Source organism: Glossina fuscipes, unplaced genomic scaffold (genome assembly GCF_014805625.2).
Source record: "Glossina fuscipes isolate IAEA_lab_2018 unplaced genomic scaffold, Yale_Gfus_2 60, whole genome shotgun sequence".
Classification (NCBI taxonomy): domain Eukaryota; kingdom Metazoa; phylum Arthropoda; class Insecta; order Diptera; family Glossinidae; genus Glossina; species Glossina fuscipes.
The window spans coordinates 7980231-8052319 of record NW_023998432.1 but is presented as its reverse complement, the minus strand read 5'-3'; the positions used below and the strand labels follow the sequence as shown (position 1 = coordinate 8052319).

General features: G+C 33.7%; 2 protein-coding genes across 3 annotated transcripts; one reads left to right on the top strand and one right to left on the bottom strand.

Moving 5' to 3' along the window:
* Positions 1-308: 308 nt before the first annotated feature.
* Positions 309-10251, top strand: LOC119637624 (cap-specific mRNA (nucleoside-2'-O-)-methyltransferase 1). Of its 2 annotated transcripts, XR_005247299.1 has the most exons (3): positions 309-1205; positions 7470-9311; positions 9372-10250. XR_005247299.1 is itself a non-coding variant. In XM_038033802.1 (2 exons), the coding sequence occupies exons 1-2, from the start codon at positions 563-565 to the stop codon at positions 9173-9175; spliced, it is 2349 nt and encodes a 782-aa protein (XP_037889730.1). In that variant the 5' UTR covers positions 309-562; the 3' UTR covers positions 9176-10251. The 2 variants fall into 2 exon arrangements, 1 of the variants encoding a protein (XP_037889730.1); XM_038033802.1 differs by having other exon boundaries at positions 7470-10251.
* Positions 10252-33031: 22780 nt separating this feature from the next.
* On the bottom strand, positions 33032-70307 carry LOC119637543 (secretory carrier-associated membrane protein 1). Its single transcript, XM_038033616.1, has 6 exons — positions 70251-70307; positions 69911-70135; positions 36896-37097; positions 36707-36836; positions 33520-33775; positions 33032-33428 (listed from the first exon to the last, which is right to left on the bottom strand). The coding sequence occupies exons 1-6, from the start codon at positions 70305-70307 to the stop codon at positions 33276-33278; spliced, it is 1023 nt and encodes a 340-aa protein (XP_037889544.1). The 3' UTR covers positions 33032-33275.
* Between the last annotated feature and the right edge of the window lie 1782 nt (positions 70308-72089).

Here is a 72089-nt window from a genome sequence, read left to right as displayed (position 1 = left end):
CAGATAAACTTGTGCAGAAACACAATTTTAAAATTTAAAAGAAACGATTATCATTTCTTGCGCTTTTTTCTCCTTTTGTTTTATTTACATGTATGCATGCAACACCCTATGATTTGTCAATACGATTTAAAGTTTCTAAAAAGTCGATAAAGCTGTAGCTCCTACCCGACAGAAGGTGAACGCTTCATGGTGGCAGCTCACTTTGTGATAAATAATATTGTCATACGATATCTTCTTTCTGATTTATAATCCATATGTTCCCAGAATAAATTGCCAACAGCCTGGCAACTTTAGTTGAGACAAATGGTCGTCCATTATTATTCGGCACCTTTTCAGTTTGCTAAGTTTTTTGTTTGACTTAAGGCAAAAAAGTTACGACAATAATCGTTTTTGTTACTTGTGATAAACAAACGCAACTTAGCAAATATTCCAAAGCCTACAAATTAGTCTTATTGACTCAGCGCAATTTTCAGTTCAAGCTCAAGAATTGTGATTGGTTGCTCCAAAATATTGCATCGCGTAGATATATCCCGATTGACTTGATGTAAATACATAAATTAATATGGAAGGAGATAACAATGAAGAAAATTATGAAGTGGCGCCGAAAAAAATTAAGACCGAATGGTCGAAAAGTTACTCTAATAAAGCCATGCAAATGATGAAAAGAATGGGGCACAAAGCCGGTGAGGGTTTGGGGAAACAGAATCAAGGAAGGTTGGAACCTGTAGTTCCGTATCAACAAGATGGAAGAAGAGGTTTCGGTTTGCAGCCGAACACTATTCAAATAGCTGAAGAACCATGGGACTTTAACTGCGAAGAAATATATCTACCAGAAACAGCAAATTGGCTACCAAATGAACACAACTTTGAGAATACATTTGAAAAAATGAAATCGTGGATTACATATGGTGATCGAAAAGACTCCATAGAAGAGGAAACTGCATTTTGTGAAAAAGACATTCTTACTGGAATGTTAGAAGCTAAAACTATATTTGATCAATTCAGCGAAAGTGAATTGAGGAAAGCACGCTCGCGAAGCAACCCTTTTGAAACAATAAGGAGCTCCATTTTTCAGAATAGAGCAGCGGTAAAAATGGCCAATATTGATTCCATGCTAGGTTTTATGTTTACAAATCCCAAGGATAAAGAAGATAAGTCTCTGATAGAGAGCAATGACTTGATGTATTTTGCTGATATTTGTGCGGGTAAGGTAATTTCGATAAAAATCGATGTAATTTAATTCACCGGGATAGCTTTACCTATTGCATTATCGCATTATTATTTTAACAACGTTTATATTAAATTTTTGTAGATGTTAATACATTTATCTTCCGATTCATGTGCAACTGTCTTAGGTGTTCCAAGTTGAAACTTGTGATAGAGGTAGCGCATGCAAGTTGTACTATTCAGTAGTAGTGAATGTAGTGGAACCATTTTTACGTCAACTATTCCGTATCTCTGAAAAACGATATTAGTGTCAAATAAACACCTTATTATCTTCTTTCAGGTAAATCTCAGCAATCTTCTTTTCGAATTCGGGTATCTTGTTTATGCGGATGTGTATGACACCCAAAAAGACTTAAAATAAATTCACTTTTTATTATACCGATCGATTCAGAATTATCTTCATAATCGATCTATTTAACGCATGTCGCTTTATAGATCACAGTTTTCGAGATAGTTTGACAAAATATGGTACATAAACGAGTTTTAGCCCAAGGGTGAATATTATTGAAAATGAATTAAATTGAACTGCTTGTACGACCATCGCTAAGTATTCGGGTAAGCCAAATTGATCTTAAAAACGGATTACGTGCGCCGAATTTTGAATTCCCTACCACGTATAACCCTTCGTACCAAAAATTATCTTTATATTGGAATAAAGCCTGATTTCCAATATTTTACGGCGAAATTTAGTCAAGAATAATAAGATCTTCAGTAACAAAAATAATTTTGCTAAATTTACAGTACGTAAGTATTTGTTCCCCTTCTGTTGAAAGGTGTCATTAGGCAGGGTAGTGTAAAGCGTACAAAGACCACCATTGTCCTCATTTCTACCTGTATAGATTTCTTTTCGTTCAGATGAATGGCTGCTTCGAATTTTCTAATAACAACGGTTATCCATATGTCATCTTTGTACTGCTCACAATGTTATTTATAACTTTTCGCAACTCCTGATTTTGTAAAGGTTTACTTTTCGTCAGAACCTTTATATCGAAATAGGTTTAAAAACCATACATATACTTATGGAAATTCGTTGCTACGTAAAACATCTAACTCCCCACTTATATGGGAAAAGATTTTGAAAACGGTCCCATCCAAATTTCCTATTTCCTAATTTTTGTTATATAATGACTTTTCTTAAAGCAGGTTATTATCTGGAAACTTTTAAGAATCATCTATGATTTAATCTACTTTAAATAGTACTCGTCCCAGGCCAAACCAATTATTCCGGCAAGCATGTTGAAAGCAAAATTGCATGGATAGATGTGTTTAAATCAATTCTAAATAAATTGGAATTGATTGAAGATGGCTCACTCCTGATTCGTTTTATTCAAATATTTACACCATTTTTAAATGAAAACGGCAAAAGCAGATCACCCTTAGAATAAATCTCTGCTTTAAAAACCTTCCAAATTTCTTGCAATTACATTTACCGTGCTCCATATCTCCCCATTTGCCCCACACAGATTGCCGTATTCGTGACTTCGAGTTGTTACGTAAACTTTCGTCAAGCTTAAACACGACGGAATATTTCTTGTCTTCACCCTATTCTCGCTCTACAACTGTAGCGTCTAATGGTTTTACTGTACACTGAAATTTTCTGAAGCATATATCAATATTTGCACCCCTTTCTTCGACTGCCAGCAAAAGGCGTATGGTCCTCCTACAATTCTCCCATTGCTTCCGCCAACCAAATGTGACAATGACTTATTATTTTAAAAAAACCATCTCCTCAAGACATAGTTAAAGCAACGTTGGAGAGATTACTGATGATGTTTGGATCGCGTCAATGATATGTTTGGAAACCCCTTCAGACAAGGAGCTTTCCTACCGCCAAACTTTTCGTAAATGTCAAGCATTTCTTTCATAATAATCAATTGTCTGCCCTTTGTGACAACGGGGGAGCGGTGTCCGTGAAAGCAACAATGATATTACTCGTATATATTGCTCACTAAGAAAAGTAAGAAATTCATTTGCATATAAGGGCTAAACTTGAGTACTGGAAATAATTGTGATATATCTTTGAACCAAACTTTGCATCACTATCTGCTTTTGAATTTGTACCAAACATTTTCATACTTGACATACGAGTGAAAATGTGGAGAATATTTCTAACACATAAAAGTCAGCACAAAAAATTGAAGTTCTATTACAAATGTGCTTTCATTACTATTCACTATTACTTTACTATTACTATTATCCAGCGTTGTGCTTACTTTTGATGCTTTGTATATCAGGGCATAAAATACTTTGATTTTAACTTAGTTCGCTCGTTAATCAGTAGTTAAAATCATGGGAGTCTTGATTAAATTTGTTTTTTTGTGATATCTGAAGCCTTGACCTTGACATCAAGCTGAACCTGCTGTAGGTGTTGAGAAAAGCAAAAATTTGAAATTGTTTTCTTTGTCCTTTATCTATTTTTAGCCATGGCGAATTAAACAGTCACAAATAAAAACACATATAAATTGTAAATTCAAACCTACGTAAATAAAAAAACATCTTGTAAATTAAAATTAAAAGAAATAGTAAATTATGTTTGCTTGTAATGGAATAGTCAACCGCTATTTCTCACACTCAGTTTTTAAAAACCGCCCTTTGAAAACCTTGCACCAAGTTTTAGACAAATGCCTTGGGATACTGTAGGTTCTTTTGCCTATCAAGGTGGTTTGTGAGCAAAATTTCTTGTTTTAATGTAGGGATTGTGATGTCTGGGTGCAGCAAACCGCAATACAAATCGAGTATACTGTCATGTTTCGATGGTAGGTAGGTGTTTATTTTTCTTCCGGGAAGTCTTACTTCAAAATGAAAATCGTGTTCGTAGTAAGGTATTACCATTGGCTTAAATATGATCATTGAAAGCAAACTGTCCGGTAATTTAGCTTAAGTTTTAAGTTTTGTGTTAAATTTGGTAGCCGTATATATATAAATATAAAAAGTACGTTTTCTGAAGGTACCTCAACATACGTATTTACGGTTGCTAAAACTATTAAACGAAAAACGGTTTGTCTCAAAATTTTTTGGCAACGGACAAAAGTTAGAAAGAATCAAACGTGAAAGAAGAATTTTTCTGTCGGCGTTTCAGTTTATAATTAAATTTCGAGAAATAATTATATCTAGGATGTTGTTTGTTCCTTCTGTTAATTTTTGTTCTATAATATATGAAAAAAAATGTATTATATCTAAGAAATTTTTTTTTAATTCTGAGTTTTTCCAGGAAGGCGGGCGAAAGACTAATTTCTGTAATAGAGTAGTGGTATACGTTAATGTAGCTTCATCGCGGGGACCATTGAGTGGGGCCTTAGAACGGCTCAAAAGGGGAAATTACTTCTCTCCGGAAATTAAAAGTTTAGGATAAAGATTTTTTTAATAATATTTATGGATAATTATGGATTTGGCTATAAAATTATACATTTTGTTGCTGTTTTCTCTGTCATTTCGCAAGACGCGAAGCGTAAATTGCGCGATTTTGTCTTTGAAAGATGTGATAAAAAAACAAAAACAAAAACCATTCCAAGAAGGAGAATCTGAAAGAATGTATGAACATTAAGGGGCATTTTTATGATGTCGAAATTACAGTCAATATAGAAATAAGAAAACGTAGGTCTATAACCCATTTCATTTCGTGTTTTTGCCTAAATACAATTTTTTAAAACGACATACGGCACTCTTTAACATACTAATAGCTTTTTTACGTTTAATAGCATCCTCAAACGTTATTATGCTACTACCTTTCCTAATGTATGTTTTACAGATATTTAATTCATGTGGGAAGAGAAATAGGTGTGTGTTGTTTAACTTTGGTGGAGGGCATGTTTTTCATTTCTCTCTATTATTATATGTTTATCATTTATTTATGAAATAGAAACAGTTTCATATTTAAAAAAAGAGTTTTATAATTACGCTACGTATAAACAAAAATTTCAAAGAAGTTTATATCAAAAATATCGCATATTTTCAATTGGACAGTAAAATACGTGTAATACAAAAATTAAAGTATAACGCAAAACGCTGTACTCATTTTTATAGAAACTAATTCAAACAGTCCATAGCCGGTATAACAACTATCGTTTTTAAAGCCAGCTCCGGTTCTTCTAGGTGTAGATGAAATTAATTATCGCAGGTATTTAATGCGATATTATACCATACCTTTGAAATATTTTCTACAATTCTTTTTTGTTGCTACAGGAAACATGACGCTTTAGTCCTTCCCAGACATTTTCAACAGGTTTGAGGCGAGGAAAGTCACTTGGCCTCTCAATGACATCTAAGTCCTTCTTCCGGAACCACGCTTTCACCAGATTGAATGATTTTTTCAGATTGTTATCGTGCCAAAATTTCTTTAGTTGTGGAATATTTTTTTTGGCATGCGATAACATTGCAGTTTCCAACCAGTTTTTATATAGAAATCTAACCATAGCGTTTTCTGAGTTGACATCCTCTCAAGAAAATCAACCCCATATCATAGAATTTCTTCTCCATGCTTCACTTTTTTTCTAGTAAATCTAATGTACAATTTTTTTTCCTTTTGATCCAATTACACTTCTCACACCCTTTCCAAACCAATTTATTTTTGTTTCGGCGTTCCAAAGTATATTCCTCCACATTTCCTCGCTTTCTGGTTTACACTAGTTGTTATGGGCTAAAGCGAAGCCTTTGTTCTTCTTCAAATTAACTGTTCTAAGCAAAGAAGCTTTCCAACCTATTCTTTTTGGTAGATTGTCAGCTAATATACGTCGACGAGCAGTTTGGGGTTATATATAGTTTCATTGAAAATTGTTCGAGACAATTTGGGTGGATCTCGTTCTCAACAATTTTTTGGTGGGTTAAAGCACTCGTGACAAGGCTTTGTAACCGACTCAATGATACGGCAAGAAATACGATTCAGTTTAACAGTCCACCTTTACAGGAAAATTTTACAAAACTCTTTAATTTTCACAACTTTAAACAGGTCGCATCTATTTCGCTTTCCAGCTGAAATTCCGCGAAAGCAGCATAACTTTTTATTGCAAGAGCTGTCTCATGTGGTAACCCGAGAATTTATTTTCAGTAGTCTTGCCACATGTAAAAACGTTGAGTGAGCTTTGTAGAAACCGCCTTTTACAATGTTTATGGCGTAGAACTAATTGAGCTCGCACCCATTTTTTTGTCCACATGTGTACACATGTATGTATTATATATACAGGCGTCCCTTGTATAACTCGGTATATGTAAAACACAGTTTCGATATTAAACGATTCTGCATTTGCGATTATTATGACACAGATTCGATATGAAACTTGGATTTACCTTAATAAAAAATAGATTAACTGTAATTTCTGATAATAGTGATGATGAAATTTAATTTTGTGGTCTTGATAAACCGTTTATATTTATATGATAATAATTATTATTATTTTTCGAATATATATTGTGTCGTATTTTTAATTTTTGTGTTTCATAATTTTGTTTTTGATTAAAAACTTGAAGTTAACTTACTTTCTCATTGCCATCTGCATTTGGAATTAAATGCCATAATAAAATTTTGATCATAAAATTACCTTAAGAATTGGTTTCGATACAACACGATGCATATTGCATTGATTTACTTTATTTCAGAGTATCTTATAACAGGTTTCGATATAATAAGGTGTTAACGGTTTTGATCTACGTTATATCTAAGTTTAAATTTTGCCTTCTATGCGATATTTTACTTCAAATAAAAAAGTTTCCTATAACACGGGTTCGATACACCACGATGCGAATTAATCCTACTACGCGAGGAACGTATTTATAAGATATAGAAACACCTTGCTAACAAATATCTTAAAAAGCTGCTAAAACAGACATGCAATATTTGAAATTGCATATACAGTCGTATAATTTCCGATATGAAGACCCGTAGGTAGCCACTCAATTTATAAATGATTTTTTGGTAGATCTGAATAAAACTTAGAAACAGTGTAAATAACTTTTTAAATTATCCGATGAAAGGGAAAATGCATTGTATTTGTTCTTATTTTTTTTTTATATTGATGTTGATGGCGTAATTTTTTACGAACACATTGATCCCATTATTCTTACTGATCAAGAAGGTATGTGGTTTACATCGTCGCCAAAGTAATCTTGAAAGCATTACAAGCATTGTGCTGGTAAATATGCAAAATTAATCAATAATCATTGCCAGAATGAAATTATTGAATATCAATTTGCAAAAGTACAAAAGTATAGCTTTTTTAGAATACTTTAATATAGTTTATTTCTTTTAGGACCTGGTGGCTTTTCCGAATATGTACTTTATCGAAAATCATGGGAAGCTAAAGGATTTGGCTTTACACTTCGAGGACCCAACGATTTTAAGCTAGACAAATTTTTCGCTGGTCCCCCTGAATCTTTTGATCCGCATTATGGTGTAAAAGATGATGGTAACATATATGTTGAAGCTAATCAAGAATCGTTTGCAGACTACGTTTTGAAGCATTGCGAAGTTGGCGTTCATATTGTCATGGCAGACGGCGGATTTTCAGTTGAAAGACAGGAGAATATTCAAGAAATTTTGTCAAAACAACTCTATCTGTGTCAGTGTTTATTGGGCTTGAAAATATTGAGACCCAAAGGACATTTTGTGTGCAAATTTTTTGATGTTTTTACCGCTTTTAGCGTCGGTCTCATATATTTGATGTACAATTGCTTTGAGAAAATATCAATTATCAAGCCAAACAGCAGTCGTCCCGCGAATTCGGAAAGATATTTGATATGTAAATGGAAGAAAGAAAATACTGTCGAAATATGCTCTCATCTGAATTTTGTTAATAATATTTTAAACCAACGAACTGATGATAAGGATGTGTTAGAAATTGTTGATTCTTTGCTATTAATAAAGGATGAAAGGTTCGTAACTTATATTACAAACTCAAACAATTTCATTGGAAAGAATCAAATTATTGGATTAAAGAAAATAATTGCTTTCTGTCGCAACCCGCGCCTTAGAGAAGGAAGGCAGTCGGATTTTCGGAAACGTTGCCTCGATTTGTGGAATTTACCCGATAAGCTGAGACAAGCACCAGAAAACAAACCTGTCGATAAATTCTTAGAAGAATTTCTTAGCGATTGGCACAAAGATAAAGCTTGGCTAAATTCGTCAGCAGCAGAATTATTATCTACAGAGGGGTTATGTGAAAAAATTGAAAGTATTCATGATTGGTACTTTATGCCTATAGGGCGTAACGAATCCAGTTCAACAACATGTACTTTCTTTGTTTGCACAACAAAAGGAAAACTTTCAAGATATACCACCAATAAAAAATGGGAATCTGTTGAATATATTTTTGAAATACCTTCGAAATCTTTCTTTTATGGAGAACTAGTTTATGAATACAGCGGAGAAGGACGCATCCAAACGCGAGTATGTACTTTGCATATCATAGATGCCATTCTATTGGGAGGCAAAGACATCAGAAGACTTCCTCTAAATAAGCGTGTAAGTATGTGTGCCAAATTCGCAAAAAGTATAAGCAAGCCCTATAAAGCGGGCAACACAGCGTTAATACGCAGCAAACCTATTTTTAAATTTGGAGACATATCCCAATTCTTTTCGCAAATGCGCCATTACACGTTGAAAGATAATTCACAACGTTATGGAATTGCATTAAACGATGTCAACACAAAATTTTTTGTTCCTGGAGGAATTATGTTATTTTGCGAAATTTGCCACAACTTCTATTCTAAAATATCGAAATCCCAAAATAAGCTCTATTATTACGACAAGGTTCAGCACATGTCGTATTTCAAAACCAATATGCCTCGAGAAATGTTAAACACGTTACATGCATCTTTTCGGAACAGTTTCATAAGACGTTTGTTATGGAAATGGACTAATACAAATCAAGTTGAAGAAAATGGAGTAAAAGTCGACCCGAATATTCTGTACCGTGACGATATTCAAGTTTTCGTAGTCAATAAACATAATATTTAAAGTTTTATCTTTTATGTCGATATCAAATCTAACGCTTGTTTTTTTTTGACCGCTAGATATAATCAATTTAATACCATTTAATGAAAGCTTGTTGTCTACAAAAGCCTGAATTGACTTGTACAACAACAACAATCAAGTAAGATAACTGTGACGTAAAATGAGATGAGATAAATCTTTCCACCTGTTTTGTTTACAGAACGCTGTGTTCTTTATTCTGGGACGCGATGTTTGGATAAGTTTAATTGCGCAGTTTTTGTTTAGTGAAATCTACTTCTAAACGAGTAATGTAGTGTAATGTGGTGGTCATATAGTTCTATAGACTTGATGGAGTGAAATTTCGGCTGAAAAGATGAAGAAAAAACCTCCTCCATATTTGAAACCTGCAAAATGAAAATAAAATTGCACCAATGTTTTAATTATGAAATAGGGAACCACTCCAATAGTTGATACTGATTCGTCAGTTAGTGCCATCAGGCTACTTATTCGTTGCCTTTCTTCGTCTTGACTCTTCGTTGCTTTTTTCGACATCCGTCAATTGTTTCACATAATATCGCTTAAACGTAGCATAGAGAATTCAATAAGACTCATATTGGTGAAGTTATAGCTTCAGTTATAACTTCAGCTAGATGTTTAGGTAATAGCTTTTAGTTCTGTTTTATACATTAAACTTAGTAATTGGATATGTTTGTTCAGGCTTTGAAGATTGACGAACTCTATTCTGCGCTCTACCTTCCAGCCCTCTTATTTGACATCCATGTCGACGAAATTGTTAACAAACAATTGACTTCACGACGTCTGCAGTTTGTAATTTAGGATTAATACGTTTAGCTGCTTACATTCTGCTTTCCAAGCTCTTCTATGTAATAAAAACTGTGAACACTTTCAGTTTTCGTGTTTTTTGGTTGTTATTCATAAAATACCAAAATCAGCCTCGCCCACACAATAGTATTATTATTATTATAATTGTAGACCAACGAAATAAATTGTTAGACAGTGAGCACTAGCAACCAGGATATCGGCTCTAATTTATAAAAGTACATTAGATATTGAGCCTAATAGCTTTAATAAAGTAATATATTGTATTGATATCCTGTTCTGTAGCTGATTTTAGAATGTCCATAGGATTAGTTGCTCTAAATGCAAAACTTCTAGCCAAGGAAAAGTTAAGGCAATCACAGAGAAAGTGCTTTATAGTAAGAAATTGTCCATAATTGCAGATTGGGGAGGAAGACTTCTTTAAGATCCATTGGTGAGTGGCAATTGTATGGCCAAGGCGAATTCTCGAAAACGTTTGGATCTTTATTTTCTCAACATTTGTTGCATATATAGGTGGAATTAATTGAGGGTTAATAGAAGATAGCTGATGATGGTATTGCAGATTTCACTTTTATTCTGAGAAAGAAAACATCAGCCCCGCACACACAATAGTATAGAGTATAAAATTGGAGTTAATTTCCTTTTTTTTAGGTTCGCGATGATGAATATGAAATATTTGGTGACGACCGAAAATAGTTTTCCTGCTTACTCACTTCGCTTTGTTATACAAAGGCGCACGCAAATTATCACCATGATCGAACATTGACAGTTTATCCGTCGAAAAAACAAATTAATTAAGAACTTATAAAAGGAGTTTTCTCTTGCGATAATGCTTAGTACTCTACAGCCAAATTCTTTCAGACTGAATCGTGAAATTTATTGCAAGTACCTGCTTAAGACAATATTTATTATCTTCCCCCGTTTATGTGTTTTATTGGTTGTAGAACAATTAAAGGATATGGATCCCTAAATGGTTGGTAAAATATTTAAAGTTAACCTCATATAAATATGATTCTTCCTCGGCTTGCACCCATCGAATAATTGGTTGCACATCGTTCTCTAGAAATTTTATCTCTGACGATGAGGTCTTACAAGATATAAAATCGGCGAGCGAGAACTTCCGTTTTATGTTTTTAAAAATTGCGCAAAAGATTTTCACCGCGCTATTACATAGGAAAAACGTAGAACCTACTCTTATTTTTATAAACATTACTCAACAAATCGCTATGAAATCAATCCATACCTAAATGTACATTGATAGCTTACTCACGTTTCCTCCAATCTGATTTACACAATTTGGCGCTTATTCGGTTGAACGATGCTAAATTAAAAACAATATAAGGCGAAATTCACTCGTTCGTTTTTGATCACAAACTTCGCTTTAGTTTACATATTGTATAATTCTTAAAAAAAGGGTAAATTTCCACTAAACTTTATTAAACATTAAATGACGATAAGGGAGTTTTGTAAGATCTACGCTGGAATGTGTGACTGTTATATGGCCAACTTGTTGTCGTTCCCATGTTAAATCAATGAACTCTTGGTGAAAACAATTCGCTTCTTTTTTATATTAAATAAACTTCAATGTTCCTTAGAATAGTTCAAGCAAGTTTCCAATGCAAATTCAATTATAAACTATTTAGCACATACAATAGTTTTGCGAAAATCTAACTGAAATTTGCAACCCAATTTCCTTATCCGATTCGTTATGTATAAAGCTTTAGGGTTTGACCCAATGTTACTTCGTTTATACTCACAAGTAGGCGTGGCCAGGCCGGGGAATACAAGCGAAACTTCATTCTGATTTCAATCATTATTCATCAAACCCTTACGGGTTAAGCCTACAATGATGAGTTATTTCAATTTTTGGGATGGTACATAACTTAGATGATTTATTATTTTGGTGATTGCCAAATCATATGATTGTAAATAAAATTGAAATTAAATTAAGAAATTATTAATCTAATGTTCATTTTGTAGTAATTTTTATCTTTTGTATGTCACTTAATTCAAATTTTCGTTTTATAATCTGTATTATTTTGTAAGGAATGAAGACCAAGCAATGAAGGTGGTTTATTTTGAATTAAAAATGCATTTGTCAAATCAAGACATTTAAGCACTCCTTTGCTTGTCTCCTACAATAGTAATTTGTCTTTACTTTAATTTTTTTAATGTTGTTTTTCAGATATCTGTTTATATATATTTTCGCTTCTCTATTTTTATTTCTGGAACCAGTATGTTCTTGTTTACAAGTAAACCGACTTCTTATTATTTTGTTACCAAATGATATGGTAAGACGACTTCGCACTGTGTTTACCAGTTAAGAATTATTTGCACGAAAAATATATAATTATATAAAACGAAAAACGTAATTGTATCTAAATCCTTAGTGGTGCTTAATTCAGTTAAAAATTTACTGTAACCGATATACGTTAATAAGGTGAAATTAATATACAAATCATTTTAGAAAGATCTGTTAAATCAGAGTGGCGTTTAATTTATTACTACCCGTGTGGAAATTGATAATTAATATTTATATTTAATTTGTTCCGATGTTTCTTTAAACGCAAATGTTTGGGGATTTTAATTTACCGCAAGTCACTTATATGGTGCAGTGATAATTTAGACAGTATGATCCCCACTTTAACATCTGATAAAGCTATTGTTCTTTTCAATGAAATATTTCATCGAAACCTCCAATACAATCGTATTCGTAATTGTAGTGGTAGACTGCTACATGTATCTTTTCTCTGTCAATTTCCCGGAAATAGTTGTAAATCGCCGTCCACCTTTTAACTTAGCTGAAGATAGGTATCATTCAACAATTTGTTTATCCTGTCATTGCAGACAGAATGGCCCGGCTTCGAATCCTTTAGCGATATTGAAATTTCGAATTTCTTTATGGAATACTTCCAACGAAATTTTTGTACCGCTGATTTCAGCATCGCTGATCCATATCCAAACCATAAACTCGCTTTCGATTCCAAATTTGATCATTTCAGAAAATAACGTATCTTAAGGTTTAAGGTCAGTAAAATATAGTGCGCCAGGGCATGATGATATTCCATTATATATACTCAAGTTATGCTCTGATGAACTGATATCTGAGAGATTGTTATTCTTGCACTGGAAACAGTAGTTTTTCCTTTGTGCCGAAAGATTATCTTTCTTATTTCACTTCACAAATGTAGAAACAGACATATCATCAAGAACTGTAGAAATATTGCCCAGTTAAGTGTTTTACCTAAATTGTTTGAGCGAATTGTTGTTCAACAATTAGTTTGGAGCATACCTTCGTTGTATGATCTCTCCTCTTCAGGCGTTAGTTGGCATAAACTTGTGCGAACTACTAAGCCATTAATAGCCTCCAAAACCGCATCAACTCCAAAGTAAGTACTAAACGGACCATCGGAGGCATGATAGTTAACGATATGTATATTTTAATTTACATTGTTAGCAAATGTGCAAACTCCTTTACTTACGCATTTCCGTGTAACATAAAAGGATTACAAGCGTTCCGCAGAGCGCTCCTACGTCTTACAAGATTTCTCTTCTGCCAATATCGATGTTCCTCTACTGCCAAATAATATAATATGAGCAAAGAAACCATTCCGCTCGATGTGTACTTCCTTTTTTTTGCATTATTTAGTAGTAGATTAGGCCTGTTGGCGGTAAGACCAATATATTCAGTAGAATGATGAGTTTTTATTATTTGTTGATTCTTTGCGCGTTATCAATGGTAGTAGTATATGATGACGCCTGGAAAGATTGATGATACATAATTGATTACAAGGTTTAGCGAATTATTATTAATTAGACAATTGACGTAAAAAGAAAAAAAAAGAATTAATGTGTTTTGCTTTCACAAACATTTTTCCAATAAATATCTTAATAAGTTAAAATTTATAATTAGGTGTGTTAGGAGACGTCTCTGCATGATACTTCAAGGGATGTTTATAATCGCAATTACGGAGCAGATTAAGATCGAACACATTCGTTAAATTTTCCCAGATATATTCTAGGAAAGGATGATATTCTTATCATGAATAGATTGTTTGTAATACAGGAACCCACATTATGGAAACAAGCAGTTCCTCGCGGGAAGCGAAGATTTTTCAAGGCCGTTGCAAAGCTTTAAGCTGATTGCACTAAAGCATTTTAAAAAACGTTTTCATGTTGCCGCAAATTAACCGCTATACTTTAGTTTTTGTTGTTAGTTCATTTTCAGTGTTTGTTCAAAAAAAGCGGGTATACAAATTGTTGCTTCATTAAATAATATTTGATGTACGTTTTACTATTATCTACTATCACTAGCATTTAAGGCTATCTGCTTTAATTGATGTACTTTTTGTTATCAAATTTATTGATGTATTTGAATTTTCAAAATTTATAATGTGCACTGAACTGGTCAAATTATTATTCACCTACATTGGTTTAATTCACATTTTTTCACATTATTTTTTTTAAATTCTTTTTATTGATTAATAGTTATACTTGCAAGCGATAACTTTTACAAGAACTGCGTTGGTTGGTTTGCCAAACATACGCAAGCAAACATACGCCAAACATAGGTTTAGGGAAAGGTTTTAAATCCGATCAAGATTTCTTGGTGATAATTATTATTAATTTTCTGCTTCTCTCTGTTTATGTTTTCTTTTACTTTAAGTTACAAATCTCAGTTTATTTCAGTATATTAAACCTTCACAAACATCATTTACGTTAAATACGTATTTTATCCTAACAGTTCCTTATAACAAGATATTTTTATATAAATTTTTTATTGCATTTATGATTATAAAGTTAATAATTCATACAGCCACGTTAGAACACGACTACTTTCCGACAATGACAAAAAAAGACCGTCTTTTTCTCATCTCTCTTCTCCTGTTGTCACCAATCTCACAAGATCAGTATTTATTTTTTTGGATTTCTTTGCTATTCTCTTTCGCGAAAGAATACAAACAATGTTATGCACAACGTACTGAATGTAGAGAGAATAGCCAATAATCACCACAAAAATTAAGATATCTATTTGTTTTCTTCGTGTTCTAAACAAGAAAGAAATAGTAAACTTAAAAAAAAAATAAGTATGGTGTATATGTCTTGAAGAGCAATAAACAGTGGGAAACTGATAGCGAAGAATAAAACGAACGAAGTCACGTTGCAAAGAAACACAGAGAAACAAGAGTCTGTCATTAAGAGGAAGACGGGAAGTTAAGTTCCAAAGTCATATAGTCCTTAAGTTAAAGTCATCGAATCAAGTTGCAAAATCGTATAAACCTTCTTTGCTTACTTTCATTAATTCTTTATGTTTAGTTATGAATATAAACCTATACACATTGTAAATAATATAATTAAAGACCAAATTTACATAGTATTGGTGTTCAATATTATACATATATTATTTTTGGAATATAAAGTAAAATTAAATTAGAAGACCAAGATATATTAGAGGATTCATAGGACCCAACTTTGGGGTCCCCTATACAAAATTATAGGTCGGTGGAGACCATAGGTAGGGCACGATCTATAGTTGCCGGTGACAGAAGACCAGCTCGTCTGGTGAGTATGTTTCGTAAGTCCGTTTGTACGCATAAACATTTCAGCATGTGTATTTCTTTAGTGTATTCGTCCGTGGAGTGTATGGGATAAAAGTTGAAACCCCCGATTACAGCCTCCGACCTTTCTAACCTTTTTATCATATATATTTTTTTTACTACACGACACGGGACAAAGATATGATTTCAGATTTTTGACGACGTGTTTTGTAGTACAGCTCTAGGAAAAGCGGGATACCCTGAACATGAAGGCTATTCGGAATACTTTCAGTGGATCGAGGCAGTATACGTGTAATTCCGTGCATCGGAAGGACCAGCGGAAGTTTCAAATGATCGAAATGTGAAAACGACTTATTTTACAGAGGTAATTGCGATCATTGACGATCTAGCTAGTGACAATGTGGCGAAACTAGTCGGAGAGGCTCTAATTCACATTAAAATGAGAGGTGAAGGTCCATTAACGGCTTGCGGAGTTTCCACCTAACTGGACCACCCGTCCGAAGATAGCGTGTAGGATTAGTAACCGAGAAAAGAGGGTTTCGTCTCTATTTCGCTAGGAACAGCTTCACGATAATCTAGCCGTATCTCGCGAAAGAAGAGAAAAAGTTTGTCAAAGCAAAGCCAACCAGGTTTCGTGTGTCTGTCGGCATGCGTCGCGTGCTTCTCTTTTCCCCAAATAATTGCCTATACTGTTATTTTACTCCACTCGTGAATGATGAACGTCATGATTCAAAATCATCACTTTTTATATACTCTTCGATTAATATAAGTGATCTAAAGTCTATTTTACGTTATCGTAACTATTACTCATTAAGATACTCCCACAAGATCTTAGAGAAATGATGTTAGCAGAAAGCGAATAACTCTAACCATCTGTTTTGCTTTCAGACATATATTTCTAGAGAGTACATAACAAAAGTAAGCAATTCATTTGGTGTGCGTGGAAATAATCAGCTGACGACGTTTTTGTGAACCTGCGTACCTGTACTGCATGATTGCTATTTATAATTATTTCCTAATATCATTTTCATCAAACTATTTTTTTATCTTCATATATTTATAGTTGCTTCAAGGTATTCTTTTTTTGCTTCAAAAATTTATTTACTACGAAAAATTGATACAATACATATTAATCAAAATATTTTCCATGATTTTCTATAAATTTTCCCAAATTTCTGGCAACATGGCGATACCCTATCGAAAGAACGATATTGGCTTGACAGCGATCTAATCATCGACTCATTTTCGCAGTTCTTCAGCATTTCTAAACATGGGCACTATGTCTGATGAGCACGCTAGGCACCGCAGAATTTGCCACTCGAGTTGCGAGTGCGTCCGTAACAACCGTTGCAACTTGTAGCCGTTGTCATACAAGAGAATGACTTTGCGTCTATTAGCCGCTATTGCTAGTCTTTTTTGCAACAACATATTTCTCGTGTCTAAATTGTGATCGAAACAAATGTAAAGGATGAAGGTACGCCCCTGTCATACATCGCTCAATTTGTTCAACTGCCGTCGGTAGATATCTGCAGTAACAGTTTCATTTGGCATGTGATAATATCTTGTTGATCCTACCATAAGTACAGCAAAACTTCATTGCCTGCCTCGGTGTCGACGTGGATGGCTCTCTTGGGCTAATGGTCATGACTCTTTGCACTTGGGACACTGGGGAAACTTTTTTAGAAAATTGCCTGGCAAGCAATGAAACTGCGATCTTGAAACGGTTCGAAATTGCATTTTCACTCAATTCGTATGGTAGCCACTCTCCTTCCTTTTGGACCTTTCCTATCGCATAGAAACGTCTAGAGACAGTTGATTCATCAATTGATAAGCTGTCCGAAAGTGCCTTGAGAGTTTGAGCTGAGTTTTCGAACATCTTTGGTCGTCCAGGCTGTTCTTTGTCATTGACATGAAAATCACCACTTTCAAATCATGGAAAGTAAAATCGACAATTGGGATACGATGGGGCAGCATCATCGTAAGCTTGATAGGCTGCGTCAGCCAATTTCTTTAAATCAAGCAACAAAAGTAATGAATGTCGAAAATGTATTTTTGTACGTTCCATGATTGACATCCGCATAAACTGAATGACTGAATAATAATAAATGGAAAGCTATTCATTTTTTATTATTTTGTGCAGTTCGAAATCATCGACTTTAATTGTTGTGTATATTTTCATAAATAGATTTCGCCGATCAAAGTATTTTATATATGTATTTATTGTTACATTTGTTAAAATTTTTGCATCGACAGATTACCATTGATAATGTTGGTCTCATCTTGCATTTGTACATTATCACGATTGATTTCAATATCACCCTCCTTTGACATATTGTAACTGTTGATAATATTATCACCTTACATGTTTTTATATAAATATTAAGTCGGGTCATAAATAACTTCGGATGCAAGTAGGTAGAATCTGTTGTTCGTATTTATCCACTATTATTCACCGAAACAAATGAGTTTTTGTTTTCACTATATAGATGAGGATACAATTAGTCTCCTTTCAACTATTTTATGTGGCGCATGTGACATTCAACTGTTTTTCTTAACCTCTGGATGGAGAGACAAAAAGTGCACATTCGATATGCTTTGGGAATTTAAACAAGGTAACACCGCTAAGGTCACAGTTGAAAAGGTATGTAGCGTATACGGTTTAGTTGGTTTTCAAAATTCTGTTTCGGAGCTACGACATTAAAAAACGGGACGTCATTTTGATTTTGACGACAACGTTTTAAAGGCAATATGGAACAAAATCCGCGCTAATCAACAAGAGATATAGCAAAAAGGTTGAGTACCTCACAACCAACTGTTAAATTAATATAATTTTATTATTCAATGAAAACAAAAGAAATAAATAAACAAAAGTTATTTATGACTCGAACTAACATTATGTTTAATTCATATCTTATCTTTCTACTACTACTTTCATTGTTCAAAAGATTGAATATTTCTGAACATTTGTTTATTAATTCAACCAAATATCTGTCTACGGTAGGATCATATCTAAACTTCTACTTTAAGTAGTAAAAGCTAAATCGACTGCTTTATTTGCTTATAGCAAAGGTATATTATAGATTAGTGTTGCTGGAGCGCAGTAAGAACTTAATCTATTAGTAAGCCATGCATCTATTGCCAGCGACAGGGGCTGGAGTAAATGTCGGAAAGTTGGTTAATGAGTAGCGCGCATAAGTGGTGAGAAAGTCATCTTTCAACACCTGGAAACTAAGTTAAACATTTTGAAGAAATCATTCATATGCACGATGAAGAGCAAAGGCCTAATGGTCGACCTCTGGGGCACTACCTTTGTTTAACGACTTAGACTTGGTTGCATCCACAGATAAAAATTGTAAACGATCCGAGAGGTAGGATTTTATCATGATTTCGAAAAGTGAAAGTACGGGATAAGTTTAGAGATCAATGGTGCATGCGACTCTCTATCAAGACCTTAGTTAGATCCAACGACAATTACACAGACATATGCTTATCATTCACAGTACGTCGCATTGAATTCGTAATAGTCAATAACAAAAACGTAGCGCTACAAACTCTTCTAAAATTGTGCTAAGACTCGCAGTGGAAAGAGTTATTGTCGGGAGGGCTCATACTTTTCTCCTTAATTACATGTTCAAACGCTTTTGAAAGAATAGGCAAGATTGAAATCGGCTTGAGATTCAAGCGATTAAGTGAGTTGCCACTTTTCCTGATAGGAATAATACGAGCACATTTTCAGGCCGAGGGAAATTTACATTTAGTAAAAATGTGGTTAAGAATGTGTAATATACGTAAAATATATATACAATATAAATCCATGTTCAACTAATGTCAAGAGCTTAAGAGAGAAGCCATTCACTGCTGGCGTATTACACTTGACTTTACCAGATGCCGCTAAAATTTCAAATCTGTTTATCCCACGAAAGGAGGACAGGCCGTAACAGTTGTTTAAGTTTGCCCAATTTCTAGCGGTGTCTAATTTATTGTTGATATAATGACGATTAATGGCATCAACATCAGCAACACGCGGACTTAAATCTTCGGCGTCCTTGAATCTGAAATTGGCGTAAATAGCTTCACAGCTGCTTATTGTTTGAACCTCTGAAAATTAGCATCTGCGCATTTCACCTGCGTTTTCTAATAACATTTTTGGGTTTATCTCGTTGCACACAACACGTCTTCCAATTATAGTCATTCTTGTCTCTTAAACCGGCCTCGTAATCTAGATTAAGCATAGAAAGATAAAATTTGATTTGACAACAGTTTAGCGTCTAAGTTTAGGTATAACCTTATAAATTATTGCGAACAACCCAAAAAGAAAAACTTCCGGAAAAATTGTTCATGCTGTTGTCCCGGAAAAATTTGTTCATTTACAAACAGCTGAACCAAAATAATACTTTTAAATTTGTGAAGGGTATGTAAATTAATTCTTTTTTTTTTTTTTTTTTTGCTCACTACTCCAATATTCTAATTAATACTCTTAATACGCTAAAACTTGTAATTAACTGTGTATCATCAATTTTTCATACATCATCACATACTATAGTTATCATTGATAACGCGCAACGAACCAACAAATAATAATAACTCTTATCTATCTTATCTAACTATTGATCATATCGCCTAAACAAAACAAGAAAAAGATAAGTAGGCGGTATTAAATAATCAAGTAAAGATTAGAAATATGTGCTCATCAGGCAGAATAGCTCCTTTTCCCATATTAAAACGTTTGGTAGTAAAAGAAAATAGAGATTAAAGAGAAAGTGGTTTTGTGAGATGTAGAAAGGCTCTGCGAGACGCTTCAAATTCTCTTACACTACCCGAAAATGTGCAAGTAAATGATATTTGTCGACAATGTCAATTAAAATATGCAAATTGTTACACGTAAATTTTGGCAAAATTTTCGCATGTCAAAATTGGCCTTTGAATACATTTTAGCAAAAATTGGTGTGAGCAATTTCTTATTGTGCGCTTAATGTTTTTGTGAGGCGTTGTCGTACAATAAACGGCGATCCGAATATTCTTAAGATTGTTAGAAGGTTCGAAAAAACAACTTAAGTTAAAGGTACTTAGTTCTTATAGTTGTTTTCGTACATTCAAATAATGATACATCAATTAAATAATTGATGAGTGTCTTCGTTTATTTTCCTTAAAATGTCACAAAATTTACAAAAATATAAAGAAATTTCTCAAGGGGTCAAAAATGTGATCTTAAAAAATGGAAACGTCGTACAGAGAAACAGCAAGAACTATTGGAATTAGTTGTGCTACTATTCGAACTTTTGTAACGATAACCGCCTTTTATGATTTCACGTTATTTATTCAACTCTTTTTTGAAAAAAGACTAATTTTCATAAAAATTAAATAATCATGTATGGCGCTTTGGTAATACTGTTACAGAAAATTATAATAACGCAAATACCACAGAATTTAAGCACCGATCAGGCTAACAAACAAGCTTAAAGAACGTAAAATTCGAAACATTAGCAGAACTGTAACAAATGAAGACTAGTGCTGTTGATATTGTGAAAAGCCTAGAGAAATGTAAAATCGTAAGTATTCATCCCGAACCAATTCAAAATATTTGAAGAACCAACAATTTTCATGGCTGCATTCCAAGAAAAGAGCCTCTTATAAGCGATAATATGATAAAATGCCTCCAGTTACAAAATTCCACAAAAATGATGATATAAATTTTTGGAAAATACTTTTAATGACGAGTCTAAGTTAAATATATGCGGATTTGGTGGTAAACAAAGAGTGAGGAGGAAAACTAATGCAGCGATGAAAATCCAAAGTGTATTATCCACTGTAAAATGCTGTTATGAAATTTGCTTTTTCTCATATTCAGTCAGTATCACTAGATCGCGAATATTTTGTTCGAGAGAAATACACTTCAAAGTTCTTTTATTTAAAATTATATTTCTTTAAAGGTAGGATTATTTACAATTTATTTTTGGCAATTCTTTCGACTGCTTAACTCGGATATTCTTTTTCTACTATCCTGCCTTTCACAAATATGCTATCTATATACATTTTTACCATCATATGACTAGTACCTAATTTTGTAGTTTCATTTTCAATTCCTTAACCTGTTTTTCTGGTACTCGTTTTCCTCGGCCGGTAGCTGTACGACGTGCTGCGAATGTACATTTAGGTTTTCCCTCTTTAGGGATTTTATTACTTAGCTGGAATGAACAGGATTTTAAATTTCCGTAACAATATATTATAACATTATAAATATTTACATGCGAATAAATAGTTAATTAATATTTAATTATCAATCAATTATAAATTAGTTAATTAGTTTGTTAATATAATTAACTAACTAATAGCTAAGCTTATCTATCAATCACTCTAAACAATGCAATTAATGCGATAATAGGGCAATTAGAGCTGTGATTAGACAAGTAGCCTATATAGTATTTAATGTGTTAACATTGAGGTAGATTAACCTTAAATAATTGATACAAATGGAAAATGAAAAGTATTTGTATTCTTATGGAAATATATATTCTCTATAAGACTTATAAATATATGTGTTACCAATCAGATAATCATGTTCGTATGAATAGTGAACAATTAAGTGCCTGTTAGCAACTGCCAATAAATGTAAGCTAATCGACACTATATTCGGGAAAGGATGTCCTTGATGCTGTGGATTGAATGCGAATCCTGATCAAACCGTGGGTATAACTCGTTATATAATTTGAAAAGAACATGTAAAGGTTGCTGTAACTTATAATTTGTGCAGAATTGAGAAAGCTTAATCTTGCGTTTGTTAGGGACGTGAAGATCCGTGAGACAAATTACAAACGGCGAATTCACATAACCTTTTATCATTTTCATCTCTTTGTTAGTAAAATAAGAATGCAACCATCCACTGAAAAACGGATTGCAAAGTTCGCGCGCGAATGCTAAAATTTTGGACCGTAGATAAAGGACTGTAATGACGGGAAAAAGAGCAAAAAAAAAATATGGCGGATGGCGCAAGATACGTCGCCGAACATATAAAATGTGAGGCCAAAAAAAATATTTCGGCAATCTAAACATATTTACGATAAATAAAACAAAGGGACATTGTTGGACGGTGTAAGCATTAAATACTTTTTGAGAACAACCAAAATTGCCTTAATTTTTTTTTTTTTTATTAAACCATTCCATGAATAACGCCGCGAAAAAAAAGTAACTAAAATAAAGTTGACTTTAATTATGAGAGGAAAGTAGATTAGAGGGATTAGGAGTGTAAATCTCACGAAGTAGCTAACACTCTGTTATGGCACGTACACTTATTTCATAGGACTCCATTTCTCCTCGAGCCGCACCGGAAGGTTGCCGTAAACTTTCTGTAGGTAACAGCTTTACGCTTTAGAGGACCGACAGGACAAATTAAATATATATATATCTTATTTAAATGTTAATTAGCACACAGATCGCTAAATTCCTTAGCCCAATGTTTTATAAATATATATATCCAATAAAACGCCAGGGTCGGTAACCAACTGCACGTTAACCAGTCAGTACTTATCTGTAAAGTTATACGAAGGCAATTCGTCACACCAAGCAAATGAAAGTTTATTACATTTATTTAGATTTGGGGACATGCCGTTAGTAGCGTTCCAGCCGCACAATGCGTTTAAGTCCAACATTTTCAGTTGAATTAACCGAGCAAAATATTTTTACATTGTCCACGAACATTAGGACGAGCAAGCGCTTAATACACTTCACCAAATCATTCATAAATAAATTGAGAAGAATTGGACTCAAATGACCTCCCTGAGGAACTCCTGAAAATATATGAATTCTACGTGAAATTGCTGCATTACACAATACAAATTGCTTTCCAGTTTTTAGATACGAGTGAAACTAGTCTACTAGGGAACTAGGAACCCCGCTTTTGCATAATTTATTAAGGAGAGTGACCAATCCTACCAAAAGCTTTCGATAGATACATGTAGAAAACGTCTGTTTGTTTATCGTCAGAAAATTTGCGAAAAGCTGGCACAAGTAACTGTCCTGCTGGTTTTAAAAAAATACGCTTCACTTTGGAGTGCGGTTTGCATCCAAGCCTATTGTTTTTCTAGGCACAGTGTAAAAAATTCTTGCTGTTGCAAAAGAAGTTTTTGTATGCAGTCGTTATCGGCTAGCATTTTACAGAGAATGGGGCGGATTTTCTTTTTTATTATCGAAATTGAAGGCAGCTTGCAATTCTTACTATTGTATGAATATAGCAATGTGCCACCAATACGTATACAATTAGAACATAAGAAATAATAATTCATTGCATAGCAGGAGGATAAATAACAATTAGGAAATAACGTATGTCCGTCATTGTACGAAATAAAGTTTCCCATGGCACGATTATTGCTGACGAAGGTTATTCGGTCACAATTCGACAGGGTAAGTTTGAATTGTGAAGAGAACGACATTAGATTGGTCTAAGGGTTGGCGAGAAAAAGTAACACAGGGTTTGCAAATAACGAGTAAAGAATGGCTTGTGAAGGTACATCCGTTGGAAGCAAATTACCAATTAAATAATCACAACGTCGGTGACGATACTTATATAAAACGAAACGACTTTAATATTGATCGTCTATAATGAAGCGCAAAAAAAGAGAGAAACACTTTTCAACATATACCTTATATGCAAACATCTTAAAAAAACTACTCTATGAATAATATTTGACTTTCATGACCAAACGAGATTTTACGCACAAATGCTATATCTGCGAAACTCCAATGATGAGATTCTTGAAATATGCCGGTACACAGAAAAATGAAAGTATACATGAATTAGGTATTGGAAAACTAATTTTTGGTAAGATTATGGAGAAAACGAACTATTGGTTTATCACAAACGATGCTGCAGCGAGAATAGACGCCATTTACTGGACTTTACGTTAAATCTTATTGCCCAAATATGCAAAATTTGTTGGCCGATTGCATGGCTAGTTTTTAATATTTTATTCATTTATTTATTGTCTAGTTCTGGACTATAAATAATTATAATATGAATAGCCGACGTTTAGAGTAACGCGTGTAAGATACGGAAAATTGAGTAAAATATGTTAAATATATAATTGCAAACAAATAAAAGTAATATACATATATATATAATATTAAAAACTCCGAAACCATTTAAAATTTTGTTAATTCTCTTGTTTGCATCATCGAACAATTTCATTCTCGAATCTTTTTGTAGTTGAGGGTTTACTTTGTAGCGCATTAATCATAGAAATTTTGTCAAATCGATCGCTGTTCTCTTTTTTTTATTTTCTTGGCCTTACTTTTTAATTTTTTTTTTCCACTATATCATCCTTGCGTTTGAAAGAGCCAAAAATTTTTCCAATTGGGCTGTTCTGAGGCTCGTCGATAGACGGTACTAGACCGTCATTCGATTGCAGCATCGATTTAATGTTCAAACTTGGTTCAGTCCTATAATATACACACAATGCTCATAGATATATCATACTTACCTATTCGGTGCTATGAATTTCTCTAAAAAGAATATGTCGTTATAGTTCCAGGAGAAACGATATGGCTTATTACAATTCTAAGTAAAAGAATCTTTCAGCGATCTCCACATCACTTTCCGCTTTTCACACTATACTTACTGGACATTCCCGCTTTTTTCGATATAGCTTCCCAGGCTTTTTTTTACCATCTTTTTCCGAAAGCCTGACAAGCGTTTGTTACGTATTTGTTACCTATTATGTCTGATTACTTCTTCCCCCATTTCAAATCAGTTTAATTTTATTTTAAATAATTTAATTTATTTTTCTCGATGTAATTGAATTTCATTTTTCCACTCTTGTTGTTTCTCGTTTCTACAATGAATTTTTTAGTAAATACAAATAACCATTGTAAGCGATTGAAATATTAAACATGTGTCTATGACTTTTTTTTCACGAAAGCACATCACTGTTTTGTTTGTCGAAAACGACGAAAGCACCAACTTCAGTAGTTTGCCAGAAATTTGCATTCACGCATAGCGCAACGGCAGTTGCATGTTGATGAGTTTTAAATATACACAATCAATTTTATTTTCACACTTGGTGCAGCGCGCACAATGCAATCACTTTAAATCGTTCTTTGGCTAGTTTTAACATGCTACTATGAAATAACTTAAACTCATCTTTAATTTCTGTCCCTTTTTGATTTCGGAACCTTTTCTTTTTGTGTTGTTGACAGGAGTGTCAATTGGGAGCCAACATGCTCCCTAACCAAATCCAACATGTCAGCCCACGGAGTCTTTGCAAACTTTGTTATCATAGAATAAATACCTGAAAAAGAATATTTCTTTTTGTTAATAATTAATAAATATTAATACTAAAAATACCAATTAATGTGATCACTTATTTTTCCTTCTTGCTTGTCATCCTCGGCCTCGCAATCTATCACGCAAATATTAATAAACGTATATAAAAAAGAATTACAAAGTAAACCAAAAGTTTTACGTTACAATTGTACTCATAGCTCCACTTGTGAATGGCACCGATGGCAGTTTTCGTCGCCACTGACGGCCGCCACTAAACTTGTCAGTTTGAAAATTTCATCTTCCTCTACAGTCAGTGTCACCTGCTGGCTTTGCCCTTTTGTAGGAACAATCAGTTGGCATTAAATTTTCTTTTTGCCTGTTATTTTTGGTCCGCCCAAATCTAAAAAGAACTGAAACATAAAGCAAATGCATACAAAAGGCGGTCCTTGTAAACTTACTTTTTTTTACTAACAACTCATCAATTTCATGTCATGTCAATAATTTTGGCAATTCCATGCCACACAATGTGCGTAAGTCGTTTGTAGCGACGAACCGGAAAAGGATGTAGCTCATTCTTTGCAATTTTTGATTTTTTAAATGCTTATTATTTTATGACAAAGTTGTTTTGCAGAATTCTTGAAAATTTGTAATAAATCAACAAATAACACTAACTTGTTAGAGTTTACTTGTCATGTTTTCAAGGCTTTTTCTAGTGGCTCTCGCACAGATGTGATATACACTGATTTAAGCAAAGCGTTTGATATGGTTAACCATAACTTACTTATCTTTAAACTCCAAGCCTCTGCCTTCCCTTTCCATTTACTGAAATGGATAAGCTCTTATTTTCACAACAGATCCTTCAGGGTTTTGTTCAACTTTATCACCTCGGATGAATGCCCCTGGTGTACCTCAAAGCAGCCACTTAGGTCCCATTTTATTTAGTTTATACATTAATGATCTTCCATCGGTGGTTAATTCCAGCCAGATCTTAATGCATGCAGATGATGTGAAACTGTTTTCCTCCTTCTCTGTTGAATCGCAATCACATCAGCTTCAAGATGACTTGGATAATTTTGTTGCATGGTGCTCTGTGAATCTTCTGAAACTAAATCTGAGTAAATGTAAGAAGCTTTCTTTCTCAAGAAGAACGTCATTCATTACTCAGTATTTCATAAATTCGCATAAGTTGGAGGACGTCGATTCGATCACAGATTTAGGCGTTCTATTTGACCATAGGTTACGTTTCAACTTGCATATTGAGCTCTCGATAAGCAAAGCTAGGTCCGCGCTTGGTTTTATAAAAAAGTGGTCCAAAGAGCTTGATAAACCCTACATTACGAAAAGGATGTACATGTGTTTGGTTACACCCATACTCGAGTATGCCTCTGTTGTGTGGTCTCCTTCATATAGGTGCTATGTAGATTCAATTGAATCTGTTCAAAAGCAATTCTTGCTATTTACCCTTAGAAATTTAGGTTGGGATCCGATTGCCTCTCTTCCCCCCTATGAAAATAGGTTGCTTCTGTTGTTCTTACCGTCTCTCGAGAAACGTAGACTTGTTCTTGGCGTTTCCTTCGTAATCAAAGTAATAAATAGTGCTATTGAATCGCCTGCATTACCTGGTGAAATAGGCACTTTACCATGGTTAAGCTTAATCAATGTAAATATAATTATGAGCTGTTTAACCCGCTCAGAGTTGTTTGCAAGAACCTAAATGATGTCTATTACTTATTCTCATTATCGGAATCTCAAAAGTCCATTAAAGCAACATTGCTTAATGCGCGTAATTTACCTATGTCGTACTTAAACTAGCTCTTAACCTTAAAATGTCACGATGAATCGAAAATGAATTGTTGTTAAATTTTATCGGTTGCCAGGCTTATGCATGTTTGCGATGGCTTAGGGGTTCATTTGCAATTTGGTCCTGTACCGATTGTAAGTGTGGCTCTATGCTGATTGTGTACATGCTTTTTTTTTCCTTTTTATTTGTTTTATTGTACTTATACCAAGCTTTATTATTAATTTAATATAAGTTTTGCTTTAAGTGCCAATTGAAATCGACTGTTATTTGTTTAGTTGAGTTTCATGTATAAGTAGAATTAAGATAAATAAATAAACAATGAAAAATGAAATATTTACAATTTTACTATTGGAATTTACTAAAGGTAAAGTACTTATGAAAAAAAGAAAGAAACAGTACGAGTGAAATACCTTTGAGTTTTTTCACCGTGATAAATTTATATTTAAGACCATTTTTAAAGGAATTGATTTAAGATATTAGAAAAATTAACAATGCAAATGGACACATTGGTGACATATAAGCCGTGTAAGAAACTTTATGCATTTTACTAAGAAAAAAAAGTTAGCTTGAATGTTGTGTCGTAAATTTTTGGGCACGTCTCATGACATGGTGCACCATGTTTGTGTGCTGGACTCTAAGTAAAGAATATTTATATATATACGACTAAACCAAACCAGAAGTAAAAATAGTAAAGTAACAACATATCAATTACGACATTTATGAAAATATTGATAACATTGTGTGTAAAAAAAATCATACTTATTTCCTGCAAAGATCAATAAACTAGAGACATTAATAAGAACCAACGATTTTATACGCATAAAGAAAAAGAACAACGCCATCATTTATACGTCATCATCATACCGCAATATCATTATCGAGATCATCTGGATAAGTTCATTATCGGTTGCATCGGCAACAATGCCTCAGTCTACAATCAAAATTCTATATTGCTTTTAGTGTAGAGTAACTTGTAATATATTTATATAGTATATATTCTTTTCTTGTATTTTTATGTACGACCTACATTTTTATCCTTTTTCTCATGCTTTCCACCTTGATGGTCTTAATGTAAATATATGTTTACTGAAATTTTTCATTCACTAGTATATATTATTAATAAATGAATATTCGCATTTTTATTGTCACATGTTCCACTTTTTTTTTTAAATCAGAGGTAACTAGATGTGGAGGTCATCGGGTCCATTTTTGGGGAGTGTAGAATAGCATAGGATATGACATTAGCCTGTCCGTTGAGAAAGTTTCAATAGTCCGTCTGTCTCCGGAGGGGTTTCTGTGTAACCATCCGTGGAATATTTGTTGGATAAAAAATAAAACCCTCATTATTGCCGAACTAGCTAGTTTTACAATGACGCGTTAATTTATCTCTTGCGACGTCCGACCACTTGATCTTTTTAGCTTTATTATAATATTTCGTTACACAACGATGGCGATACCTTCACGTATAAAATTCGTTACACTAAAAGTGTCATTCACTTAACGTGAGGTCTTCATAGTTTTATTGGACTATGTTGCGAATAATGAAACGAGTTTTATATTTCGTTACACAAAAGTGGCAAAAGGGTTAACTATTCAAGGAAATAAATTTTTGATAATATCTAGACACATCGTTACACACCGTACACAAATTACGTCGTCGAAGTGAGAGCTAGTCAACTATACGTTCTATATAGGGTCATCAAATAAATTTTTTTTTATTTTAATTTGTAATAAAGGCCAAACGTCATCAATCAATGGAATTAACATGAATTCTCTTTTATTTTAGATACCGGGTCATCCAATTTTTATTTAATAAGGTCGTTGAAAGTTTGTGGTTTATTGAAGTAAGCCAATACTTCAACATAACCCTAAAGTAAAAAGTTTAATAAAACCTATATCGAATGATCTTTGTGACAAGCTCACATAAGCAAAATTGTGGTTGCTTTCACCAAATTTTTTTTTCTTACTTCTTCACAATTCAAAAAGTTATTCGCAAATTTTATGTCGCAAATACTTTAATTTTCAAAATAAAAGCTAATTCAATTTTTGATTGCAAAATACTTTAAAAGAGTTTTGTGGCATCTTTTCTTGGTTGATATTCAATAATAATGCAAATTTGTTCTCAGCGACAGCAATGTAATTTCCTTCTACTACGAATTTTTACTTTCCGTTATCCTCTTTTGTGTATGCTTCAACTCGAAGATCAACCACACGATTCTTTAAGAGACTGTTTAGGAGTGTGTTTTGTTAACTATTCTAGTTAGCTTGATGTGTATAATAAGGTGAGTAGGGTGCAATGCTAGTTTATGTTTGTAACCAAATAGATATGGCCGTTATCATAATTTTTCAAACCACATGCACATGATATCCGCCATACAGTCTGGACCCAGCACCAAGCGATTACCATGTTTTTCTTGCATTGCAAAACTTCGTTATTGATAAGAAATTGGCATCTTCAACCAAGCAAATTTATAGCAATAGTATAGATGGTGATAAGAAAACAAAGGTTGTCTTCAAGTTAATGTCAGACAAATTGTCGAAATAAATAATTAAGTCCAGTTATGATCTAATATAAACAATATTATAAACAGAGTTGAACCCGACGGATAAGGGATGTGACTAAATTAACACAATAAGAATAAAGCTAAATGTGTTTAGAGAAAAAACGTTGGGGTCAATGGGGACGTTATTGACCTGTAGGAGTTCCAACTCTCTGGGGCCAGCAATGGAAACTCTGTCGCAAACAGAATAGCCGCAGGAAATGCTTCTGCGATATTCAGGTAGAGCCAGATGAGAAGGCTGTCGTTCAAGCAATAACGAAAGCATGCAACAAATTCACAGAGCAGGAAAACAAGACAATTGCAATGTTAGCTACAACAAAATCTTACCAAAGCAAGTAATAATAGTAATTCTACGCGTTTTAACTACCGTTCTTACAATAATAGTCAGTAAAATTTTTGTGGAACATAACTATAATAAAAATAACCTAAGCAATCCTAACCCTAATCCTTATTGTCGTGACCGGATACAACTAAAGAATAATCTACGACTTCGATGCGTTATTCATCGGATCTAGAGCCAATAGATATAAACTTGATAGACAATAGTTGGCTGGCCGGAAGTGCCCAAACCGACAAACAACGGGAAATTTTCTCATGTGGACCTCAGAAAGGAACTATTATTATATAATATATATAATTTATATATAATATATATAATTTATATATAATATATATAATTTATGTAGATAATATATGTAATTTGTTATAGGTACGGGGGCAACATAATACATGGTGAAACATGAATTATGCAGTCCAAACTGGATGGAGTATTTATATGGTGAAACATGAATTGTGCAGTCCAAAATGGATGGAGTATTTCGAAACCTTTGATTCTTAAAATACTTACAGTTAAAAGAATTTAGACCCCACAATTTTAATGATGACATATTAGGAAACGACGTCCTGAAAGAATGTGGCGATGTGATAAATTATGCAAACAGCAAATGACCGATGGCAAACGGCAATACGGCGAACCCTGCCCCATCGAATTCGCAGGTACAAAAAAAAAAAAATCGTACATCTAAATTCGGAAAACAAAGTAATCAGAGAAAGATAACTCTCCCTGTAACACACATGCTAAATTCGTAAGAATGTCTTTCGAGCTCAAAACGTCGCAAACATTAATTAACAGCGTTTTAAAATACTGCATAAATAACATATGTTTCGTGTAACTGGATGACATCATATTGTCAAGCTCTTTGCAAGAACGCATTCAAGGGATAATGTTAATTTTTCGAAAATAGATAAAAGCTAATAAGAAAATCCAATTAAACAAAAGGGAGTTCCTCAAGATACAAATCTCGCATACATATAATAACTCAAGTAGGAGTAAAAGCAAACCTCTCCATCACCGAATAAGTGCTTACATTATTGATACCAGACACTCTACAACTATTTAAACAACGATCCACTTTTACCATACATCAATGACCAAATATATAAGAAAGAACGCAGAACTTAACGCCAGTGACTTTTTTTATCAAAAATGTTTTGATACGCTCAAGATAATTCAGTTAGTCAAAATGACCGCTAGTTTTACAACAATGTTTACCCATTCCGCAGACTTACGCGTTACGTCGTTCAACAAGCACCAGATCAAATTCAGATCAAAGACTTACAATAATCATTAATAAATTAAATGTAAGCAACAGGGCAAGAAAAGATAACACTTTATCAAAACCCTTTGCAACACAACTGTTATCGCCTAAATTGAACCAATTATTTCCTTCCTCGGAAACAAACGTACGTCAATATCTTGTATGACCGAAAACAAGCCTTTACTTGACGCCGTAAGTAAAAGTTTCGTATTGATATAAGAAAAGAATATTCCCAAAATAAGTTATCCGTTGGGTCGGAGCTATACAATAGAATAGATTGTCAAATCTAAAGAAGACGTCGATTCTTAACAAAAATGATCAGGAAAGAATTTCTCAACAATGTTGTTACTTTGTTGTCCACTTATATTGACTCGCAACACATACACAATATCTGTCGATATGATAAGCGGCCAAAGCAATAGATCGATACCTCGTGTACAAAAATAATGCAAAATTCGCATGGGAGAAGTGGACTTGATGGATAGCTTCTTAGGTCGCTATCGTATAAAGGTCATAGACCGCAAATGGTACCTCCACCTATTCCGTCATATATTGGACCTTATCGTAATATATTCGTGGATACTTATAAAAAGAGCTCGATTGGAAAAGGCATCCCAAAGAAACAATTACCAAATCTTGGTTAGTCCTGCAATGGTTTGGGTGATGTTCTTTGTAATGTGGGACCTTGGATAAACGACAAAAAAGCGGTTGGCGTAGTAATTGCTCGTTAGAGCAAAGTTTACAGGCGAAAAAACCTAAAAGATGACCTCACTCTTTGCGGTCTATGGATTTAAGAAAAGACGGCATAGGTCACTGGTACATATTTTTAAACAGATTGAGATATAAATATTCACTATGTAAAGGTATCACACAGTGGTAATGTAGCAAATGTAATGTTACTTTATGTTGAAACGCTAAAAATAGTTTTTTCATAGATTTTCATGTTTTCTAATGTAATGAGATTTATTTTTGAAATATTATTTTATTGTGCTCATTAAATTTGTGGAATTCAAGGAGCGATTTTGCATGATGATGCAGAAATACATCGACATCTTTTAAAAATTAATAGGAAATTTTTATGTGGTTGCTTTTGTTTTATTTTTCCAATCAATTATACCAATTTTTCGGCTGATTTCATTTTTTAAATTAAGAATTCATGCTTATAAGGGTTAAGTTTTTTCGGACCAACGATTTACAACTTGTAAATGGATTTAAATAAACAAAAAAAACCTACAAATTGAACGTCTTCTTTTGGACAGCACCTTTAAAATTTCCGCATCACAAGTTGTATATAAAGTGTTCATTATGCTATTTCTAACCCATTTAACGCAATATAAAAAGTCACATTCATTAAATTGCAGTTAATTAATTATAAGTGTGTTTTTTTATAGAACTCGCATTCGATTTTATTTAGTCTAATTAAATCCAATAAACGCGCTTGCTAAAACTGTTATCATCAGTAGTCATAATGACATTTTCGTAATGATTAATTCACACTGATCGAATTAAAATTAATAGCGCCGGTTGTTAAATTGCGAATTTATGGCTGTGTTAACGGCAGAAGATGCAGCTTCTTGCACATGCTGATTCCTCATAAACTCGGTCGCAAACTCAACTTGAGCTTTAGCCATGCTTGCCCCCGTACTACGGTATATTGAATGGATCTAAAAAAATTCGTCATTAAATACTTGAAGAGGATTAAATTAACTAAATCTGGAATAACACGCTAACTAAATAAAAAATTTTTTCGTTTACCTTTGTAATCATCATAATATTTGCAACAGCAGTAGTAGCAAAGCAAAATGCAACTCCAAGTAATAATATTCCGACTACAATGCCCACAGCGGTGGAATCGAATTGAGAAAGAGCCACGATGAATCCGCAAAAACCGCTATTGCGAAATCCAATTGCCTGAAATACCGAAAAAATTGTTTGGAAAAAGTACACGAAAAAGAATACCATAAAATTAAAACTGGAGTCGTTGCGAAACGCTTTGTACGCTGGCCTAAACCTGAAATGAAAAGCGGTAATTAACAAATTGGTTTTTAAGAAACATCTTTTTAAATGACAATCTTTGAACAAACTGACTGATGCTACGGTCTAATAATGACTCCACTATTGTAACAATTATTCGATTCAAAGCGCCCGTGAAATAGTTTTTCTTAAAGGTCTTTTTGATAATCAAAGATTGACTTAATAATTAATTTAAGCCAACTTTTATATTCAAGTATTTTGAAAAATATTTACTAAACGATTTCAAGCTTGTTTTATTTATGTTAAATGTTACACTTGACAAAGACGCACAGTTTTGTTTTTATTTAAAATATTTGTCTAATGAAGACAGAGAAAAAGAAAAACATATTTAAATGCGATTGAAGTGTACAGAACGAAAAAATGAATTTCAATTCATAGACGCAAACTTAGTTATTTATGCTATAGCACTAAGCCAAACTCGTACAGCTAAAATAATTTATTAATCTTATTACTTAAAAAAAGAATTTTATTATTCCATTTCATAAATAATTAAAAAAAAGCCCCAATTTAAATTTTTAATTCCATTAACCTTTTTATAACGCCAAAATATAAAATATCACTCATTTCATTGCTAAAGCCAAACTTGTGCAGTCTACCTAAATTTAGTTTTTTTCTTATATATTAATATTTAGTATGCATGCCTTTGTTGTTTATCACCCTTTGCAATCTATATGGTATACTTTCAACAAGTTTTTTGCAAAAATGTAGTTCAATTTTTTGGTATTCATCCTGAAGAGCTTTCTTCAAATTGTGTTTGGAACTTATACTGTGCTGGAGAATATTCCTATCGGTCGAGGGTTGGGTTGTTGCCAAACCAATATGAGTTCTTTTGACATATTGCCAGAAATATTGTAAAATGTTGCAGAAAACGGTGGAAATTATTTTGATTATTATATATTGCAGCAATTTTCCACAAGTAATACCTTTTTCAAGTAAAAAAGTGATCAAAATTTTTGCAAGCCCCTAATGCATTATTAAGAAAAAAAGATTCCGTCACTTTGTATCGCCCGCTACCTTTAGTGCACAGAGAAAGAGAGAGGTATTGAATTGTATTGTCATGGCAGCCAAAGGTGAGTATGATCAGGTATAAGAAAGTGCCCGAAATGTCGATTAAAAGTTTCCATGTAATGCAAACCATTTAAAAGAAGGCTAACAAAACGCATTTAGGATGAGCTAATTTTGTTATCGTCTTCGGGCCCCGACGCATGTTCTTACGACCTTGAGGAGCCTTGACAATATTACAGATTCGTGCATTTATTATTGGAATTGTGAAAACTATGAGAAATCGAGTTTCTTACGAAAACTTATAGTTTTTTTTTTAGTAAAATTAAAGGTTCATTATTTAAAAGAATATCACGAGGTATATAATTCAAAGCATTGTTCATCCAAACTGACCTGTATAGACTATTTTGTAGTCAGAATATATGTTCTGCTCAGGAAGAACGTGTGATCGTTACGCACATAGGGGGTAGGTATCGTAACAAGAATGTTAACTCTGTTGAAACAAATAACAGGTGTTTGATTGAAATCATAAATATGTAAATTAGAAAGAGTCTGGATCAAACGAGGAGAATACTACATTCCAGCTAATGATGAGCAACGGATATGCTTAATTGATGTATAGCTTTTTGTACGGACGAGGAGGAATCTATTGCGTAAAATTGCATAAAACTGCATAAGCACAAACGTTCTCCTTTACTACGATCCGTCTCACTGATGGCGTACATTCCTAAAAAAACTTATTAAAAAAAGGGCAAGACGAAAATTAAGAGAGTTGAACCGATTGGCAGAAAGTTTCGCTAACGTCCGCAACGTCTGGTGCATAACGTAGAATGTACTCAAAAACCCACTAAAGGTGGGGGTAACAAAAACGATTTGGCATGATATGCAAGGACAAACTGGACACGTTCAAAAATTTCAGAACTTGAAAAAAATTCAATAGAGCCATGAACATTCGACTCTAGGCAGAATTTTGAATATTTACGAAGGATAACAACACAACGTATTGCGCAATGATTATAAAGGGAAAATAATGAACTTTTGGAATGACCAACGTAAAATCCCATCTTTGAAAACTTAACTTAGAAACTCATTAAAGTAAATATTGCGAACATTTTTTTAAAAATAAGGACGAAATTTGAAAAGGTATCAGAGAAGCTTGGTTTTCTTGGTTTTTGCAACGCTTTATAAATTTCTTAATAAATCTTTCTCTGATGGTGAAGTGTGTGCTTCCAGAGACAACTAAATAACAAGATGGTCCAACATTTTGTTCAAACTAGGAGCTTACGACAAACTTTTTGTGATTTTCTTATCAATAACAGTAGTAACGTTGTTAATTAGCAACCGTTTGATAGCTTGCTCCTTCATCCTCGCGTGGACACAAGTTCTATTAATAATATCTTGATGTGGTGCCGCATTTTCTAAAATATTTGTGAAGCAGAATCATATACATTTCTGTGTTTTTAATTGAATACGCGCTTCAGTATGCATTTAAGTGTACATATATGAAAAAAAGCAAGGAATGTGTAGATAGAAAATATACCCACTGCTTGGTATCACAACAACCGTTTCTATTTTTAAAATGATAGAATAATGGAGATTCTACTCATGGTTAGCATAGCTTTCTTATGTATAAAATATTACACATTTTATGGGACGTTTTTGCCCCTTTCCAGCTAACTTCAAGGACATTTGCGGAAAGTGAACAAAACAGTCTGAAAACTTCTGATTTTGGATATGAACGAATAAGCATTCTTGCTAACAATTTATTAATGACAAGGCAGATATGCGTAAGAGAATAAACTAATAAGCATTTGAGTAGTAATGGAAGTAGACGAAGGTCTCTATATTTGCATAATGTAGCACTATTAAAATTTTTTAGATTTTTATAATTATAATAACAGCTTACCAGCATATGTAAGAGGCAGGCGTGCACAAAAATATGTAGAATATAGAAAGACCAAGATCAGTAAAATTGCCTTTATGCAATAAAATAATGAAACCCCCGGCAATGTTTAAGCACATCGTAAAAGTGTAAACTGAAATATTTATCAAAATATATCGCAAAATATTTATTACTCATAGTTAATGAACTCACACATCCATGTGTAATACAAGTGCTTTATAAGTCTTTGAAATTCTGGAGGAATTTCTAAACTGAAGTCTTGATAAAAGCACGGTTTTAGACAGAAATTATCTGGCAATGGTGGCCAATTATTTAGCTGCGGCATGTTTCCTTGCAGTTGTTGTTCACGTCTATCCAACTCAGCTGCTTTGCGATCAAGCTCTTCCTGTCGGCGCTATACAGTAAATAAAACAATTATGTTAAAATTAGCAATCCACTTTTAAAACCATTTGCAATTGGTGTGTATTATATTTTTGTTATTTATTTTACATTATTTTTTCATTTTGCAAAGACTTAATATGTATATATTGCATATGCATATATCGGATTCCGTAGAACCACATTGGCCTATTAATAGCATTGTAAAAAAATATTTTATTATCAAGACCCAGTTTAAAATTTGAGTCTAACATCCCTCAGAATTCATTCGTTTTCAATTTTACTTAACTTTGCACCCATGGTGTGAGTCCAAGTAAAGTGACTACTTGATTAAAGATCCCCGTATTTGACACAAATTTTCTGGGGTACTGCATTTCTTGTTATTCGAGCATATGTTCTGTTTCTAAGGATGAATATAATGTTCGCATATTTTGTAGGATTGAAATTTATTTTTGCAGCCACTACTTTAAGATGATTGTATGGCTTAGAGTTTGCTTTGACGCTATGATTTGCTTGCAGTGTCGTCTGCGAGAGTGAACGTGCAGAATGCAATAGATGAGCAGTTGGTACACAGAATACTGACTTGTACGACGACTGCAGAGATTTTCCTAGAGTGGTCACACGCAGTCTTTATTTCATATAGCAAAGGAGGGATCAGGTTCCTAATAAACTATGTGTATTATATGTTATACGGTATTACATTTATATGGTAAATTTTGTACAACAGTCCTCCGTCTCATGCTTTCCAAATGCGTGATATATATTGATGAGAAGTGCTGAGCAATACTCCTTGGTTTCAAATGCTTGTCATATAAGGACCGTAATACGATGGATTTTTATGGTGGAATTGCCTGAACTCGAATTGACGCTGTGGAATTGTGGTATGTACATTGATATAGGTAGAAACAATATTCAGTAGTACTATTTCAAACAGTTTGGAAGTGACACTAAGCTACTACAACATTAACTTTTTGGTTTAGATAACGTAATAATAACAAATTTTCTTCAACTTAATGGAAAATATATAGAAGATGGCTTTGAAGATATATAATGAGATTTTTAGAGCTCCTTGTAATTATTCATGAGTCATTTTTGAAGTGATGTTGTCCACATGTATCAATTGTCGTAGAGTTGGGCGAACTGGACTTTGAATGGTTTCCCGGGATATCCCATTGGCATGGTTTGACTATCTCTCATTATGAAACTATTTGCCGTTAAATTGTTATTATAGGTTGATTGATTGGGTATTAGTAAATCATTCGTCATTGTAATATTTTAGGCCGGTATGACCATAGTGGGCGAGTTAGGTGCAAATACAACTGCCAAATTGTGTGCAAACATCTCACATGTTTTAGGCCCATCGTTCGTTGTAATATGTGATCGAATATTCCGTTTAATTGAACGATTATAATTTTTCGTTGTTTTACACAAATTATATAGGTGTGGGTACATTTATATTTTCAAGTTGAGACCGTAGTTCTTGCCCCCTTTGTTCGCTAACATTAGTTTTCAATTTCCTAGTGTCCTGCTACAAATTTTGCTTCAACAATGGGGACCTAAGTTTTTCCCATTGTTTTCTGAGGCGCTTCTGTTTAATTAGAGTTTGTATAGTGCTAAGAAACTTGATAATAAAAAGTGATCATTTCAACTGCTTTTCGCAGCGTTTGATTAAAAATTTCCGCTACAACGTCAATGTGTTGTGCGTTTTTCAAAGGAACGCTTGTTGATACATGTAAACATATTTATTTTCTATGTTTACTCCAGTTTGTGTTTATTTGAGAACATATCTGACTTGTTTGGCACAGATTGGTATTTATTTATTTTTATAAATACTGGAAAGTGACCAAAAGAAAGGTCAAACAAGGTACTCGAGACTCTATCTTTTGCAATATTTTTTGCGCCAGCGAATGCAATAAAGTCTGGGACTTCTTTTAAATCTTTATGTCAGTACATTGGTTAGCCGCTTGAGGCCAATATCAAGGTTATTCTCCTTTATCACTATGTGGAGTTGCCTTCCTCTTTGGGAGGTGATGTCGTACCAAAAGTTGAAAAACTTTTTTGAAACTACTCCTTAGTGAAAGAAAATTATTGTATTGAACCTTGTAAAGTAGGTAATTGTCACGTGAATAAATTCCTTCGAGTAATTTTGAATAACGTTTAGTATTACTTTTTAATATAATAGTAGTACCACCACAAGCTCGTTCACTAGGGTTTCGTATGTCATATGATATATTATGTAGTTTGTTAATTTGAAATCGTTTCTATTTGTAATATGGGTTTTCAAAATGAGTGATATACTTATATTTATAGTTTTAACAAACTTCGTCACTTCTTGGTCGTGCTGGCCGTATTATTTTTAACGCGTTCATTTCTTACTCAAAAGTTTGGGATAGGAGATTTCGATATTTTGGCATGTATCTCATCATGCTTTGCAAGTTTGCCATGACTTCATTTATTTCTGCTATGAATAATTATATATTTTGAATAAGTATTTGTATTATTTAGGACTGATGACCGTAATTTGGTTGGAAGCTCGTTTTGGCACTGCAATTAATTTCATTTGTTTGAACTTTAGGCTCCAGTATTTTGCAGTTCGCTTGTCTGTTTTGTTAGACTTCAATGCGATAGCAGAGCTGTTGTGAAGATCGGTACATGTAACACCCACAGTGCGCAAATTCTAGACAGTTTGCACATCGTAGGGGTCTTCAACATTTTTGTGGTTCCTTTACTGTGATTTTTCGGTGCAGTAAATATCTTAAATTGTATACTGAATGAGCTTAACCTTTTTTGATGTATTTACTTAAAACTGATTTCAGTTTGAAAAAGTGACTGTGGTTGTATTTTGGATACGGATTTTACTTCAAATCTTATATATTATATTTTGTTGAGGTTATCGAGAAACTTAACAGTATTCTCTAAGCTTTCTTATTACGTCGAAGTTAATTTTACCAAGTACCTAAGATCACGGGTTAACGACCGTATTTGACAGTTGCACCTTTCCAAAAATTCGTGGTAGTTTAGGTTTCCTTTATCACTTCATCTTCTTATTCTTGCGGCAATAAAGAAAATTTATCACAAATATTGGCTGTTTAAACGCTCAATTTGGGTTTCCAATATTTTTTTAAGAGTCGGTCTATTTAAGCTTGTATATCCTCACTCGCATCACTTTGGCAATCGACTATTTTTGGTGTGTTTTGCTACTTGTCGCTTTCTTAGGAGTTATGGGAAAATTTATAGAATGCAGCGCATTAGAAGTGCGATACCATTACTTGTCGTTGTAAACCTTGGCGTGCTTTCTGCTATAGTCTTTTTTTGAAGTCCGCACGAAAATTCTATGATCAGTACCTATTTCTCAATTTGACTTTTCTCCACTCGTGTGTATGTGCATCAGGAACAACAAACAGTGCAGAACTGAAATTTATTTCGATTGCGCGCTACTTCAGTATCACGCTATCGTTTCAGTCTTTACATATTTCAGTTCAAATTAGTCAGCAGATAGGAATTTACTAAAACTTTTTCGAATCACAACACAAAACGGGCGTCCGATTACCACGAAAGCAAACAGACTTGATGACATCTAGTGAATCCGACATTCACATTGGATATCCTAAATAGCATTTTGTAATTTAGTTTAATCAGCTAGTTGACGTATAAAGGAAAAATTAGTGCACACTCATACATTGTGGCCTAGCTTGTCGGCAACCGAGGTAGCTCAAGTCATTCTAATTACCCTCATCTTGCTAACGCTACAGATATAATCTAAGAGTCCCCATTAATAAAGACAGACGGACAAAAAAATCAATTCTCAATCAGTCTCCTACACTCTGCCCATTTCGTTGCCTAGGGGTATCTAGGCAAAATATCTTAATGCTTATCTACATCACATGATTTTATTTTGTTTTTAAATAAATATGTATATATAAATTATGATTATACGAGGAAAAAATTTGAAACTTTCTAACGTATACATTTAAAGTTTAAAACTTCAGATATAAAAAAAAAATTAATAAAAATAAATTTTATGGTTCGTTTTTTTTTTTTATTATTAGGAGAAGAAAAGTGAAACGAAGACTTACAAGTCGCCGAATGCATTTGTTGACGCTTTTATAAGTTATACCAAATTAAAAAAAAACTAATAGTTTAAACAATTATACACCAAAATAATTAATAATATTAATTTATAATTAATGATTACAATGAAGTCATTTTTTTTGTTTAGTTTTCCTTTTTTTCCTTTTTATAAAATATGGTGTCAGCTGCCAGTTTTTAAAACATATGATGTTCTCGATTACTTTTTGTGGGTATACATTTTATTTCCTATTTGTTCCTTTTTTCACCGCTTGATAAGATGTTCGCGCAAGCGCGGACCTAGCTTTACTTAACGAGAGCTCAATATGCAAGTTAAAACGTAACCTATGGTCAAATAGAACGCCTAAATCTGTGAACGAGTTGACGTCCTTCAACTTATGCGAATCAATGAAATACTGAGTAATGAATTGCTTTCTTCTTGAGAAAGAAAGCTTCTTACATTTATTTGGATTTAGTTTCAGAAAATTCAAAGAGCACCATGCAACCAAGTTGTTCAAGTCACTTTAAAGCTGATGTGATTGCGATTCTAGAGAGAAGGAAGAAAACAGTTTCACATGATCAGCGTACAGATCGCTCTGAAGGTTTAACGTCTGCACCTGGCTTGATGCTTTAATTAGACGGGTTGCCTACAATCATAGGCACTCAATAAGTTGAGTGATCACCCCCCAGGGGGAGACACAAACCCCTAATAAGGGGGCCTCTCTTACCCCGAGGTGCGCAGATGGTTCATCGTGTATGGCCGTATGAACCGCCACTCTGGTATGTGGTGAGGCCTATCGTCACCTCGGATTTATTCCAATGGATATGGAATGGTGAAAACCACAGCCACCACGATACTCCCCGTAGGGCCGTACCCAAGCAGTCAAGGCTCACAAGGATTGAATGATCTACCTTCCAGCGCACTTTCTTCGTACATCAAATCAATCCCCTTGAGGGGGCTCCTGACCCCCGTGGAGCTTAAAATTAGTCTACAAAGCCTTTATCCTTATGTTGGGCTTTGTATCACAAATGTAATACGCCACTCTTGCCTTTAGACTTAACCATACAGTCACGGTTAGCCAATTCCGGACTATCTTTCTTCAAGATATATAGTTATCGGACGTATCATCTGACATGGCCAGATTTCCATGCTCTTAGTAATTACTATATTCGTAGCACTTATGCAAAACAAGCTACCATTGAGTCTGGTTAGGCTTTCCTTTATAGTAAAAACTTTTGAGAAGATATATAAAAACTATATCTCAGTGAACCCCTAAAACCATCTATCAGAAAACTCGTCGCCGAGTTATAATAGTCTTTGCCTTAAACTCTTCTTCGCCGGTCGAACCGTTTCCGGGGATCATCACTTGGAGGTGAGAGTTTCGGCATTTCTATGCTCCCTACGGAGCATAGTTTATCACCCCCATCAGCGTACATTAAAATCTGGCTGAAATTAATTTCCGATGGGAGATCATTAATGTATAAACTAAATAAAATGGGACCTTGGCTGCCGTGACGTACGCCAGACGTCACGGGGAATTCATCCGAGGTGATGACGTTAAACAAAACCCTGAATGATCTGTTGTCCAGTAAGAGCTTATCCATTTTACTAAATAGAAAGCGAAGCCAGAGGCTTGGAGTTTAAAGATGAGAAATTAGCATTCATAAGATTTATTCGACAAAGTTGAATTAGGAATGTTAAAGACGTTCAACGAACCATCATGCTTGTAATGTAAGAAAATACCCAATGCTGGGTGATAAGGATTCACAGGTAAACTAAAAGGAAGAGAACGATTAACACAAATCTCAGGAAAATTGGCAAAGCAAAGATCAAGTAGTCTACCATTGCAATTAGGGATACCGTTGTATTGAACTAAATTATGATCGAATAATTCATTAAAGAAGACAACAGCTCTATCAGAAGTAGGAATCAAGCAACCAGAACTATCACTGTAACACCAAGTGATTTGAGGCAAATTGAAGTCACGCAACGCAATGACTATATTGGTAGGTTTAGACCGCTTGGCCACCTCGCAAATGAGGGCGGTCTGTTTCTTATATACGGATATATCCGAATTTAGGGGAATATATGAGCAGGTGATATATAAGTATTTACTAGGAATTTTTGCTCGAATGGCCATGAATTCAACGTCGAGAGCATCAATTCAATTGAATGGGAGGGGATTGCCGCAGATATGGCTATTAAAACACCCCCACCATTGCGACACGAATTATGGAAAAGTGCCGACGAATGTAGATCAGGCTTTAACCAAGTTTCAGTGAAGGCCAAACAAGAAAACTCCGTGCTCACTGAATTTATGAATTGAGGCCGCTAATATGTTGATAGATATTCAACATGAACATTGAAAATTTCCTTCTGCAGATAATTTTCGGGTAGGGTAAAACGTTTTCGTATTTTTTAAATTTTATTTTTAGTTTTTCTTTGTTTGAATCATTCTTTTATATATTTTGTTAATATTTGGGAGAAACTTTTTTATGAATTTGAGAAAATTTTGTCAAGTTTTATTAAGAAAACCCAAAACTATTGTTTTACTTCTCTCCATCACAAGAAGATAAGCAATCCTCCCTGTTTAAAAAAAAAAATTTTTTTCAAAACAAAACCTAGGCTAATTTGATAACTTTAAAAAAAATAGTAAAGTATTAATTGAGTTAGGTGTAGTTTGAGGTGCCACTTCATATACTATACATACCACTAATTTAATGAAGCAACTCTGATTACTTTTACTTTTTTGGCTTTACTCCGAATGGATTACAAAAGGAGTCTCTCTTATCCTTCTAGGCGGAGAGGGAAAGTTTTACACATCATTTTAAATTTGCGTCTCGCCCATTAGCGTAATTATAGAGAGTAAGCAGTGTTTGTTACGTCTGTTATCAAAATTTTATATATGCTGAAATTTCTCAATCAAGCATTTTAATACCTCATACAACTTTCCTGTATCGTTAAGTGCTTTAACGTGTTTGTGCTTGCAAGTCTTAGTTTAAACAAACGTAAACATTTTTAAAGATGCATTATGCGTTACTTATGCGTTCGTCCTTTTTTTCTCCCTTTTTACAAACTTGAAACTACAAATTGATTTCTTTTCTTTTTTATAATAAACCTTTTTTCATTAGAAAAACAAAACTAAAATTTAAACAGAGACAAAGTCAGACAATTGATACGATGAACTAATTATTAGTCCTAGGTTTGCGATCAACATTTGAAAGTAACCTAGAAGACACATCTAATGGGTTAAAGTATGTTCAAAATATCCGATTGCCAAGTGATTTGATCGTTTCAAATCGCAACACTTGCGTATTGAACAAGTATTCTAAAATGTAAACTCAAATATTTCGCACCATCGCAATGAAGATGATAGCGTTTATAACCCACAAGGTTTAGAAAAATGCAAACACGTATTAGGTAAAGTTGTTAATAAAGGGTACATAATCCTATAAAGTGCTCCACCCTGATAACAAATTTGTTAAAGTCAAGACCTTTGTTTAATCTGCAACAACAATGAGCTCTGCGCTCTGGAAAGTAATAATGATTCTCAACACACTATATCCAAACTAAATGGATTCGGTACGCTTAACTTATAAGTAAAAGTGCTATTCCACTTCAGTGCATTATACAAATACAAAATATTTTTATTTATACGTCTTTGGTTATACTTTGAAGGTTATCTTTTATTATTAAAAATAAGTAAGAATATTAAAGTCCCGCAAACCTAATTTTTAACTGTCTTACACCCTTTCGCCTAATACAGTTTCATCGGTTTCAAAAAAATTCACAAAAAGTTACATATTAGTTTCAAGCAAAGGCTTGCTTTTCATGAAAGCCCGCAGATTGGAGGCATTCTTATATGCAGCGGTATGCAAAAACTTAACCTACGTGGTCCAAATTGTGTAAGGCTGTTTTCTATGTCAATTTACTAGCATGAATTAATTTTCACCATAAGATTTTTAAAAATTATCTTTTTTTACTTTTTAATGGCCCAGTTTTCGCATAAAGGAAGGTTTAAAAATTGCCCTAGCCGAACCAAATTTTTTGTCTCAAATTAGGAAGTCCAATTATTATTACAGAGCGAGTTTTGTCAAGAAATTTTGAAAATTGTAATCTTTTCCGTATAACGACCTTTCAAATAGAGCATTAGATGGGAAGCGATAGAAAAAGGAAATCGTTCGAAACAATTTTCAATAGCGTTCCTCCTTGCGTCAAAGCACGTCAGTGTGCCAAATTTTATCAAAATGTATTTTATCAAATGTAATTTTATCAAATAGTGATCTGCAGCTTGAAAACTAACTTACACGCTCGGACATCGTACGGAGAGACAGGCTTACGCTGATTTAAAAATGATTCTGCATCGATCAGTATAAAAAAAGGTAGGTCTATATTAAACACTTCTTCCTGTTACATACGTCCACACACACTTGCTATACCATAAGTGGTGTAGGATATAAATCTTTGATAAATCAGTGCTAAAGGTGTTAACCAAAATATACGTCAATGCGGGCACGAAGATTAGGTGACGCACAATGAAGCGTATAAAAACGATTTGATGCAATGTAAAACGCAGAGATGCTGAGTTTATTTCTACTGTATTGTTTCGCTGAAGTAGAAAAATGTGGTGAAAGGGTAAATGGTTTTTTACATTAGGCAGCTTTTATTACTTCCATAGAAAGTGAGGTAGCTAAAATGTTCACTTAATCGGGGAAACCTTATAAAAACATTAAAGGTTATCTTCTACATTTTTTAGGATAACAGTAATGGGTATAAAAGATTCGGAATAAATTTTGAGTCATAATATGCCTTTAAGACCAAGGGCTTTGGGCCAACGTATAAATCGATTGGTTATGGTTTGTAAGTATGTACGTTTTGACTTTTTGATAATTTAGACAAGTTTATAACCAAACATTTATTTGTTTGGGCATGTCTAGATACAAGTATGTTTGGCTAAAGCTATGTATTTTTTCAAAAACGGTCTTGCGTAAGCTACACGGTAGGAAATGTCTATACTCATTACAACTTTTCTCACGCCAAATGTATTAAGTGAGTGCAAAAATTATAGCGACATCTGCAGGTAAAAGTGGTAAAAAAATGGGAAATACCAATTTTCATAACGATTAAATTCGATTATTTTGACATTTCTCTACCTAAAATAACAATTTTTAATTTAGCATAATTGGCATATTCAGTGTATAAACATGCTAATCATTGATTGCTCAAAATTGCATTTTCGACATTCATCACTTTTATTGCTTGGTTTGAAGAATTCTGCGGACGAAGTTCCTCAAACATTTTTAGAGGCTTTTGGTGATTGTTTATGTTGGTTGCAACGGTTTGAAAACATTGATTTTGATGTAAATGACAAAGAGCGACTTGGAGGATAAAAATAGGTCGCAGACAATGAATTGTAAGACTTAGTGGATAAAAATCCAGCGCAAAGTTTTCAAAAACTTTTGAATAGCTTAACATTTAATGAATCAACTTTTTCTAGGCGTTTACATGCGATGGGAAAGATTCGAAAGGAGGAAAAAGGCTAAGATACGAATTGACTGAAAATGTCATTTCAAACCGTTTGAACATCGCGGTTTCATTGTTTGCCAGGCAGAAGAAGAAAAGTTTTCTGTGGTTTATTGCATCTAGCGATGAAAAGTGGATCTAGTACGACAATCCCAAGCTCAGAAAGGCTTAGTCTAGGAGAGCCAATCCGTATCCACAACGAAGCTGAATATTTATGGCCCTAAAATTTTGCTGTAACGTAGTTGGCGGAGTTCGCGTTATCTTTTTCTTCAAGGAGCTTAATGCTCACTGTAACGAAATTGGCAGATGATTAGCCAAATGTACATCTAGTACGTTCAATGCTTAAACCGCATTCTTTTAATCGTTCGTAATTGTAGAATGTCGCATGTGATCATCCTTGCCGTTAGAAGCTGTTAACACATCGTCAATGGAGGCAAATAAAAAATTCAAATAACCAAAAACTTCAATTACGATTTTCAGGAAAATTTTTACTGAATTGACGGGACTGAAAATCATGCGATCAAACTCAAATAGGTCGACGGCATATGTATTAATGTACATCTTTTTCGGCCATAGGTACGTTTTAATACATCATTTTAAAAATATAATTTTGTTAATTATATTAATGTTGAGGTCGTGCATGTGCGGAAATGGATACCTATAAAGCACTGTGACGACGCTAACTCTTCAGGAACCGCCGTACAAACGACAACCATTTGATTCTCTCTTGGGAATTAAATGTAAAGATGAAGAACATTGATGTTTGGATACTCTACAAATGCTGAACTTAATTAAAAAATCGAATTCTATTTTAACAATTCTGTGTTTTGCCGACTCTAAGCGTCGTGGTTTAGAGAATGGTAATGGAGCTTGACTGGATATGTACTGTCGAATCTTTAATTCCTAAGTCAATGATGGGAAATGGCAATATTCATTATCGGCCGAAAATGATTTGGATGAAGGAAGATTGTAAGTCACTGAAATTGCGTAAGTTTTCAAATTAACTTGTTTTTTTAGATCCACCAGAATTCCATATATTCTTAAATATCTGCGCCTATGATTGGTTTACGTTAGTAATAATGAAAATGAATGTGAACTCTCTTTTAAGGCCTAAACTTACGATGAGTTATTTTTATGATAGATATGCCATTTGGGCCTGTTTAAAATAAATCCGAGACTCTTATAAAACTTTTGAATTTTATTCACTGCAGAACCGAAACTTCTGCGCCATTGTCTGTTAAATAACGATTTTTCTTATTTTTATGTTGTACAGAAAGGTGACGAGAAGTAGGTTTTCACGAAACATACAAAGGTTCATCCGCAAACGACATCACGGTAAAATTTAGAACGGATGTTCTCCTTAATCTTACATTTTTTGAGCATGCAATGTTGACTTTTAAAGCTATCAGAAAATCGGTTTCCTTAGCCCTGGAATAAGAGCACAAGTGGATCGATAAATCACCCAACACATCAATGATTCTTGCTACTCCACTTACTCGGTTCACAAAATCAGAATACTCTATTCGAGGTAGATTTGAACATACAGTTAGGATAGCAGCAATGCATGATCGGAATTTTTATTACCGTGGTTCTTGAGAAGAGTACATAATTGTTGGTATAGTTGATGATGCGATTTTATTGCTAATGTCATTATACATTTGTTGATAATTGCTGTTGTTGTCAGTATTTATTGTTGTCAATGTTCTTAAATCCTTTCTTTTCGTTGTCACTGACATTGTTGTTATAGTTTCTCTCAATGACTTATCCACCGGTCGTGTCATGATTGTGTGTCCTTTTATTGCAACTTTAGTCGTTGTTAAACAGCTGATGATGTTGTTGTTTTGTATGTGTTCAAAGACTAGCGCTTTACGTCACCACATTCATTTCGTTGCAATTTAGGCAAATTTACTTCCAAAAATGTTAGACTTTTTTTGAGATCATAATCAATTGTTTTCGTTTCAAATTAATTTTTTTATTAATAACAATAACAATATTTAAAAATTGTAATGGATATACTTTTAAGTAAAATGATCCTAGATAATCCCACACCCACACACCACTTCCACATGCGACCGTAATGAATATTGAGCTGCATTATGGTTCCTTTTGGTGTCGTAATGCATCCACTGTTCATCACTTCTAAGGTTTTTTAGCAACACCATCGTTCTATTAAGTAGGAAATGTAGCGTTTCCCGAAAATTTTATCAAAAAGTGCATATATTCAAAGCTCCAAACAACTGTGCTGTTGAGCACACTTTAGCGCAATAATCCATACAAATGTTCATAGCCAAAAGCCAGTACTTTTAAATGAATAAATTAGTGTTTTGTTTAGAACCGTATACACGCTCTTTCACAAGAAGATCAGGATCATATATACACACCTAATATTTATTTTGTTACTATCCCATGATCCTGCTGCTTATATTTATTTACGCTGCTTTGTTTTTCACATGTGTCCAATCGTTAGCCAGCTCTTTGTTTATAATTTCCTAGTGTTGATTCTTCCACTCTCAGCTACAATTGTTGAATTGAAGTTTTTTTTCAGCTCTTACACCAACAGTTCCCCTTATTAGATTGGATTTTTTTCGTACCTGGGTTAAAATGGAATGTTGATGTACACGATGTCTCTCCAAAACAAGTCAGGTCACCGGTGATGTCCTGACCGAATTAAATGGCTCATAGACTTTTACAGATTTTTTATATAGAAAAATGTGATTATTCTGAGATAGGCATTGTCTTCAATATTTGAAAAATATAAACAAAAAAAAAGTTTGTCTATTCACACAGTTTATTTTCATTTCTGAAACGAAGGCGACCAACATATAATGTTGCTTGTGCTCTTTTTCCCCGGCCCGACCTAAAACTTATGCACCCTCCCCTTTGCTTACTCCTTGCCTCATATCCAACAATATGCCCTAAGAGCACGTCGTCGCATATCTTTCTAATGCCACCATTCATCCACGCGTGCCTGTAGATAATGACTATACTTCTTTTAATGCTAGCAAGGCTAGAAGCACCAATGGCCAATAACCCTTTCCCGTTAGGTACGCTGGTGCGATAAGGATATCTGCTCTTCTTGGTTATCTCGGTTATCCTAAACCACCGAAAATAAGCAGTTCTCCCTTCCCCGTAGTTCTTCTTCTGATGTACCTAGTGGACATTAAATTGCACGCACGAATAGAGCCACTCCATCTACGCCTGCCTCAATTCAGAACTCTCCATCCTCGATTTCTAAGTATCTTATAACGAAACGATGACATTAACATCGGTATCCCTGTAAAGCAACATTTTTGTCATGACTTGTACTAGATATCTCATATTATGACATTGAAAATTCTCTCTCGGGAAAAATACCCGCTGTTAATCTAAATTCAGTAGCCATTTTCAAAATATGGGGATCGAAACCAAGGTCCATAAATTTATATACAGTAAAAGCTCCTTATTCGCCAGGTATAAAAATGCCGCGAATACAGAAACCGTGAATACGGAATGGTAATTTATATGGGATTATGGGGTATACGTTCCTAGGTGACACAATAAAGAAAAATCATATATATAAAAAAATTAATTTAATTGAAGTTTTTGAACATTTTGATTAATTATCTCAAGGCTTAGATAATGGTTGAAGAATTTGGTAAGTTTCTCTTGCTTTGCAGTTTTTAAAAGCTCCTTCAATTCAGACTGGTAGACAGCAGTCGCGTTAGCAATTTGCCTCTTAAAAATAAGAGTTCGTTCCATAGACGGATCAATGTTCATAAAGAAATCGCGTAGCCCATTTGCCATTCTTAACCTTCACTAAAATTTTTCAAATTAAATGTCATGTTTCCAGTGCTTGTTGAAGCCTCTTCCTCAATGTGCTGTGAATTTAACATTTCTTCTAAGTCGATTTCAGTCAAACCTTCATCTTGCGATTCAAGCAATTCCTGAATGTCACATGATTCTATCTGTTCGAACACATCTCACCCTCTTCCATTCGCGATTCGGCTATGTTTGCAGTCAAAGTTTGAACTTGCACAGATTCTTCGTCATTTTCCAGTCAGTTTTTTCCAACATGACTTCAATGTGTATGGCTTCAGTTCTTCCAACGATTCCTTTATGTTTACGATGCATTTTGCTATGTCAAATTTCTTCCAGCATTCCATAACATTCAGATCAGGATTACATTCCATATTATCCATTATGATTTTGAAAGTTCGTCTAATATAATAGAACTTAAAGGTCTGGATTATTCCTTAGTCCATAGGTTGAAGCAAAGCCGTCGTGTTGGGAGGTAAAAATGTCACTTTTATGTTTGGACGCATAGTTTCAAGTTCGCGAGGATGGTGCATTGTCCCAAACTAGAAGCGCTTTAAAGTCTAAATCCTATTTTTTAAAATAAGTTCCAACTTCAGAAACAAAATAATTCCGGAACCAGTCACAAAAAATCCGCAAGTAAAGAAATTTATAGCCGCGAATATAAGAATTGGGTCCCTTTTTTTAGTCCGCGAATAGTGAAACCGCGAATAAAGGAAGCGCGAATAAGGAGCTTTTGCTGTATATATACAAGGGGAGATAAACTATGCTTTAATGGGGAGCATAGATGGCCGAAACCCTCACCTCCAAGTGGTGATCCCCGGGCAACGGCTTCGGCCGGCTAAGAAGGGTTTAAGATTTTGGGCTACTAACTCGGCGACGAGTTTCTGAGAGATGGTGGAGGGGTTCGCTGGAAGATGAACTCTTCACTCATGAAGCTAGTTACTACCTAGGAAGTTAATAGGCTATAGTACGTAGAGGTGCACTGCCATGTCAGTGCAATGCCCGAGACTTATATATCTCGATGAAAAGTAGTTCGGGGGTTGGCTAACCCGGATGGTATGGCTAATCCAAAGGCAAGAGTGGTCTGAGAGGTCAGCCGCGCAAAGTATGCCTAAGGCTTTGTAACTAATGCTGGGAGCCACGGGGGTCAGGAGCCCGCTCGCTAAGCCATGTATGCCTGCGGGTAAATGATGGGATTGTAATTAAAAGTTGTAACAAAAATTTAAAAATTATCTCATATGTAAATGTAAGACATCTTATGATATATAAGATGCATTGGATTTACTCGATAAAGGGCCGATCTATTCTCAATAATATATAATATAAAATTAAAGGTGTTTTGTTTCTTTTGGCTTGAATATGTACCTCTAAATGGTGCATATTAGAGTGTTATATCCTTAAAATAATATGAGTTAATTAGATTTATAAATAAAAGAAAAGAGATTTGACGGCAGGCTTTTCTACTCTTTTTGCATATATTTTTGCACTTTAAATTATTAATTTTATGAAACATTAAACGTAGTTATTTTCGCACCGGTTCCAATTATGCAATCCTGCATTTGGAGAGCTTGCCCACCGTGGTTTAAAAAACGCTTAAATATTTAAAGAATAGAAAGGACAAAACAATTTATGAAATGTGGCTCTACTACTATGACTACTTCAACTATCTAATTTCCTTATTCTTCTGTGTTTTTGCGGAAAACTATTTTGACGAATCATTAGTCAGCGATTAGCTTTTTCTGTCGAATGTTTTTAAGGCATTTTCTGCAGATATCTTTTCCGTTCAAATAGCTATTTGCGAAACGACTATTAACTGTAACGAACTTTTTGGAATTTATTTGGTATGTTTTTAAGGCATTCTCTGGTGGCGCACGGCTGATGTCATCAACAAAGATACAATAATTCATCGTACGCAGTTACAAAAGATGGTCCTGTGCTCCTATGAGAAAATCACGCCATGCTTCGTCAACTACAAGGATGTCGCTAGATATAAGCTAAATTAACTTACCTACCCGTATGATCAAAAAAAAAATTGCACAGTCTAAGGCAGTATTTCATACAGTCACTTCCTTTAATACCTATGCTTTCTCTATGTCGCTCATAAATTAACTTTTAACCTTTAATACATCGTATGATTCGCCAGTTGTGTTACCACGCAACATGTTTGCCTCGGCTTAGGGGCACGTTCTTAGCTCGGATCCAAGTCGGTGCTAGCTGTGCATTCCCTGATTTCAAATACCTTTTATTCTTTTGTTTTAGTTGCTGTGTTTTACAACTTCATAAGGGTAACTCCTCTTTTTAACAGTCCACTATTACGTAATTTCACAGTCATTCCATTTTAATTGAACTTCATGTTTGTAAATATGCTCAATCAAGAAGTAGACAGAAAAGATGAAGAAGATAAAAGTTCTCTATCACACAATTGCATATTTGTTTAATTGTATGAAGCAGTCTTAAAAACCTCGCGGTTATTTGGCTTATAAAATAAAAATATACAGATTCGGTGATGGGGGCAAAAGGTGCTAACGATGTTTGGCATAAGTAACTTCGCAAAAAATGTACAGCGGTAAACACACGACCAAATCAACGGAGAAGGGGCATAATAAAGCAAACATAACTTTTTATGATAACAAAGAAAAACACTATAGGCAGGTACGGGCCATCGTCTGTCCTATGGCAATTTTCAAAATAAGGATTTATGTGGGGAGTAGTAGAAAAAATGGTCCGATCCTCACCATTTTGAACAATGGTTGCCCATGGGCCACAACACAGTAGAGAACCAATATCTCAAAATGTGCAACCTGTAGGTTGAACATGAGACGGACAGACACAAGAGAATGCCACTTCAAAACGGAAGTATCGCTTTCGAAAAGAAACGAGGGAACGGTCCCAAAACTGAAGGGATAACAGTTCCAATACACAAAAATTCTTGAGAAACTACAAATAAATACAAGGAAAAGCAAAAACATAATTTATACATCATTGGGAGCGGTAACCATCTTAGTCCCGACAAAAACTATCATCATGTTATTAAAGAGACCAACAACAATACATTGGATAAAACGAGCTAATAATAAAGTTCTGATACCCAAGCATCCAATGACCCTCTGGTTACCATTTTATTTTCAGGAGGGAGGAGCTACGACTACCACCAAATAACCCAAACACAACCACAGCCAAAATTGCCAAAACCTTAAGTCAATGAACTTGAACAGTAGACATTAAGTAAGCATTTCCCGTCAAGTACTACACATCTCATTCTTTTTCTCAACTTTGTTGCTAAACACACATAATAAGCTTACTTCAAAATTGGAAACAAAGACATGTTAGAGGTTATAAATATTATTGTGAAGAGAAAAGGCAAATAAATAATAAAATGATTTTGTGAAGAAAACCACTTAAAAATTGCTTTTAAATTTTTTTTAAAGAACAGCTTTACGAGGTAACATAACTCGCGCAGCGCCGTCAAACTTTTTAACGTATCATTTATTCGTCCAAAGCAAAATTGTACTGAAATAGTTTCATTTTTGGAGATATTAATGGTGACCACTACATGAAAATATAAATAGAATTGCGGTGCCATCTGCAAACGCCGCTGAAATGGAAATTGTGAAGAGTATTCTAACATAAAAATGCCTGCTCTATAGATAAGGCTTAATTATATCTTCTACGAAATATGCCTGCGTTGATGTTGATTAAAAAATTATTGGTTTAGTCATTTGTTATCTCTTATTTATATTGGAGAATTTCACAATTTTTACGATTCAATTGTACCCTAAAAACATTATTATTCTAATGCTTGTATTATTGTTACTCTAATCCTTTTATGGTTAAGGGTATTTACACGCTTTTATTATTCAAAGCATGTTACAATGTGATAAAAAAAATATGAAAGCGGTACAAACGCTCCAACAGCCGCTCTTAAAATTCTGCCCTAATTTATTTGGCAGGAAATTATTTTGCTTCCATTCAAAAAGTTTCTAATCGAATTTTTGCTTTCTTCTTTTTTAACATTTCTAGAGATGCTAGGCTTTGACTTTCTTTTCGTTATCATCATACTTAAAACAATTTTGCAAATAATTAACACATTTTGGAGTGGTATCGTTACTTTTAGTTCAGGATTTATCTAAGTTGTACGAAACAAATGTAACACATTTCACTTGCGAATGTCCTTGATATTGTTGTTGTTGTACGGTTTATTTATCCCATTTTGCTGCCAAGAAAGTTTTCGTAGTTTGAAGAATTTTGGAGCTATAATTAGCATAATGTGCGAACGTTCATGATTTACATTATCATGTAGAGGCATGATAAAACAGTTTTCCCTGTTTGTGCCAAAGAAATTTCGAAAATGTTCTTCATTAGACGTCGTTACATTCCTGTTTACGTATAGTTCTTCTTTGATTGTCTCTGAATAGGATTTCTACTGACATTGCGGAGCTTTGACTGCTTCTTTCCAATATAATATGAATATTGAATTCTTTAAGAGGTTTTTCCGAAATTGGGATTCCATCGTTGCTGTTTTCTTCGGCGGAGTAGATTGTTGTCCTTGCTATTCCGTGGGTTGAAAGATTGTCATCTGTTATAACATTTATGTCTGTATCTCTAGTTGTGTTGGGGTTTTCTATTTTTATTCTGGTCAACGCATCTTCATTAGTGTTGAGCTTTCCTTTTTTGTAAACGATTTCGTAATCGAACTTTCCCAACTTGATTCTCCATCTAAATAATTTTAATTTTGGTTCCTTTAAGCTCATTATCCAGGTGAGTGATTTGTGGTCAGTTATGATTTTAAATTTGTGGCTAAAACGTAGGGTGGCCAAGTGTATTGTCTTCCAGTCTTTGGCTAAAAGTGTTTTTTCAATGGTTGAATAATTAATCTCAGTTTCTGTTAGCATTTTAGTAGCATAGCATACTCGTTTATCGGTGCTCATTGGGCCTTGTGGTAGCAAAGCGTCTATGCGGAAATCGCTAGTATCTGTGGTTAAATTGAACAGTTTCCAGAAATCGGAATATTGGAGTAGGCGATCGCTGATTAACAAGTTCTTGCAGTCTTCGGAAGTTTCTGTCGTTTAAAATTATTTTTCTTGTTTTCTTCAAACATTCTGTGAGGGGTTTTGTTATTCTAGAGAAGTCTCCAATAAATTCTTTGTAGTAACCTAATAATTCTGAAAACGATTTTTTTTCGTTTTGGGTCTTCGTATTCGTATGTGTATTCTTCGTGTAGAAATTCAGACTTATCTATTTGGATTTTTAAATGTGATTATCTTAATTTTGTAAACACTCTTTTTAATTTTTTTAAGTTTGTTCCTGTAATGAAGTGGAGTAGACTATGATATCGTCGAAATAAACCAGACATACTGTTCATGTTGTCTCGCCTTAAAAAGCGGCCTGTTTAGACCGAAGTGCAGTGATGAATTCGCAGCGTCCACTGCGACTGCTGCAGAAAGCAGTTTTTGATAAATACAAATCTTTGGTGAGTTTATCTAGTATTTCGGTTATATTTGGTTAGGTCAAATTTCTTTCTCGTTTAATTTACGGTAATCTATTACTAGTCTTCATTTCTGTACGCTGCTTCTGTCTTTCAACATTTTATTTATTTGTTTTCGCATCTCTTCCTTGTGGATATATGGGTATCGGCACGATGTGGTGTAATAGGGATGTTGTCTGTAGTTTTGATCTGGTGTTTACTTTAGTTTGCAAAAGTGAGCAAGAAGAAGTTTGAGAAAAGATTTTTTTGTTTTATTCTTATTATATTATATATTTAAATGTTCGGTTCTTATTAGTTGGGTTGCTTGTGTTAAAAGGGACATTGACTTCTATATTAAAGTTATTAATTTGTATAAAATCTTGTGCGTTATATGTTATATTGTTTTGCTGGGTTATTCGATACAAACGGTGTTTTCTTCGTTCAAATCGTTAGCTACTTTTATTTTTGACTCGGTAAATACCGAGATAGACAGGTTTGGTTGGATAAAAGCTTTTTGAAGGGAGAAGTCACCATGCGGAGTATCTACAGAAATTTCTATAATAGCTTTAGAAAGCGCTGGAATTAGCAGTTGTCTTGAAGTTAGATTGGGATTAAACTTAAGTCGTATTTTTTAATTACTAATTATAGGCATTTTTTTATTTAGGCCTATTATAGGTCTATAAAGTCCATTTGTTCTTGACTTTTAAATTCTGAAAAGAATTAGCTGTGATTGCGTTGCAAGTTTGACATTCATTGGCCATACAAATTGTGGGTTTATAAATGATAAAGAACCACCATTATACAGATCTGCCAAACGGTGATCAAATATTTATATAAGATGTTGTGTGCCCATGTTTGTTGATATCTAGGTACGTTGTTACATTGTGAAGGCGAGGCATCGAAAATTTTCGTTTTCTTCGATTTCCTTGATTTGGTCGTAATTTTTTTGTAATGATTTACCTTGCACATAATCGTGGGTTAGGCTTTGTTTGTATGCTTTTGAGGAAATAAACCAAATTTCAAACACAATTTTTCAAATATAACGTAGATTTGATTATTTTAAACCCAAAAATGTTCGACTCATTTTAGGCAATTTAATGATGTAAAAATTTTATATATATATATACATATATACGACTATTTATTATTATTAGTTTAGTTTTTTTTTTTATTTAAATATATATATAGCTAAAGTTAAACCTAATATTTATCCTCGTATCAGGATGATGGTACTTTTTATTTTCATGTTGTTATAATTTTGTTAGTCAATGTTCGTATTTTCTTTATTGTTATATTTTCACCTCAGCGCACTTCTCTTCAAGATAAAGCTAACGAAAAGTTTTAAATAAGTTCAATTGTCTTCCAGAAAAATTTTTTTGGTATAGTTACAGGATAATTTCTTTTTTTCATTTGAACTAATGTCGTTCTAGATTGATAAATTGTCAACCTTATTTTGTTCATTACGGATTTTTATTTATTTACGTTTTATTTTTATTTTATTTATTTATTTTTTTTATTGTTATTATTATTATTATTATTATTATTATCAACACAGGTCAACTTTATCTTCAAAAAAAAAAAAAAAATTTACATCACTCCAATGTTAATTTTTGCTTGTGTTTGAAGATTCGGTTTCACACACATAAAGTTTATTTTGTGACTTTTCTGTCATTTGTTTTTTTTTGTTGCACTCAAATTAGTTCATATATAATTTTGTTTTTTAGATATTTACTTAATTTATATACATATTTTTCTTATTAATAGAACTAATATGGATTGATAAATCGTTAATCTCTCCTTTTTTTTGTTACATTTAAATTTTATCTACTTTTAATTGTTGTTTATAACTGCATTTATATTTAGTTACAACTATTTTTTTTTTTTTTATTTGCGGAGTCGATACTAGGTTGACAAGCTGTCAATTCCTTTTCTGACTACGCCAGCTACGTTATTTCGTGACGCTGTCCTTTAAAAAAAAATTGAGAAGCAACCTTCACGTTGTTTTCTTCACAAAATCACTTTATTAATTATATGCTTTTTCTTTTTACAATAATATTTGTGACTTATGAAATGTGTTTGTTTACAATTTTGATATATGCTTAATGAACAAAGTTGACAAAAAGAAGAATGATATGACATATAGTGCTTGGCCGGAAATGCTGACTTAATGTCTACTGTTAAAGTTTACTGACGCTAGGCATTTTTGGATTTAGTTATGTTTAAGTTGATTCGAGGCTGTACTCGTATTTTTCACTTTGCCTGTAGAAATTCGGTAATTTCTTTTATATTATTGCTTTATACAGTTTTATTTAATCCTATAAGGGTTTAAATTTATTGTGATATATGAAAATTTTTGTGTTAACATAGTTTTGGTTTTCGCAATTAGTTTAGTCTGTTTTTAATCATACTAATTTAAGAGATCGTACATGAATACGTGACTAACTTTTTGTTTTTTCTTTTTTTGCAAACTCCATTTGCTCTGTTACTTTCTGACATGGAGTGTTTATTTACATCTTGCCGAACCAAAACAGTCCCTGATTATGAACGATTCTTTATTTGTTGGCTTTGCCAGCGTTTTTGTCGCGCAAAGTGTGCACGTATCAGGGGCCATGCTGCAGATGAAGCTCTAGATCCTTCAAAAGGATTACGTTGGTAATATCGCGACTTTAGGAAACGGAGTATTGACTTTTATAAGCGTTTCACGGAGACAAAGATTGGTCTTCCTAAATTAAGTAAAACTATCGAGAAATTTTGAGGAGAATTTGAAAAAACTAAAAAATTTGTTTGTATCGCTATCTTGCACACTCACTTCCTTCTCTAGGCTGTAATAGACTAACTTGTGGTGTAGCGTGCGGTACTTCACCTCCGTCTTCGTTTAAATCTTACAACATCCATGTTGTTCTCCGACATTTCTCTTCGTTCTCATCGTCAACTATAAAATTTGGGGATTTGTCATTGGCGAGTCCGATTAAGGTTTCGACTGTTCCGTCCTTCCCTACAAAGAACATCAGCGTTTCCTCTATCGCAAACTCCGTTGGTAATGCAAATGTTTCAGGGGTGCCATTCAGCGATGTCTGCATCTCCAAGGAATTTTAATAAAAATGATAAATCCGACTCTTCCCCTAGCTGTTCGGGTGTATCCGCTGGTCACGATGCTCGACAAGTCGCGCAATCAAGTGTAGTCTCTCGCTCTATTTTCTCCTCAACTCAAAATCTCTTTCTGTAAATCCTATCGTTCCTAATACGGCTGATGTCTGCTTGACGGCGGTACACCCGATAAGGCAATATTCGTGTCAAGACTGGCGCCTAATATCTCATAAAAAGTCCCATCTGTCAATTTGAAGCGTGCTAGAATTTCCATTTGGCTCTATCTCAACATAAAGCTAGTTCGTCTTTTAAGATGTTAGTTTTCACTGAAAAGATGGCAATCTTTTTACATAAACCATTCTGACCAGTTGGATCTTTAGCAAAGGAGTTCATTCCGAGGGATTGTCTCCGTAATTGTAATGTGGTAGTTCTTACACCCTCAAAAAACTCTGTTTCTTCAGGTCCACCAACTTTAATTTGCAAAATGTTAGGAGCCTAAATTCAAAAATTCGCTCTACTTTCCTAAATTCATTGAGTATGGAGTTTCCCTCTTGTCACTAAAATCTGGTTAAAACCTGATTCATTCGAATTTTTTCACAATTCTTTCCAGGTTTCCAGAAAGAGTCGATTGGGTCCTAATCGTTCTGGTGTTTTAATTGCCATATCTCCTGCAGTTCCGTCCGGTTCAATTTAATTTTTTATTCGTCGACGTTGAATTTATTACCATTCGGGCGAAAATTGCCAATAAACAGTTATATGTAACTTTCTCCCATATTCCCCCAAATGCAGATATCTCTGTTTATAAGAAGCATGCTGCCCTCATTTGTGACGTGGCGAAAAAAGCTAAACCTGCTGATATAGCCATAGAGTTGGGAGACTTAAAATTGCCACAAGTCATTTGGTGTTATAGTGACAATTGTGGCTGTAAGGTCCTCATTTCAACATCTGATCGAACTATTGTGTTTTTCAATGAATTATTTGATCGTAATTTACTTCAATACCACGATACTCATAACTGTAATGGCGTCTGTTTGATCTTTGGTTTGCTAATTTCTCGGAGATAGTTGATTTTGTTACGGACCTGATGGTCCGTTGAACCATTCTAATGTATCAAATCCAACTTTCTTAAATAAACATTACGATTTTAAGAAAACCAATATCTTACTGCTTAAATCTTATCTTTCAGACACTATTCAATTTTTCTGCTGGGAATATTGAAACCCTTCTACCATTGTTCTGTAATGTATTAAGCCTAAATATTCCTGCGTTCGTTCCGATCTAGCAACCCTGCCCTCGAAGCAAGTGCCGGCCATAGTTTAACAAGAAAATTAAATGTTACAAAAATTGGAAAAAAAATACTTTTCAAATAATTTATGAAAAGTGGTTCTGCTTATAACTATTTTGTCTATTCTGCTGTAAGGCATAAATTTAATTGTTATTGCAGATACCTCCCGTTGATAAAATCTTCCCTGCTTGTTAATTGTAAATATTTTTTTGCGTTTGTTAACACAAAAAAAATCTCGATATTCCTCGCATGGATCTTTTCATGGCTCCGAACCCTCTGGTAACGTCGAAACCTCATATCTCTTTGTTAAATTTGTCTGACGACATTTTCCAACTGCTGATTCCGATTTATCTGGTAACTATCTACATCTTATAACTAACTAAGTCTCGATTCCTAAATGGTCATTTGTTAAACGACGTGACTTCTCTAAAATATAATTGTGCCTTCGGGCCTGATGGCATTCTATCATGTATATTCAAATCAAAGCAATCAAATCAATGTGTTTTCAAAGGTTTTCAATTAGTTCTTGATATCACATGTTTTTCCTTTATGTTGGAAGAGTAGTTTTCTTACTCCGCTTGATAATTGTGGAAACAGACATCACGTAGAGAACTATAGAGGCATCACCAAGTTGAGTGTCTTACCTAAATAGTTTGAGAGAATTGTTACTCAGCATTTAGCTTTTCCCATTAAATATTATATGGATGATTAACTATTACGTATCTCTTAGACTTTACTTCCCATGTTTGGCTTATTATTGTGGTTCTCAGACGGATGTCGTATATACTGATTTCAATATGGTTAGCGAGTTAGCTAACCATAACTTATTTATCTTCTAAGTCCATTCCTCTGGCTTCCCTTTCTACTTATTGAAATGGATAAGATTTTATCCGCATAACATATCCTTCAGGGTTCTTATTAACTTCGCCACCCCGGATGAATTTCACGTGATATCTGGCGTCCCTCAAAGTACCCATTGAGGACCCGTTTTATTTAATATGTACATTAACAGTCTCCCCTCGTTGATTAAATCCGGCCAAATCTCAATGTACGCTAACGATGTTAAACTGTTTCCTTCCTTCTCCTTGGAATCGCAGTCGTATGAAATGGACTGAAATAATTTGGTTACATGGTGCTCTAAATCTAAAGAAACGGGAAAGGCTCTTCTTTTTAAGAAGGAAGCCATTCAATACTGAGTATTTCATTGATTCATACACTTTTACTTTATTTTAATTTTTAATAATAATTTGTATAAGATTTGCTTCTAATAGTCAACTGAATTCGGCCGTTCATTTATTTTAGCTGAGTTTCATATATAAATAAATGAATCAATAAATAGATAAATTGAATTAAATTAAATAAACGGTGAAACATCTGAATATGTCATGTTTACGCTAAATTAGCCGTCTTGGATTTTACTTTCCTCGATTGAAAGTAGCGTCCTTATTAACGGTTTGGCTTACGCATATACCAAAAATGAACATTGAAGGATTAAACGACAGCAACTTGACTTAAAAGCCACAAACTCTATCGTATAATTTCTTCAGAATCGCAACTTGGGGCCTGATTTTAGACAATAGAAATCTGCTAAGGTAGTAGAAAACACCCAAAACTTGAGAAAATCATTCATAGCAAGTTTGATATTATAAGTAAGAAACTCCTGCTATAAATGATTGAAAAATGAGTTCCACAGCTACGATAATAGAAATGATATTTGTGGTAGTAGATTCTGAGAGAATTTGAACAAGAGTAGTCCATAATGCATTTGGAAGTATAATAGAAAATTATGGGCAACAGTCAGTATTTTATATCGAAATACTTCAAAAATACCAATCCAAAACAATTCATCTAATTTTTATGGCATGGAAAAATAGGACGACTTGGATTGCACATATCTTATAAATTAGCTCAACGCCTTTCTTGGAAGCCGGAAATCCTTCCTAGTATAGGAAGGTAAAGTATGTATATACCTGATTGGCAACGAATTCTTAATCGATTTAACCATGACGGTTTGCAAAATGAAGTTGAAGAAATCCTTGCACACAAGTTGATATTGAAAATGGGACTAATTGGTCAAAAGATATGGCCAAATTACCATAGTCTATAATAAATTCAGCCACAGGCGAATATAACTTTCTTATTTGTTATTCCTCAAATTAATGCATCTTCTTAGTTTATAGTTTCTTTTCATTTATATTAGTTGAACATTATGTCTGCATTGCTACATTGCTTTCATTGGGGTACAATAGCCTTTGCTACTTTTCTCATCCTGTCATAGCAATCACTAAGTGTTAAATAATAACAATAATAAAAAACCTGATACAAAAAAAATAAATAAATAAAAAATTCGGAAGAAAACCGATAGAAGCTTAGTAGCAGACTTACAGTAGTACACTTCGAAATCAAAAACTGGCTTAGTTTCAACCGGTCGAGTTATAAATCTAGACAGATCTGCACCAGTGCAATGTTCAAAATCGTAGAAGGCATCCGCTCAGACTATGACAAGTGTAATTAAACAGTTCTAATTATCATCTAATCGCTGTAAGTATGTTAAGGTTGGAAGTTGACATTCTGGAATAAGAAATACATGTTCTCGAGTTCCGCATAACACTTTTCTAAGCCGACTTTTAGTATTTTCATAAACAAAATAGTTACTTGTCTCAAATGCAACATGTGATTGTATGCAGATGATGCCCAGGTCTATTTTTCTTGTCGTCGGACTTGCAGATGACTTGGGCAATCAGATCAATGTTGAGTAATTCAAAGCCAAACTCATCCAAAACTAAACAAGAACAGGTGCGTGGATTGACAGTATCAGTGTACTGACAAATCTTGGATATAAAGTTAACTTTAGACTGACAGCAGATGTTCATGTTAATTTTACAATAATGACAACACACAATATTTTAACGAAATAATGGCTTTTGCCGTCCTCTTTTTTCTGTTGAAACCTAATTAAGGTTGATTAAATGTTTTTTTTTTTTTGTTTTGATAATCGAATAGAACTAAACTCCAAAAATAAACTCCAAGTGGCAGTATGTAAGTGCGCGAAATATTTTTGCAGTAAACCAAAGTATCAATTTATCCCCCAAGCAACTTTAATAGTCATTTATTGACTTACTTAAATACTGGAAAATTTCATTCGTAAGATATTCATTTTCCAATATACTTGTATGATAAACTTCAGCTCGTTAAATCTTAAGGTATGATAAATTTTACACTACTAAACTATAGGTACCTCGCATCTTCAAAAAGGTTTTTTGGTACCACTATAGAAGTATGGAACTCTTTGCACGCTAGCATTAGATTAATAGTTAACACGCGCACAGATTTGTTATGAAACTTAAGGCATTCTGTAATTTGTATCAATGCATGATAATCTCAGTATATGTCGCGTTTCATGATGTTACTATTGATATATTGTACGAATTGGCGAGTACTTCTGGTATGATCGTATTCCAGAGGTTCTTTCTTTTTAGGCTTTAATGCCGCCTTTATAATAATGTAATTTACTTAAGAGATTCTCTCAAGATAGGCGGATAGTGGCTATACCGGATTAATAATTGATACCTCATGATTTTCTAGAAAGCTACCGTGTGGTGGCTTTTAATTGTTTATAGATACTGCACTATAAAAGACATTGCAGTCTTTTTAGTACATTATAATTACTTAAGAGTCGTTATTATGACATGAATTAATTTTTGTAGGAAGCAGAAAAATGTTATATACACGAAATTCTAAGAATATGGAACGCTAAGTAAAAAGACCAAAAAGAAAAAACACGTTTGGTTAACGGGATAAATTCAACGAGTAAGGATAGAAGACTTGATCCTTTTTTTCAAATACCAAGCGTGCCGAATACAATTTCAACTTTCATCGTTTGCTTTTCATCCAGGCCAGGATTTCGACGAAGCAGCTCACGGCAGAGTTCATCTCAAAAGTTTTTTGAAGTAATAAGTCTCCTAAATACGACCAAGTCCATAATCAATAACGGTGTGACTATTATTAGGACTTGCTCGAAAGGACCTGAAAGCACGGAGTGAACAAGTATCAAGCTCGTATAATTGAATAATTACTTTAATTGTTTTAACGTCCAATAAAATCTAGAACCAACCTTATAGAAGTAAAGCAAGTCAATAATTATATAAAATAATAGGATACTTTTTTATTTTTCGCACAGAATATTCTGCTCATAACAACCAAAAATAAGCATCGGGTTTTGTAAAATTCATACGTGCTCGATCACCATTTTAAGTCGATTTGCTTACCTGTTACTCGGAATTCTGTCGCGAGGTGAAAAGATTATTTCCACTTATAAATTTCCATATATACACATAAGATATATTAGTTTGGGGAAAAAGAAATCCATTATTTTTTCGGTAGATGGCTGCACTGATAGATTTCTCGTAAAGTATAGATCAAACAATTTCAGATTTATGTTCGTTGGAAAGGTGACATTTCGCAGTAAAAAAAATTCTTTTGCTGTTTTTTGTTTGGTGCATTCAGTTGTGGGTTACAGCGTGTTAAAAATGGAAGTGAACAAAGAGAAAATTCGGTACATTTTGAACTTTTTCTTTGACAAAGGCGAAAATGCAAGCCAGGCGGCTAAAATTGTGAATGGTGTTTATGGTTCCGATACTGTAACAGCCAATTATGTGCAATTTTGGTTTCGTAGATTCCGTTCAGGAATTTTTGATCGCACCGCACAGGTAGGCCGGTCGTCGAAAATGTCGATAAAATCGGAGAAATGATCGAAGTTGACCGGCATGTTAGCAGTCGTAACATCGCCCAGGAGCTAAAAATCGACCACAAAACAGTTTTAAACCATTTACACAAAGCTTGGTTCAAAAAGAAGCTCGATGTATGGGTGCCACACCAATTAACAGAAAAAAACATGATGGGTCGAATTTCCATCTGCGAAGCCTTGGCCAAACGGAATGAGATAGACCCATTTCTTAAACGGATGGTGACTGAAGATGAGAAATGGACCACATACGATAACCCTGTGCGAAAACGATCATGGTCAAAGAGCGGTGAAGTACCTCAAACGGCCAGGAAGGTTTTGCTATGCATTTGGTGGGACTGGAAGAGGATTATTTATTATGAGTTGCTTTCATATGGCCAAACGCTAAATTCTGATCTCTACTGTCAACAACTGGACCGTTTGAAGATAGCGATTGACCAGAAACGGCCAGAATTGGCCAACAGGAGAGGTGTCGTGTTCCACCAGGACAACGCTAGGCCACACACATCTACAGTGACTCGCCAGAAACTTCGGGAGCTTGGTTGGGAAGTTTTAATGCATCCGCCATACAGTCCGGACTTGGCACCAATCAATTACCATCTTTTTCTTGCATTGCAAAATTTCTTTAATGATAAAAAATTGGAATTTAGGGAGGATTGTGAAAATCGACTACTAGAGTTTTTTGCAAATAGAGACCAGGACTTCTATGAGAGAGGCATTTTGAAGTTACCTTTAAAATGGCAACAAATCGTACAACAAAACGGTGCATATTTGACCCAAATCGGACAATCCGAAGCATGTTAAATAAAGTCCTGAAGTTCATATAAAAATAATGGATTTCTTTTTCCCCAAACTAATATAATTACAAAAATGCACCATATTAAAAAAGAACGAAAACGAAAATCTCAAACAAATAAATTTGGCAAAGATGTTTATTTAGACAAAATCAAAGAAAATTAAACAAGAAACTATTTTAAAAAGAAGACATAATTCTAATCCAAAAAACCTCCTGGAAAATAAGAGTTGAAAGCAAGTAGCAAATAAATAGTTACTTAAGAAACAGTAAGAAGAAACATTGACAACTAAAAGCAGTTTGCAAGGAGTTGCACTAAGTACTATTGGTAATTATATTTAATTTTATTTGATTTGTGGGCCTTGCCCTTATAATGTAATGTGACTTTTTTTGTATGCATCGAAGCTGGTATATTAAATGTGCGCATCATTGTGAACGTACAAAAATAACATACTTTTTATCAGCATGAATAAGGGACCAATTGTCTGTAAAAGTAACTATCAGAATCTTGAAGAACAAGACTGGTCTCGAATTTATTCGTTTCACCAATGTAAATTCAAAAAAATAAATCTATCCTCAATAACCAAAGCAGCAATGATATTTTGCTTTTATTGCGATTATCCTGTTTAGACGTTGGATCCTAAAGTTATTATTAAAACTATGATTCAGATTAACACACGCTAATGACTTTGAAAGAAATGCATATTTACATAACAAAAAGTTGTCATTTCCTTTGATGAGTAATTAAAGTTTTCTCAAAGATGAGAATTGTCTTGTACTAATATATGAGTAATATCAATTTACGGTTATCCATAAACCCTAACAGACAATACACAATATAACGACCATAATTCATATAAACATAAAGTTATTTTCAACCGATATATTACTGCTCGAGTATTCCATAAACGATTTAACTTCACAAGCATAAAATATTCCCCTCGAATATACTTTCTGGTTTTATTCACAAATTTGAAGATGCTCCGAGCTGGAAAAAATTCTTGGTAAATAATTAGGACAAAATACTGAATACTGAATTTTTTGAATACAAGCATTCAAACAGATTACTGGCATATAAATAAACGAACAAGCAGGCAAGCAATCAAAGGGAGTGGAATGTAAATCAAGATTTTAAATGTTATAATGTCTCTAAAGTATATTTCCGAATATAGCAGATTGAAACATAAGCCTGATATGCACTATCCGCCACTCTAGGATGGACAGCAGATAGATAGAATATCCCTACCACATAACATTGCGTACGCATGGCGGATAAACCAGGTGAAAAAGTATAATAGAGCAAAGTCGACCATTAAATTCCCTACACTTACAGTATTTTGGTTAATACACATATTCGTGCTAAAATATTAGATGTTAGTCCTCGTTTTTATGTAAAGGTACACGTTACGCGTTGTACGGTGCACAAAATGTAAACAGCTTTGACCTAAAACTAGCAAATTAAATTTTTTTCAAAGAAATTGTTAACCGTCATAAAAAATTGCTGTTTTCGTCGAAACTATAATTTAGACTTTGTCGCCCTATAAAAACTTACTTGTCATGAGGATCCTTGTTTGGAATGGGATCTAAAAAATAAAAATTGGTGATCCAACTTACCCACGGTTAATCTTTATGCCAAATTACTACTTCCAACTTCAAACAACAAATTTCAGTTATTTCTTCTGTTAAATCACTATCATGGACAAATGTTCATTATGAAATATTAGCAATGACTTTTTTGTCATATAAAAAATTTTATTTTTCATGAAATCACTTATTTGATGTTCAAAAAAATAAATCTATATGTTTCAAATTTCGTGCGGTAATTTCTAGTCAATTTGCTGTTATGGATTAATTTCCATCATGAAATAAGGAAAATTCGACTTTTTTGACATTCAATGGTTCATTTTATGTAGACACGGTCATATGGCAAACACGAAAACGAAGTATTCATGCCTATAAAGTTGTGCTAAGCATATGGTAGGATCAGCAAAGCGTAGTATCATACGAGCTGGGAAAACCGAATGAAACTGTTACTGCAGATGTTTACAGACGTAAATTGAAAAAATTGAACAATGTATTGTTGCAAAATACAGCAGTGACAACTGTTAACAGACGTAAAGTCATCCTCTTGCAACGCTCGGCCGTGTGTTGCAAGAGTTGTCACGATTACACTGTTGCAGCTCGAATGGGAAGTTCCTCTCACCCAGCGTACCCACTAGACATGACGTCTTCTGCCTACCGGTTCTTCATATCGATGCATCTTGGTATGATTCGCACAAGGTTGAGCAAACTTGAAGACGTGCGTAAATGGTTCAATGATTGGACTGCTGCCAAACCAATTTCGTTGTTTCGGCACGATATCGCCACGTTGCCAGTAAAATGGGACAACGTTGTAGAAAATGATGGAAAATATTTGATTAATATATGTTGTACCAATTTTTTTCATTAAATGCCTTTTTCAGGTGAAAAGTAATGAAAGTACATTACATGTATTATTCAGCGAGTTTTGTCGCGAAATTCTAAACATTGCAATGATGATATGATGGTTGAAAAGGTACTGCGATTCGAACCATGTTAAATATATTTCGTCTTGGGTTAAAACACATTAGTGCATCAAATTTTCTCCGACATTTCTCAAAATTTACATTATGTTGAGCTTGGATACAAAGATAAATGAGCAGACAAGCTTAAATCGATTGATAAAATGATTCTGAAATAGTTGGTATTAAGATGAGACTATTTTGGATGTTACACCCCATCCGCAAGAACTTAGTATACTTTCGCTGTACCAAAAAACGTGCAATTCACTGCAATCCCTTTGATCATCTAATACGAATTGTACAGGACCGCTTCTTGAATCACTCTCCATATAATGTTGTTTTTTGAGAAGTTGTCACATAAAAAAAGTTTTTATTCGTAAAATTTTTGGAGAAAATTCGGTGAAAAATAATATTTTGGTATGCTAAATGAACGCAAAAATTTGAACGTGGTAATTCTAATTGTTAAATCCCTCTGCTTATAAGCATCTTTATGTTGTATATGATATAATTTTTCTTATCGTTTGATCAGACTGGCTCCACAATAGTTATGTGACTTGCCAGTCTGGTAGTATTTATGTATTCGTAACACTTTGTATTCACTTCCGTAGAAGAGCTCTCCTCAGAAATTAACTTTTAGATAATAATAAAATTTACTTTTTTTTATTTTACCGGCAATATGTTTAAGAGTTGCGATAAGCGAATGTGAGTAGGATATTTACTGTAAAGCCTTGTTCAGTTCTGATGTTTTCTCTTATTTAATTTAAGTAGTCTTTTTCTCATACGGAGAAATTCAGCAACGCACGTACGTCAATATCCTTGACTGTTCAGTTAGTAATTTTTGGTTAATTATGATTAATTATAATTAATGATTTTAATAGAAAGACTGACAGTTCTAGCGGATATGATTTTCTGATTGTTTTCCCATTTAAAGAATTAAATTTATATATGTACATTAATTGATTGGCCTATTAGAAGTTGAAGTTAATATTAAAATGTGTGTTATGTGATGGCATACATAAGAGTATGTCTTCCCTTTTTTTGGTGTTGATATGATGATGTAAGTAACGTATAATATTCATTTATTGTTTTAGTATAACGGTGAAAAAATTTTACTTCTATTATTATTATCAAAGAAAGCATTATTGGCCACATTAGACGATCAGACTATTCAAAAAGTTAGCATAAAGTTAATCCGTCGCTGCACGGACTACGTTTAAGATACATTTCAACTATAGTTAAATTTACGATTCATTTCCCTATATTAATTATCTAACATAGAGAAATAACATGAAAATATCTATCCTGCCCAATTAGCATAAATTTTATTGAATTGAGTACAAATACGTTCTGCACTTAAACTTTAAAACAAAGCACATGTATCCTAAAATTTCGTTTCGCTTTTATGTTAGATAAAAATTTAATGGGCTGATTACACTGAGGTACAAGACTTTATGTTAGTTAGTAGTTCGACGCAATTTTAACAATATAATAGATTCAATTAATTAAGGAATTGAAATCTTTACAGTTACCTGCAAATCTTCCGTGGTAATTTGCACACTCGTACTGGGTGTGGTCGTCAAAACTCGTGGTTGAGTGGAAGGAATGTTTTGCGATTGTGGCTGGACAACAGCGGCATTATATGTGGAATTAATTTGTATTTGCGGTTTTACTTGTTCTTGTTCAAAAGGGTTATAATCCTCTAAGGAACTTTGCACATTAGCATTTGCCCGAGTTACTTGTTGAATAGCTGGATCCTAAATAAGAAGTTTACATATGAATAAATAACTTCCATTTTATAATAGAAACGCTCTTTATGTAAAACTTATTAGCTATGTCGTAGTCCATTTGTAGCAGTTGAGGTAATCTTACCGCAAATGGATTATCTACCATAGGTTCACCAAAAGGATTTTCATCATACGCCGACATTGCCACAAATTCTCAAAGTTAAGATGTAACTATTAGTAAGTAGTAACAATAGAATTGTTTATTATATTTTTTCATAAATTTTCAGAACCGTCTTGCTAAATGCAATAAATCTACTCCGATATCGCGTTTAATTTAATCGATTTCATTTGATGAGTAATCGATTATTCATATATTGAGACCACACAATGATTACGTTATGCATTATGAGGGCCGCACGAACTGTCAAAAGAAACTGACTGTATGTTGAATATAGATGAAAATACAATTAGCCTTGTGTTGTGTGCATATGTATATTCTTATCAAACTTTTAACATTTTTACGAGCGTCGTTTTTGACAAAAAGAAAGCGTTGGATTTTCCTGAAAAAAGCATAACATATGGTTAATATATTAGTTTATGCTGCGATTATTTTTATTTGCTAAAAAAATATTGCAATAACAACGAACAATTAGAGGGAAAGATTTACATTAAATTACAATGGGAAAATTCAATTGATTTGAAATGGAGGAAGAACTAACCAACGCTGTATTTAATAGTCAAGAATATGAAATGCATGCTTGACAGACTTTCGAAACTGGCTGATCAAGAAAAAAACCCTGGGACCCTAATGTAGCGTCATTTTAGCTGTCGGGATAAAAGCTCTCAAGTGGTAAACACAAGGGGGGGGGTTAGTTTTACTATCAAAAGAACAAAAGAGAACAAAAGCATGTGGTTTTCGGATAAAAAAAAGAAATCAATGTAAACGTAGACAAATTTATAAAAAATTACAATCAGTAACTTAATATAAAACTAAACAACCTCGTTTACTAATTAATTTTAGAGAAGATTGATTAGATATATGTAGAGTTATTAGATATATTTTTAGAATATATCTATGTATATATATATAATTTGGAAACTAGCATTTACCATGCTCTAATAAAACGATTTGATGAATATATTTCAATTTTAAAATAAGTGGCCTTTGTTGTGTATTTTGCATTTCCTACAAAATAATGTATAGTATAAACCAAAACTGTATATCACAATATAAAAAAAAACCTAAATTAGTGTAAGACAAACATAACTTAGACAAATGATTTCTAAATTTAAAATGAATTGTCTTCATTTCTCTTGTGCGTTTTCTTTTATTTTATTTGTATGTATATATGCAAAACCATATGATCTGTTAATTCCCATAAAGTTTTATAAAAGTACGACAAAGTTGAAATAGGAATCCGAAAATAAGAATGATGCGTCGGTGTTAGGTTCCTACCCAGAAGAGTGAACATGTCCAGCATGTATAATATGAGAAATTTGCAAATAGTCGAGCACAACTTCTATATTTTCCAGTTAAAAAGTGCAAAAAGAGACAGAGGCGCTGAAAGATCGCTTTACTAAGGATCACAATATGGAGGCAATTTCAGGCAATTTCACTTCTTTCGAAAATTATGGCGCTATGCTATTTTTAGGAGATTTCATAGCTCCGAAAAAATAAGTATCGCATATGTATGAATATTGTGAGTATAAACAACTTTTTTATTGGACTGAAAATAGTTTCGGCAGTTAACCGATGTTTTTTTTTGTTGATATCCATATCTCTGGTATTATTACAAAAAAGTGATCGCGGTGTCTACCGTATTTATATTAGAATTAATTCTTGTTTACGCAGATGGTTTACCTTACAATAAATAAGCAAAAGAAGTAAAATAAATAAAATTTAATTACTTGCAACTTTGTGCGGGCATCGTCGATTGTTTACATTTTTGGAGATAAAGAGTACAATGCTTTGTAAAGTAAAAAT

Coding starts and splice junctions, on each gene's coding strand:
- LOC119637624 (XM_038033802.1), top strand. CDS start 563: ATGGAAGGAGATAACAATGAAGAAAATTATGAAGTGGCGCCGAAAAAA. Junction 1,206..7,469: donor TTTTGCTGATATTTGTGCGG/GTAAGGTAATTT, acceptor TATTTCTTTTAG/GACCTGGTGGCTTTTCCGAA.
- LOC119637543 (XM_038033616.1), bottom strand. CDS start 70,307: ATGTCGGCGTATGATGAAAATCCTTTTGGTGAACCTATGGTAGATAAT. Junction 36,837..36,895: donor CTTGTATTACACATGGATGT/GTGAGTTCATTA, acceptor TAAATATTTCAG/TTTACACTTTTACGATGTGC. Junction 33,776..36,706: donor CCTGCCTCTTACATATGCTG/GTAAGCTGTTAT, acceptor TTTTCATTTCAG/GTTTAGGCCAGCGTACAAAG.